General features: G+C 40.5%; 1 long non-coding RNA gene across 1 annotated transcript; it reads right to left on the bottom strand.

Annotated features, from left to right (window-relative positions):
- Positions 1-35,008: 35,008 nt before the first annotated feature.
- LOC134297625 (uncharacterized) lies at positions 35,009-59,865 on the bottom strand. Its single transcript, XR_010004433.1, has 3 exons — positions 57,687-59,865; positions 41,948-42,186; positions 35,009-35,255 (listed from the first exon to the last, which is right to left on the bottom strand). It is a non-coding gene; the product is annotated as an uncharacterized LOC134297625 (long non-coding RNA).
- Positions 59,866-72,089: the final 12,224 nt, after the last annotated feature.

Genomic DNA, 72,089 nt, shown 5'->3' with positions numbered 1-72,089 from the left:
ATTGGTGAGCAAATAATAAATCTTTAAGGAGTCAAATAACACTTCAAGGTTTCCTTAATAGACTGTTGGCCCTTTGAGTCTTGTCCCCAAGGGACAGGCGATTGGCTTTGGATAACTGTGAAAACCCTCTTATAACCTCTCCCAGGCTGTCTATCAATATGGGCTTACCTGATGTGGGACACACTACCGATTCCAAATGTGTCTGGGTATCAAATGGACCTACCAGCCAAAGCTTGCAGATGTTTCAGCTGGGGTTCCGTGGATCTGTGATGCTGTTCTCTCTTTGAGTTTTTAGAAACTTAGGGCTGTTTCCCTCAGGAGCTGTGAGGCTGAGAGGCTGTAAGCTCTCAGCCAGAGCTTTTGGGACTTTTCCCCTGGAATTTCTGTTTCTGATTCCTCGGGTGTTCTATATCCCCGGATGTTCTATATGCCCAGATGTTCTTGAAATATTAAGCTTTTCTACAGGACAAGCTGGTCTACATCCTATAGCTTAGCTTCCTTAAGAGAGACAGACTTAAAAATGGCTCCTTCCCTCCCAGAGCCCTGAACAAGGGGCGGAACCAGACTTAATGATGATTAAGCAGACAGGCCTATGATTGCAAACATTTGCAGCAAGAAAATAAAGTCAGAGCTTCTGGTACAGCTGTACCAGCACACACATGCATGTATGTTTATACCAGAAAGACTATTGTTAGGTAAAGTGGCCCTCTGTGATGTCACTAGGGAAAAAAGGCAACATGTGTACAAGAGGGAGGGAGGGAGGGAGAGAGGGAGGGAGGGAGAAAAGAGAGCCTGCCCACCATTGTGAGATCATTGCCATGGAGACATTGGGAGGTAGGTCTTCTCAGAGCTAGAGAAGGTAGAAAGCAGGGAGGCAGCAGTCCCAACAACACCCAGGCAGTGTCGGGTTATGTACACTAGTATGTTATAAATGATGTTATAAATCTGAGTAAATTTCTCTCCCCTACTTTCACTGCAGCAACCAAAATGCTGTATCTGTATTGCATAGCTTACCATAACAACGCAGGCCAAGCACTAGACTCATAAACAGCCAGGCTGGTAATCTATGAGAAGCAGGTATGGTGAAGCATTTCACCAAAAAATGTGTCATTTAGTGGCCATTTCTCATATGACGCACATTTGGGCATTGATTTATGAAGTTATATTACACACACAACCTGTGGTGAATTAATGCCACATTTGAAAGCTTTTAAAGCATACCCATATGAATGGAAGGCTTTGTTGAAATACTTACACATTTATGCTGCTGCGGTGCCGCAGGGATAAGGAATGCCAGGATATGAGCCTTCCTCGCTCTTCTTTCATTTACTTTCTGACACACAGAGCACATGACATTAACTGTTAGCACTTCTGTGTTGAGAGAAATGAAGTCTGCATTGAGACTGTGGTTATGTTACCGCCAACCATTTTATTGCTGTTTTTATGGAAAGAGACAAGCATTTATATTTCAGGCTCTTCTTTTACGGCATACTTTGCACTGTTAGGATTATGAAAGTGTAGTGCTTGTTTTATATATATATATATGGGCTGCTTGGACAGCCAAAAAATAAATAAAACCCTATAAGTTTCATTGAGGGCCCATCCAGGCAGGCCAAAAAGCCGGGATCTGTCTAGGTTTTTACCTGAGGAATCCAAACAATGCCTCCAGTAAAAACACATTATTTTGGAACAAACCAAGGTTTCCCTGGTTTGTTACGAATTAATTTGATACTCCATTTGATCCGGACATTTATGAAAGCTCTAATGGGGTATTGGGCTTGTAGGGACTCACTTCCGAGTAGTCCTGAGACTACCTGGAGGTGAGTTCTCATTGCCATCCCGAATCTTTTAGGCTCCTGGCATCCACCCCCCTCCCCCCAAGCCCCCATTTACTGTTAAATGTTAGGTAAAAGTTACCTGGTCACCATAAGTTCCTTCCTTGCATCCTCCTGGCACAAGGAGATGGGAAGACGCAAGGAGGTCAGGTACCTTTTTATTAACTTTTGGGGTAAATTGGGGGGCTTCAGGGTGGCTACATGCCATTCCAACTTTAATCAAGATGGCATGTAGCCACACACACACACACACACTAGGAAAGCCTGGGTTTTTAGGGGGCAGTGTGGACTCAAACCCACACTGAAGCAAGTTTTTAGTCCTGTCTGGAAAAGCCCTGAGTCCCATTCTGGATTTAAATCATTGTAAGCCAAGATCCTAGATTCGGGCCTTTTCTACACTGCCATATAAAGTCCACATCTGCTTTGAACTGTATTATATGGTAGTGTAGACCCATATAATCCAGTTCAAATCAGATAATCTAGATTATCTATGTTGATAACCTGGATTATATGGCAGTGTAGCAGGGATCTTGGTCTTCTTCAAATGTTTTAAATTCCAGCTCCCTTTGGTTCTGTCCAGCATGGCCAATCATTTAAAATGTTGGGAATTGTAACTGAGAAACTTTTGCCTTTGGATCTGACATAGGCAAGGAACTACCAAAATATCTTCAGACATTATTCTAGAATTTAAGAAGGCATTGGATCTATATATACATTAGGACACAAATCACCTATATCAAATGTAACACAATGTAGAGTCAAACACGCACTTCCAGCAAGTCCTCCCACTCTGTAGCAGAAGGCCAAACACATTACGCATTGCCTAAAAATTGTCATCCTAGTAAGCCCTAATTTGGAATGTAATAAATAAAAAGGATTGTGATTTAGCCTGCTTCTGCTAAGCTGAACAAGCAATACATAAATAAAACCTCAGTTGAACTTGGTCACAGAATCAAATTCTTTTATTTAAAGGCTATGTATAAAAAATCAGATTACACATTAAACAACTTGGAAATGGAAGGCATTCAGGTTGTGTCCTGGAAGCTGCTGGGCAGCTCACTTGAAACAAGATTTGTTGATGCTTGAAAGCGATTACGGTACCTTTAATTTACTGCCTGAATGTGAATGCAAGGTGGTGGTGGGGAGGTTTCACTAGCAGTTCCATTAATGTCTTGCACCTGGCTGTGACAGACTGCTGGTTTAAAGAAACAGCACAAAGGACAGAAATGCCCAACAAATGGAGGCATATGTCTCTGGATGTTTAACTTTGCAAAGCTTTCAATTGGTTGGGGGGAAATCATTCTGTTCACCATTTACATACAGCTTCTTTTTTTTCTTTTTTTTCTTTTTTCTTTTTGCTAATGAGCTGCAGTCTACTCAAGTGAGTTGCTTTATTGATGGAAAGCGTGTCATTAGAATTATTCATTATGTCACACACACTGAGGATGAGCATGTACATTACACTGAAAAAACTACAAGAATACCTCAAGTAAGAAAACTGGTGTTTTCTTGGGAATGACTTCATTTACAGAAATGTTCATACCAGAGGTAAAAATAACATAGAAAGAATAGGGATAGATTACTGGACCACAAAAAGAAGAGCAAGTGGTGGCAGCAGCTGCTTACCTTGCCTGTTGTTGGCAGGTAAACATGGCAATGTATTGTTTATTACAGACATACTGCTGCAAATACACACTCAGTCTATGCCTATCCAGCCCACCATCACCACCCTTCCATTGCCAATATTCATTTTTTTAAAAAAACCTTTCATGTTGGACAGAGAAAAAGGTGGAAAATGAAAGTTGGAAACCTTGAAACCCCTTTGTAAAAAAAAGCTTATTTGTCAGAAGCTTTGTTAACTAAAATTGATTAATGTAGTGTGTCTTCATGTGTGTATGTTGTATCTCACCTTTTCCCCATATGCAATTCAAGATAAATTGCAGTATCTGAGGAGTTTATAACGATTAAAAAAACATAATAACTACAGTAGGGTCTCGCTTATCCAACATAAACAGGCCGACAGAAAGTTGGATAAGTGAAAATGTTAGATAATAAGGAGAGATTAAGGAAAAGCCTATTAAATGTCAAATTACATTATGATTTTACAAATTAAGCACCAAAATATGTTTTCACAACAAATCAACTGAAAAAAGCAGTTAAATACACAATAACGTTATGTAGTAATTACTGTATTTACAAATTTAGCATCAAAACATCGCAATGTATTGAAAACATTGACTACAAAAACACTGAGTACTAAAAAGCAGACTGCATTGGATAATACAGAACATTGGATAAGCGAAGGTTAGATAAATGAGACTCTACTGTATAGAGTAAACACTATAGGTGCAGCAAATGAAAGCACTAACCAAGGCCCATCTTGCTATACATTATTTGTGCTGGACCAGGGAAGGTTTCAGCAGTTGGTGGGAAGCAAGGGCATTCTTTGATTAATACCATAGTTGCAGCCCTTTTTCTTGTCCCAACCAAGCAGGGTTCTGCCATTGATGAGGTATGAAGAAATAAATTACTTGACCTACTCAGAGAGATAGATGGGGAATGTGTCCCTATTGGTTCTCCTGGCAGCTTTCAATACCGTAGACCATGGAATCCTTCTGGGTCATCTCGCTAGGATGGGACTGGGAAGCACTCTCTTACAGTGGCTCTGTCCATTCCTGGAGGACCACATCCAGAAGGTGGTGCTGAGGGACTCCTGTACAAACCCCTGGCCATTGACCTGTGAGGTTCCTAAGGGTTCAATTTTGTCCCCCATGCTGAACAAATACATGAAACCGCTGGACGTGGTCATCCGGAGCTTTGGAGTACGGTGCCACCTATATGGAAATGACACCTAATTCTTCTACTCCTTCTCACCTAAAGCCAAGGAAGCTTTCCTGACCCTAAACCAGGGTCTGTCATCAGTAATAGATGAGGACAAACAAACTGAAACTTAATCCAGACAAGACAGAGGTGCTCCTGGTCAGTCGGAAGGTAGATCAGGGAATAGGGATTCAGTGCTGGATGGGGTTACACTCCCCCTGAAAACACAAGTGTGCAGTTTGTGGGTTCTCATGGATTCGGCATTGAACCTGGTGGCCAGGAGGAGCTTTGCACAATTAAAACTATTGTGCCATCTGCGCCATTCCTTGAAAAGCTAGATCTGGCCAAGATAGTACATGTTGGAGATCGCAACCTTCTCAAGCCTCCTCTATCTAATGTATTATCTGTTTATAATATATAGTTTATTTCCTGAAGTGTATGCCTTTTTTTGTTTTTTTTTAGCTCCATGTACTTGAGGCAGTGGGAGAGGCTGCAGATCATGTGACTGGTTCAATGACGGTTTCGAATGCAGTTTAAAAGGATGACAGTTGAGGCTTGAGTCTGTTTGAGCCAGAGTTAGAAGTCGGTTGAGGCTTGAGTTCTTTGGAAGTACAGTTATAAAAGAGAGCTGTACAGAACAATATAGTTTTACAGAGACTGTTAAAGACTATAAGTTAAAGATACAACTGAAACGTTTTTAAAGCTTAACCTGACAAGAAATGAGCTCTATATTTAAATACATGAAGTTGTAAGTAAAACAAACGTATTATTTTAAAGAAGTCTACTTGAATCTTTGTCTGCTGAGAGCATCGAATAGAAACAAGATATTTATGTACCCGGTGATCTTCCGTTACCCAATAAACTAAAGGAACACTCCTGAAACTCTGCTACCCAATACGTTATGATCTAACAGGTCATACTTCACAATAGGTTATGATCCTAACAGGTCATAATCAAATAGTCCATTAGTGCATGCCTTAGTTACATCCCATCTGGATTACTGTAACACACTTTATGTGGGGCTGCCTTTGAAGAGTGTTCGGAAACTTCAGCTGGTCCAAAGAGCTTCAGTCAGGTTGCTAACTGGGGCTGGCTACAAGGAGCGGACAATTCCCCTGTTGCTGCTTTCAGACAGATAGCCCCTAATGCTATAAAACAAAAGGCACTGTATTGATATTCCATCTTGGCCTTCTCTTATTTGATTTTTCTTTAAAGTAAGAAAAACAGAAAAGCAATTGTATTTTTGTTGTTGTGGAGAAAAAAGAGACAAGTATAAATAATAACATTTTGGTTAAATGTAAATCAGTCTGACTTCAATATCAGGAAAAATATTAGAACCAATTAATAGAGGGGTTCGTCTTCAAGTATCTTGGTCACAATTAGTAGATAATGGGAATGCCGTGGATTTTATTCATCTGGATTTCAGCAAAACATTGATAAGGTCTCCCAATATATATTGATTAGCAAACTAAGATGGCATAAATAGAAATACCATCAGATGGATCCAAAATTGAAAGGAAACATAGCTTTAAACATTGTCATCAGTGACTGTGCTTCAAATTAGAAGGACTTCAAATTGGGACAAATGAAGAACAGAATTTTTCTCTAGAACACATGAACATAAATCTTAACATTGTCTTTGATATTATGAATGGAGGAAAAGGTTATCCATTAGTTTCCCATGCTCGTACAGTTCTCCACATTTCAACATTTGCTTCTTTTCCTTCTTGTGTTAATTTTCTCAATGATTTTAGAGAGGAGAATGGAACGCTTGATTTTGCTTTGTTTTAAATTAAGAGTATCTACTGTCCCTGTGATCTTCAAAATGTAATTTCTGACCCAGACATATCTTTCATGGATATTTACTCTTCTATGTGGAGTTCCAGGGCCGGAAAAGCAGATGGAGGAGGCAAAAGAATGGTTTACCCCAAGGCAGCGTTCTTGCACCAACCTTATTTAATATCTTCACGAACGACCAGCCACAACCACCACTCACAAAGAGCTTTATATATGCTGATGACCTTGGCCTTACAACACAAGCAAAAGATTTTGAAACAGTTGAAAAGCAACTCACCAATGCCTTGAAAGATCTCTCCAGCTACTACAAAGAGAATCACTTGAAGCCTAACCCTGCCAAGACACAAGTGTGTGCTTTCCACCTACGTAACCGCGAAGCCAACAGGAAACTGAAAGTTACTTGGGAAGGCCAAGAGCTCGAACACTGTTTCCATCCTAAATACCTTGGTGTCACCTTAGACCGAACACTAACATATAGGAAACACTGCATGAACACCAAGCACAAAGTAGCTGCACGCAATAACATCCTGCAGAAACTGACTGGCAGCTCATGGGGTGCAGACCCACAAGTAATAAGAACATCAGCCCTGGCCTTGTCTTTCTCAACTGCAGAGTATGCCTGTCCTGTTTGGCACAAGTCTGCCCATGCAAAGCAGGTGGACATAGCACTGAATGAAACATGCAGAATCATCACGGGATGCCTTAAACCTACACCTGTTGATAAACTCTACAAGTTAGCTGGCATTGCCCCTCCTGACGTGCGACGGGAAGTTGCTGCTAACGGTGAGAGAAAAAAGGTCGAACATTGTGAAAGCCACCCACTGCATGACTATCAGCCTCCTCCCACCAGACTCAAATCAAGGAAGGGCTTCATGAGAACCACCACTCCTCTTGATGTTCCTCCAGCAGCAGCAAGGGTGTCTCTCTGGGCAGCTAAACCTGGCAATTCTAACTGGATGGCCACCCAAGAGGGTCTTCCTCCAGGGGCAAACAAAGAATGGGCAACTTGGAAGTCCCTGAACAGACTCAGAAGTGGAGTGGGCAGATCAAAAGACAACTTGGCAAGGTGGCACTACCTAGAGGAATCCTCCACCTTGTGTGACTGTGGAGCTGAACAAACAACTCAGCACATGTATGCTTGCCCACAATGCCTCATGTACGGAGGAGGAGTTGTTTAAAGCTACAGACAATGCGGTTGCTGTTGCCCGCTTTTGGTCCAAAACTATTTAGTTGCTTGTGATTTCTTTTTTTTCTTTTTTCCCCCATTATTTGAAATGTATTTGTTGTACAATGCTTTTGACATGAAATAAATAAATAAATGGATATTTACTTTCAAATTATCAGCAGCTCTGAAAAGCATTTATCTACATCTTTCTGATAGAAACCATGCACTAATTGCAAATATCAAATAATAAATGCTATGTCTCTGCGATTAAGCCTGACTAGAAAACTGTTGCTCTTGTCAGAGACTCCAAAAATATCGTTTACTGAAATAGTGAAGTATTGACTTATTTTAAATGACTTATGAAATTAATCACTCAGCTTGGGGACAGTATTTGAGCAGTTACATGAAAGCAGTTATTCAGTAAAAAGACCCCTTTTAATTTCCCTGATGCAAACATTGATTTTGATATGGTGATTACAGAAACATGCTTCCTAATAACGCTTTGAAGTTTCTGCAGGATATGACACTCAGATAGTTCCTATCTCTGACATAAACTCACAATAGCAATAGTGATTTTCTTCTTCTTCTTCTTGCACATGTGAACAGAAGGGGAAAAATTAACATCTCTAAAATGAACAGATGCACATTTGGAAATAATTGTTATAAAACTGTTGTAAAATAAATAATGATAATAACTTTATTCTTATACCCCGTCAAAATCTCCCCGAAGAGCAGCTTGCATATGGGACAGAAAGTCCAAACAGGCATAAAAGCAAACAATCCATTAAAACAAAACCACCACTAAAATAAAATAAAAACATCGTAAAATACAACAATCCATATAAAATACAATTAAATATAAGTGCAGTAGCACTGAGGTACATCTCACCAATGTGGGAATAATCATGAATCGGTACCCAGTTTTACCTGATGGATAACATCAAGGCCCCTACTCTTCTTTATTTATTTATTTATTTATTTATTTACAGCATTTATATTCCGCCCTTCTCACCCCGAAGGGGACTCAGGGCGGATCACATTACACATATAGGCAAACATTCAATGCCTTTTAACATAGAACAAAGACAAACAAACATAGGCTCCGAGCGGGCCTCGAGCTCATGATCTCCTGGTCAGAGTGATTCATTGCAGTTAATTGCAGCTGGCTTGCTCTCCCGCCTGCGCCACAGCCCGGGCCTATTACATCTATCTTTAAGGGACTTTTGGATTTTACAGCCCGTCAGAAGATGCTATTTTCAAATATAGATGCTCAACTGCATGGAGGACAGGAACCAGAGTTTGCTCAATTTCTTGTTGCACCAGTGCTGGGAAAGTGAAACCTCTGAATTTGAAAGCAGTTTTCTGACATTTGCAACAAGTGTGTTGAAAAAAATAGTTCTCAATATGTGTTGTCTAAGGCCTTCATGGCCGGAATCAGTGGGCTGCTGTGAGTTTTCCAGGCTGTATGGCCATGTTCCAGAAGCATTCTCTCTTGACATTTTGCCCACATCTATGGCAGGCATCCTCAGAGGTTGCGAAGTCATGACCTCACAACCTCTGAGGATGCTTGCCATAGATGTGGGCAAAACGCTCTTACAGAATGCTTCTTGAACATGGCTGTACAGCCCGGAAAACTCACAGCAATCCAGTTCTAAATATGTTTTTGTTTTTGAGAGACAAGGGATACCAGGATCCACAAAAGGGAGTCGGGGTCATATGTAGCCTGCACACTGCATTCCCCGCTTTATCCAGTATGGGACTGCCTTCTCACTCTCATCTTCTTGCTTTCAAATATAAGGCTGTCCTTTGGAGACAGGTAATTTAAAAGCAGATAATTAATTCGTCTGAAACGAAGTCACCACAATGTTGTTTTTGTTTAAATGTCTCCATAAGTGAGAACTGATGAGAAATGAAGAGCACTAGAATGAGTCCTGTTAATGTGATGTCAATTTTAGATCATACATTCAGTGTAATCACCAAGCAAATTTAGAGGGAGGTCAAGGACTGGGCAAACCAATAATCTACATCCATTATACACTGGGAAAGAGGGAGATATGCTACCACAACCAATTCTATATCCTGTGGTCAGCATAGATAAGCTCTGTTAACTATTTTTAAGGACTTGAATTTTTTACAATGATAATATTAATTTCAAATCAACAGGGAAGGTGGAGAATAAATTAATGTTTACCAGTATTTTAACACGTCTTTCTATTATGTCTTCCATGTATGATATAGGCCTTAGCTTTTATTTATTTGTTTAAGTACCATCAGTGTATATGGAAGATAAATTCCTGCCTTACAATCTAAAATTTGATTCAAGGAAAGAAGAGTCAAAGCTAAATTGGGTGAATGTGATTTTTTTCAGTTACACATTACCTATAAGTGCAGTGTTTCACACAAAAGTGGCAAATGGAATTGAGCCAGAACCATCAGCTTTGGTGATGGTTCCTGTCACACAATGCTGTGTGCATGCTGTGGCTAGCCTCCCTGCAATAAACCCATATCCTTCTATTAACAGGAAAATCTGCCAATAGCACCTGATCATGCCATGGTGCGATGATCTTGGCGCAATGATCCAAATGACATCGCTTTCCTGGAGCAATTATCTAAGAGATGCCAAGGAGTGGGATTAATAATAATAATAATAATAATAATAATAATAATAATAACTTTTTATTCTTATAACCTACACTCATCTCCCAGAAGGGACTCGGGGGGGGGGGGGGGGGGAGCTCACATAGGGACCAAGCCCAACATAAAACAAGGAGTACAAAGATGCATAATTAAAACATATAACAATAAACAATATGATTAAAACAGTTTAAAAGTAAAAAACATCATGAAATGACATCAATCAACATCAAAACCAGAACTAGAAAAGTGGGCATGTTCCGATATTAGAGGGAAGAGCAAAGCTTGTGCAAAACGCAGAGCAATAGGGCCGAGGCTGGAAGTAAAGTGCTGGAAAAACCCATTAAATTAGGGCTGGGCAGCCATGATCGTGAGCTAAACTGTTATTCAAATGCACATTGGAACAGCCAGGTTTTAAAGTCTTTATGGAAAGTGGCCAGGGTGGGGCTAATCTAATCTCCCTGGGGAGAGAGTTGCAGAGTCAAGGGGCCACCTCTGAGAAAGCCCTCTCTCTCATCCCGACCAACCGTGCTTACAACGGGTGTGGGAGTGATAGAAGGGCCTCCTTGGCCAATCTTAGTGCCCGTGCTGGTTCGTAGAGAGTGATATAGTCACGAAGATATGCAGGACCCAAACTGTTTAGGGCTTTATAGGTAATAGCCTGTACTTTGAATTAGGACAGGAAACTTATCAGCAGCAGGTGGAGCTGTTTCAGTAGAGGCCTTACTCGGTGCTCAGGTGCAGGGACTTGCAGGCCTGAGTGCTTTGGGCCTATGCGCCCAGGCCTGCCAGGGCATGCAGCTGAGTGCCGAGTAATGAGCACTGCTTACTCCGTGCTCGGTTGCAGGGTCTTGCAGGCCCAGGTGTGTACGCCCAAAGTGCCTGGGCCTGCAAGGCCCTGCATCCAAGCGCCGAGTAAGCAGCGCTTCTTACTCAGTGCTCGGCTGCAGGCCCTGGCAAGCCTGGGCTCTTTGGGCCTACATGTGTGGCAATCAATCCGAAAAGCAGGCTTGGAGCTCGTACCCACTCCTGTATGCCTTTTGTATTGAGTTTATTTCGTTCCAGGAGGGGGTCTTCCCATTCCATGCCATCCTAATGGACAGAACAAAACAGAAACATGAATTAAATGGATGATACAAATATCGGGCCCATGACTATTAATTTTGCCAGGTTGTTGTTGTTTTAACCAAAACTGCACTGCAATTTTGAAATTGCCTTTAAAAATTTTGTTGAAAGGTGACAGAGTTAGGTTTTTCACAGGAAATAAAACCATGGGACCACAGAGCAGCAAATGATTGGAGTGATGCTATTTGGAAAGATGCAATGGAAAGGTGATCATCTCAATAAGTTCCTGAGCATGCAAAGCCTGTGCGATAGCAGCTTCATCCAATAAAGTCCTAAAAGGGGTATGCTGCAAAAGTCCTAATAAGTATTTATATGTTTTTAAGCTTTGTATAATGTTTTTATTAAGTATCGTTAATTGATTTAACTGTGTTGTCTGATTTTATTGAATTTTGTTCTAGGCATTGAATTTTGCAAATTTTTGTAAGCCGCCTTGAGTCCCCTTGGGTGAGAAAGGCGGGGTAGAAATGTTGTAATAAATAAAAATAAATAGTAAGAAGAAGACTGCTACAAAGCCAAAATTACAGCAAACTAATTGGAATTTAATTCGTCCCATCACTGTCCAGTGAATAGGAACAACCTTCTTAATTTTTTTTCCAGGGAACATAATTTAATTAGAAAACAAACATCTTTCTAAGCATAGATAGATAGTATGTTAATTAGCAACTGAAAAATTGACTTTTAAGAAAAGAATTGGAGGAAGTTTATGAAAATGTTCTTCATTTAACAACTATAAGAGAGTATTTTCCAGGTAATTTGTGTAACACACACAGTGTTTTTTCCTTCCCTTCACCAGCACCACCATAAAAAGGAATTTAGCTTGATTAAACACTGTGCTAAAAGGCAAAGGAATGTTTCTAACCATGTGAAATGATCCCATGGAAGCAAATGCTGTTTCCACCAATGCACTTCTCATGTGCTCCAGAGAAACCATAGGGAAATCTGGGGTCTTGCCATAGAGAAAGCTGAGAGAAGCCAGTTGCCTTTCTATTTCAATTGTTAGAGGTTGGTATAATTTAGAAAATGCCTCTGTGTACAAACAATTGGTTTTCAAGACAAGATGTTTGGGTGGGTATTTCCCCCCTCCAGTCACCAATTTGTCTCAAAGACATCTTGAAAGTATTTGCAGCTATGTTTTGAACTGTGGTACCGAAAACCATACTTGTTTCATATTGATGTGGTTTTACTGGCCAGGAGGCATAAAGGAAGTAAGAGATTTCCTTCTTGGCTTATTACTGAATGCTCAAAATGTCTCCTGAAGTAAACAACATGAAAACCATCTGAATTTTTCCAAAACAAAGAAAGGGAAAATAAGAAGGCGACTGGCAAATGGGACAGTTATAGGTCTGTAGACACATCACGGATCTTGCTTTCATCTAAACAGAATGCATTTCTATTTCTGACACGCATTCTAAACAGTATTATGAAAATCCAAATGTTTGGTTTCTGGCCTGGTTGAGTCTGCCTAACAGAAAAGGGAGATAATGACCAAGCTGCAAAAATCAGCTCATTAAAGGCTACATTTTTGCCATGAGAAATTACTGTTTCCAAAAGTCTTATAACACAGGCTATGAGCTTTAATTCACAACAGTTTTTCCACCACAAAAGAAGAAAAAGCAAGGTGATGACAAGTTTCAGTAGATCTGCGAATTTGGGGTGCAGGACCCCCCCAGAAAAGGGGAGAAATGTGAATTTTAAAAGTCATTTTTTCTAAGAGAATATCTCTCTTGAAATCTCTAGGTGCTCCAATGCAACTGTGGTCAAATTCTAACAGTGTTCTCAGTGGGAACGTGTAGGTCCTCCATCCCAAATTTTGGTCAACTTCTGGTGGAACTTGATCATAAAGTCAAACTGGGAGATCCAGAGATTTCTAGAGACACCATACTAATCAAATCTAGACATTTCAAATCTGCAAAACCTCAACCCATACATATGGAGATGTTTCCCCAACTGCAGGGTCCAGACAGCCCCTTTAATGCGGGATTTCCCACAACAAAAAGGGGGCAGTCAGGACGTTTTTGGAAAACACACATACCAATGATACACCAGGAGAGGGGGGGGCAGGGAAGAGGAGGAAAACCATTCATCCCTTCCCTGCTGTCTCGGCACGTCATTGCTATGTGCTAGGAGAGCTGCAGGAACACTGTAATGGAGGCCCAGTAAGTGATTTTTTTACTTTTTAAAGGGGTTTGGTGGGCTTTTGGGGAGGGGGTTACAGTGTCCAGGTGTTCTCCCAGAAAGTTACATGAGAACATCTGGACACCCACCCCAGATAGCATGGAGTTTCTGGGATGTGTGTGGACAGGCACCCAGGAAAATTCGTGTTTTTTAAACGCGGATGTTCCTGGGATAAATGCCTGTCTGGAAGCGCCCTTAGAGTGCCACGTTCCACTGTTCCAAATGAAGACATGCAGAGATGAAGGCAGGAACAGATAATATCGATCAAGTGGGGTACCAGGGAACATAAAGAAATCCTAAATCTGACATGATATGGTGAGACACTTAATAAACTGTCATAAAGTGATAAAAGGTTTTGCACTTTGATTCAAGCAAGCCCTTCCCACAATTGTAGACCTATTCCAAAGATATCTTTTTTGTCAGCCCCACTGCAATAGCATTCTTTCCAAATGTCCTGCCTTGGGAAAAACAGCCCTGATTAAACCTCTGCTATCCAACATCTGCTCACGTTCCCCCTCCATCCTTGTCTTACTTCATTTGCTGAAAAACTCAGTTCAAAATAGAAAAATAGTTTGCACTAAGTTAACTTTGTGCAGGGAAATGAGAGCAAGGGCCAGCATCATGCCCTTTGACCAAAGGGTCAAAGCAAAAGCAAACTCCTTAGCCACTCCCAGCTCTTGTGTTTTTCCTCATGAATACGTTTTACAATGGGATCACACTCCAATGTTGCTTGCCCAGCTGTGTAATGGTTTTCACATGTGAAAAGTTGGCAGGTGTCTAAGGGAGATGTAGCTGCTTCTATGCTGCCATAATTACACTTGAAACAGTCTGATAATACAAGCAAGCAGGCCAATTCCTATACAGAGAACATATCATGTCTATAATATCTCAAATTTATGGATAGTTTTGGGTGACAAGCTTGAGCACACATTGACCATAATTGCCTAAGTTGACAAGGTTCCCTTTTCAAAGAAATAAACTCTATCTGGGACAACCATGGTTGTATCTACTTTGTGGAATTAATGCAGTTTGACAACCCTTTATGATAGATCAATGATATGGACTCATGGAAGTTGTTTTTAAAAACCTTTACGCTTCTCTGCTAGGGCCTCAACGAATTACAACCCCCATGATTCCCTAGCATTAGCCAGGGCAGCTAAAGTAGTGTCAAACTGCAGTCATTCTACAGTACAGATATCCTTATTGAAGCTATCAAAGTGTCCTGTTTTGCTCCAGAAACAGCCTTACAACATGAGCAAAGGTAACCAAAAGAGCTTTCCTAGAGCAAAATGATGATAATGATGATGATGATGCAAACAGTAAAGGAAACAAAAGGTAAAGTTCAAAAGCAATGCAATGTCTTACAGCAGATGTGAAACAAAAGTCTTTGGCACAAGTTTTCACAGCAGACAGGAGCAAGAGTCTTTGGCAAGAAGTCTTTTGCAAAGCCAATGCTGAAGTTGTAGCATGGAGACCGGGACACAGACACACCAAATAAGTCAGTTGCAACCAGCACTGACTACTGGCTTTGCTGCTAATTTATAGCCCTGAGCTCCCAGCACAGATGTTCCTAGGGCGAGGTGAGATTGCTCAGCATTTTTGCTGTGATTGCTTCTCCTTTCTTCTTTTGCCCTTAACCACTCTAAAAATGTAGGGACTTGTACTATGCCCTCCGTCTCTTCTCCTTCTTCAACACTTGGCACCAAATCCCTATGTGCTACCTCTTCAATCTCCTGTTCTACCTCCTCCTCAGAAACAGAATAGTCCACAACACAATGTATGCAAAGCTTGTGAACTCTCTACCTCCACACCTTCTAGCCTGAATTTCTGGGATTGTCAACAGCAGCCCTAGAAGAAAGTGAGCTTAGTGGAATAGGAGAATGCCTGTTTCTCCTAGTTTTTCAGTTAGTCTGAATCTTTTGCCCTCTCCTGTTGAGTATGCTGTTGATTTATTCTGCTTTCGTATTTCTTGATGTAAATTGGGGGGGTTTGTATTTAATTGTTCTAGTAGAGTCTATTATTAGAAATAACAAATAAATAATTTTACAAACAAAAATATGAGTAGACTTTGTTTTCTGGAGGAAATACAAACTCCATCTACATCAACTTTTTAATACAGTTCAATGCTAGATTCAAACTGCAGGAGCTAGACAACAAATGTTCCTGAAAGCACATGAAAGAAAATTTGGAGGCCACTAGGGGGTACTAGAGAGAGAAGGATAGTCCATTTTATGCGAGTGGAGTGTGGGTTGAAGGAGGAAAATCATTTCCCCTGTTTTCCTGTTTTTTCCCCCACCCATGTCCGTCGTGGAAACAACCCTTGTTTATGAAATGGGAAGTGGGGAGGTGGAATAATCAGCAAAAACTGGGGAAATGGTTTTCCTCTTTCAACTCCCCTCCATAAAATCCTTCTCTCTCTAGCACCCCCTAGTGGCCTCCGTCTGGATAATGGAACAGTACCAAACATTCTTTATGTGTATCAACAGTGGTCTGTGATTTATGTAATCATCATTCAGGGCTCAAATTGATTCCAGGATTTCCTATGTAGACATCTGCACAATGAAACAACTTTCTTCAATACCAGTTTGAAACTGATTTAAGTGGGTGGTGTAGGAGTGCATCCAGTTACGCTACTCTGGTGTGTTATGTGATTAATGCACATCCAGAGCTTGAAAAAGTTCATATTTTGTAAGTACAACTATGAGAATTCCAGAATTCTGGGACTTCTCCAAAAATATTTTCCAAAGCACCAGACTTGCCCAGGACCTGAGTATTTGGAAGACTGATAATAGCCATCTCCCATGCTATGGAATCCTTGGAGCTGTCATTCTGCAAGGTCTTTATCTTTCTCTGCCAAAAAGTGTTGCTTTCTCACCAAACTACAAATCCCAGGCTTCCACAGCATTAAGCCACAGCAGTCAAAATGGTGCCCAATTGCTTTAATTCTACTCTGTAGATCAGTGGTTCCCAATCTGTGGGCCGCAAAACCTAAAATAAGGTCCACGAGACATGTGGGGGGAAATCAGCTCTAGATTATTAAATATGGTTTTCTGTGGGCAAGCAGATGGAGACAACTGGATGGCATATGTTCTGGATCAGAAACTACAGCTGATGTGGTCTATCCAATGCAATTTTCTGAATCAGCACCCCAAATACCCAAACCAAATCTAAAGTTGACTAAAAACTGATTCGTAACCCTTTTGGTACTAATGTTGGAGAGTGGTCCCTGATAAAAGTGGTCCCTGGTCAAAAAAAAAAAAGGTTGGGAGCCATTACTGTAGATGAACCCTATGTTGGGTTCCGCATGATGAAATATATTATCTCCAATAGGCTAAAAGTTATGAAGTAAATTTCATCTTGAATAACTGCAAATAACAACTTAAATGTAATACATTACAAGGACAACGTATTCTAATGAAGTACTGTTAAAGCTGTGACATGCATCATATGTCATTCCCTTATGCTCTTGCAATCTGTCCCTTAATTTGAAGCTCTTCGGGTGGCAACATATGCCTTCGGCTAAAGGAATGTGGGCCCCATGTATTGTAAGCCATACTAATTAATTGCACTCAAGCCAAGCAGAGGAAGTCCATTAGTTTAGAGCAGACCTTTGTTCAGCCAGTTTAATTATGCATTCTTCAGTGTTAAGCACTGATGGGGAATCTTGTCATCAGTATATGGATGACACATATCTCTACTCTTTTAAATCTCAACCAGTTTGGGTACTGGTTTGCTAGATCCATGCCATGAAAACTATAGAAAAGGAAGCTTTGGCCCCTTATACACTGTCCTTATTTCCCTGGATCTGATCTCAGATTATCTGCTTATTTATTTATTTATTTATTTACTTACTTACTTACTTACTTACTACATTTATACCCCGCTCTATCTCACCCCAGAGGGGATCCAAAGCAGCTTCCAAATTGGCAGTAATTAAATACTGTACAAACATATAAATTCAATAGACACATACCTTAAAATCCATTAAAAAATTTACAAAATCAATATTAATACATTAAAATAAAGTATTAAAACCACACAGAACCAGAATAATATTCCAGGAGCCATTCCAATCGTGTTGCATTATTTTATATCCACCTCTTGCACTGATTAATCTCCGAAGGCTTGGTCTGACAACCAGGTTTTTAATTTCTTTCTAAAGGAAGGGAGCTGGTCTGATTTCACTGGGAGGGAGTTCCATAGCTGAGGGGCCACCACTGCGAAGGCCCTGTCCCTTGTTCCCATCAACCTCACCTGCAAAGGAGGTGGGACTGAGAGCAAGGCCTCTCCAGATTAACTTAACCTCCGAGGTGGTTCATAGAGGGAGATATGTTTGGACAAATAAGCTGAGCCAGAACCTTTTAGGGCTTTATAGGCTAAAGCCAGCACTTTGAATTGTCCTCGGTAGAAGACTGGCAGCCAGTGGAGCTGGCGTAACAGAAGGGTTATGTGCTGCCTGTACGTTGCACTGGTGAGAAATCGAGTTGCCACCCATTGGAATACTTGAAGCTTCCGAACAGTTTTCAAAGGCAGTCCCATGTAGACTGCACTGCAGTACTCTATTCAAGATGTAACAAGAGCGTGGAATACCATGACCAAGTCTGGCTTCTCAAGGTACAGACACAACTGGCGCACAAGTTTTCATTGTGCAAAAGCTCCCCTGGCCACCGCTAAGACCTCAGTGATGAATCCAGGAGAACTCCCAAGCTGCGAACCTATATCTCCAGGCGGAGCGTAACCCGGTCCAACACAGGCTGTAACCCTATACCCTGTTTGGCCTTTCGACTGACCATGAGTACCTCTGTTGTGTCTGGATTCAATTTCAATTTGTTCACCCTCATCCAGATCGTCACAGCAGCCAAGCACCGGTTCAGGACCTGAACAGCTTCCTTAGCAACAGATAGGAGTGATAGATTTGGACATCATCTGTGTACAGATGGCATCAAACTCCAAAACTCCAGATGATCTCTCCCAGAGGTCTCATGTAAATGTTAAACAACATGGCAATATTGAATCCTGCAGGACCCCACAGAACAAAGGCTGTGGGGCCAAGCAGGTGTCCCCCAACAACATCTGACTGGAGCCACTGTAAAACAGTACCTCCAGGTCGCATTCTCATGAAGCATCCCAGAAGGATATTGTGGTCTACAGTATCAAAGGCCACTGAGAGGTCCAAGAGAACCAACAGGGACACACTTCCCCTCTCAAGTTCCCTGCGTAGATCATCCACTAAGGAGACCAAGGCTGTTTCAGTTCCATGGCCCAATGCTTATCCCAGACTGTATGAGAGTGGAGACTCATATAACCCAGTTCAAAGCAGATAACCGGGGATCAGATCCTAGGATATAAGGAAAGTGTATCGCATCAAGTCAAAGGTACTATTAACAGGTGGTTCTTATGACCAGAAGGATGACATTTTGGAGGAAGGTCCATTCAAGTTCTTGGCTTCTTATACACTAGTATTTTTAACTGGATGGAATAACTATTTCACAGGGAAGTAAACTGCCATATATCAAATCAGGGTATTGATGCATTGAATTGACGTCTACACAACTGGCAACAATTCTCTGATTTTCAAACAACTGCCTTTTTGAGCCTTTTTGTGAAATGCCAAGATTAAATTTGGGACTCTGATGCATGTATTACACCCAGTCTTCCTCTAAGCTATTGCCTTCCCCATGGCTCCCAGGGTTCACAGTTACAATATTTGCTTTGTGTTTTGAAAAAAAAAAAGTAGATTGAATTCATTTATTATTTTTATCCCATCTTCAGTTTCACTATAGAATTCTGATGGCGAGTGACAATACTAATAAAAGAAACAATAAATCAATAAAGCAAGCAATCATCAGCGCAACAGAACCATTAACACAAAAGCAGAACATGCAGCAGGCAGACAGGCAGAAAATTACAAAACCAATCACGGGAAGATAGAAAAAAATGTATTTGTTTATATAATCATTTGTGTTCTTTTAGGAGCAGGTTTTTACAGGGTGATTTACATGGTAAAATGTGAAAGATCAAAATATATGTGAAAATAAAAGTCAAGCAAGAAATTATATAAAGTTGGTATTTTGCCCCTATGTTTTTATAAATGTAGGACAACCAACATTCCCATAGGAATGTGTCAAAGCCAAGCATAGAGTCAGGTTCATTTGGGCAAAATTAATCCTTTAGATATCTTGGTCCCAAACTATTTAAAGTCTTTTGAATTAAAAAAAGGTTCTCAACTGATATTAGCTCTCAAGTTCTAGCACTGCAACCAGAAACTAAGTGGGAGACGTGTTTTTCCTACCACATTTCTACCTGCACTATTTAAGTGCTTTCTTTGTGAGATTTTACTATGCACCACCTTAAAAAACTAAACAAATAATATTGAATTACACTTGAAATCCTTCTAATCTGGAGCCGTGGATGACTACAGCTGCAAGGACTACTAATAGAATGATGCACAGGTGACCAAATGAGAATGCTACCATTAGCTCTTTTCAGTGTTTCAGTCCATTAACACTAATGCCCTTATCATGCCCTTGACCCAAAATATTGTTTGGTAGTTTTTTTTGTTCAATATAAAGAGAGCATATGCCATCCCCTTGTTTCTATTACAAAAATTCCAATAAAATAATCACACACATACATATATCTATACACATAATAAAAGTGAAAATATGTACAGTAGAGTCTCGCTTATCCAACGTAAACGGGCCGACAGAATGAGGGAATCCTTTCCCTATTTCTATGCCTGCCTTCCTAGAAGGGGCTTTCTCTCTCTACCTCTCTCTTCCTGTTTGCTATTATCTCCTCCTCCATTTGAAGATGTAGAAATGTGATCTCTTTGAGGTAAGAGGTAGCTTCCTCTGTATTGCCATTTTGATTAGGCCTAGGCTTCAACCACATGGTCAATCCCCATTTTCTCTTCTCTTCTGCCTTTTGTTTCCTCCTGTGATGATGCATCTTGCCATTCTCCAGGCAAGATGTAGCTGCATGCACATTTTTCTTATATCTTTACTTTTTGCCTTCCTTAGAATATGAGATTTAGAAAGTTAATTAGCTCCAAGAACTTTCCTATCCAGAATGTATTTCTTTCAATTCAATAAATACTTTTGAACTTATATTTTGACTCTGCAATCCTGTGCCATCCTAACTCTGGCCCCCCCTAACTCTGCCCCCCCCCGCCCAGCGTGCCTTGGCCCCGCCTCCCACGCAACGTGGGAGGCGGGGCCAGGGCACGCTGGGCGGGGGGCGGGGCCAGAGCTGGCCCCGCCTCCCACGCTACTCCCGCTCACCCGTCTGGCCTTTTCTAGCAGGCCAGACTGCAGCGGAGGTCCCTCCAGGCCGCAATCCCTCCAGGGACCTCCGCTGCAGTCTGGCCTGCTAGAAAAGGCCAGACGGGCAAGCGGGAGTAGTGTGGGAGGCGGGGCCAACTCTGGCGCCGCCCCCCCCGCCCAGCGTGCCCTGGCCCCGCCTCCCATGCTGCGTGGGAGGCGGGGCCAGGGCACGCTGGGCGGGGGGCGGGGCCAACTCTGGCCCCGCCCCCTCACTATTCGCCCTGGCCCCGCCTCCCACGCAGCGTGGGAGGCGGGGCCAGGGCACGCTGGGCGGGGCCAGGGCACGGGAGGCGGGGCCGGTGGCGGAGGCGCTTTTCAGCACCCCCGCTTCACATTAAAAAATATCTCCGGCCGGCCCTGATCCTAAGCAACAGAAGCTTATTCCATCTCACCACATGTAAGTTTCTGCTGCCACTCTATTTTTTTGGTGGAATCATCCCAAGAGAGGGTTATTTTTTGAGTCATAGATTCCCAACAAAAAAAAATTCAGCTCTGTTTTTTTCTAGAAAACCTGACTGTATACAATGCCCACAAAACATATCACACTGCCATTTAAGCAGTTATTTATCAGCAATCCAGCCATAGTTAAATTTAACAGTCTTCTGCAGTTTTGAATTAATTCGTAATGAGAGAACTTTATGGGGATTGGGAAACATTTGAAATGATGGACAAATGGGAGGAACCCTTATCCTGAACATAGAAGGAAAGCAAGCAAGATCATTCAGCACTTTTGTTGCTGTTGCTGCAATTAGAATTTCTTGATGCCTCATTAGCCACACTGAACACTTGCTGTTTAGTGACTTTCCCATTTGTTTCATATTTTTCAGTCTCCTGGAAACTATCATGCTAAAGTGAAGAAATAATGGAGAAAATTAATATTTTACAAACTTGATTTATCTCTTGAGTTCAGACAGATCACTGTTTTGCACAGTGGTGTTATCATCAAGAAGTGGGCTCAACACAAAATAAATAAATACTGAAAGCTCCTTTAAGATGTGGACATTGAAGCAGAACTTCGGGTTAATGGGCAAGAGCAGGATCTTTGCTGTTACCATGGGATGTACAATGCTTATGATAAGGGCTGTTCAGGGTCAGATGAAAAGCATATATATTCCAAATTTTTTTGGATAACCAAATGCTTTCTGGAAGCCCACAAACAGAGCAATATCCTGTGTTGTCGAAGGCTTTCATTGGCAGGATCACAGGGTTGTTGTATGTTTTCCGGGCTGTATGGCCATGTTCCAGAAGTATTCTCTCCTGACGTTTCACCCACATCTATGGCAGGCATCCTCGGAGGTTGTGAGGTAAACGTTATACTGGCTGTTGTATTGAATCACACGTCGGACACTTCCCAAGTGTTTAGGACTATGGAGTGTATTGACGAATAATGTGTGCAGATCCAAGCAAGGTGGGCATTTGCAGCTGACAGATGGTAATTTTGTCAGCACTGATTGTTTGGGACCAAGCCTTTGGGGCAGTGAAATGAGGCAATAATAGGAAACCTACTCTGCTGACTGGAGCCAGCATGGTGTCTTGAGTTGGTTTAAACAGCTGATTTTAAAGTAGATATAACTGATTTTGATGTTTATGTATATTTATACAGTAGTTATTTTATGTCCCAGCATGGAATGCTTTCCATATATATGTTGAGCTCTGCCCTGAGTCCCCTTTGGGGTGAGAAGGGCAGAATAGAAATGTTTCAAATAAATAAATAAATAAATATTTTAAGTGCTGGCCAAGGTGTTTAGGTACTGCACCTTTACTGGCTTGTGCCAGAGTCTTTACAGTTCGATCTTTATATCCTTGCATTGTGTTGGCTTTTCCAATTGTTTCTCATCAATCCTGCTGTCGCTTGGGATTGCAACATCAACGATCCATACTTTTTTTTTTCTCCACAATTATGAGGTCAGGAGTATTGTGCTCCAAAACTCTGCCAGTCTGAATTCAGAAGTCCCAGAGTAGTTTGACATGTTCAGTTTCTTTAACTTTTTCAGGCTTGTGATTCCCATCAGTTCTTTGTCACAGGCAGATGGTGTTTGTGGCACAAGTTCCAATGGATCATCTGAGTAACGCCATTATGCCTCTGCTTGTAGTCCAGCTGCGCAATCTTCTTGCAGCAGCTGATGATGTGATCCATCTTTTTGTCTGCTTACTTGCAGAGCCTACACTTGGAATTTATTATTATTATTATTATTATTATTATTGACACAATGACATTGTCTGACACAGCAAACAAGATAGATATGCTGGATTTCGTATCACAAAATCACAAGTCGAACACTTCCCAAGTGTTTGGGACTGTGTGATGTATTTTCGGATGATGCACGCAGATCCCAGTAGGGTGGCCTTTTGCACTTGGCAGATCGTAATTTTGTCAATGTCTATTGTGTCCAAATGCCAGCTGAGATCTTTTGGCACGGCACCCAGTGTGCCGATCACCACCGGCGCACTTATTATTATTATTATTATTATTATTATTACATTATTATTATTATTATTATTATTATTATTATTATTATTATTATTATTATTATTATTATTATTGAATAGAGACTCTCAAATACATGATGAACCTTTTTAAAAAATAGCAATGTCTACCACCCACCAATCTATCCCATCCTAATACCAACCCAGATATGAACACATAGCAAAAAGGAAATCCTAGAAATTGTGGAGTAAAAAGTTATGGTTTTTAAAATTAAAATAACATTATAGTCTTAATGTAGCTGCTACCCTGTTTCCCCGAAAATAAGACAGTGTCTTATATTAATTTTTGCTCCCAAAGATGTGCTAGGTCTTATTTTCAGGGGATGTCTTATTTTTTCATGAAGAAGAATTCACATTTATTGTTGAACAAAAAAAAAATTAACATCACAAGCCAACATAACCAGACAAACTGTGAATCCTATCAAGAATGTCTTGTTACTGCTACTATTTCTATTAAAATCACATAAAGAGCAATTAAAGTGCATCAATAATATAAACATAATAAGATAAACAGATTAAGAAAAATAACTACAGTTCATGAGGTATCATATCAAGACATATATTGCACTCTACTCCGGTCCATAACATGATATTCCTGTCATTCCTGATTAATTTTCAAGATTAGAATACCCTTCCATAAAAGAGGGAAAAGGCAGCTCAGATTGTGATGTGCATTACAAGTGACAGGTGATCTTCCAGTGTACAAAAATATTGATGTACTTGCCAAATTTCAGAACCAGAAAATGTGATTCACATGAAGAAAAATGTAATTAATTGTTTTATTTTAGAAGAGGGATCTGTAACTGCCAGAGATCCAAGGAATGGATATCCCCATACTGGATCTTAGAAGCTTACATTCCCTTCCCATGTCATCTGTCTTTATCCCCAAAATGTTTTTTTTACTCAAAGGGCTCCTTGTGGCATCTAAGTGGAGTGAAGAACAATTTCAGGGTTTTTGTTAGTTTAGTTTTAAAGCCAAGAGCATCTGGGATCTGCACTGACAGCCTCAAAGGCCCAGTTGGATGGAACAGAAAGAGGATGGAGGGCCACAGGAAACAGCTTGTGGGATTTGCACATTGCCCATCTCACACATACACTTAGCATTCAGGTGGATGGTCAGAGCACTCTTTTAAGGTCAATGGAAAGTGGGTTTTGCACTACAAGTCCCATCAGGCCTTAGCTATGGAATGGTGGGAGTTGCAGGCCAGCAAAGTCTACAGCAGAATGCATGCAAAGAATGGCTTCCTCTGGGTCAAGATGAGCTACATATGGAGCGAAAGCTTTTTCTTTCTTCCTAAAGCCATGACGTCTCCTTCCTCATTTGTCTCCCTTCCAAAAAGTAGAAATACAGTAGAGTCTCACTTATCCAACATAAATGGGCTGGCAGAATGTTGGATAAGTGAATATGTTGGATAATAAGGAGGGATTAAGGAAAAGCCTATTAAACATCAAATTAGGTTATGATTTTACAAATTAAGCACCAAAACATCATGTTATACAATGAATTTGACAGAAAAAGTAGTTCAATATGGAGTAATGCTATGTAGTAATTACTGTATTTATGAATTTAGCCCTAAAATATCATGATGTATTGAAAACATTGACTACAAAAATGCGTTGGATAATCCAGAATGTTGGATAAGCGAGTGTTGGATAAGTGAGACTCTACTGTAATAATAATAGACCTTTCTTGAAAAATGTACCTGGTTCTCATACACTATCTGGCACACACCCAGCGAGGAAGAAGGTAGGAAAGGTAGCCACGTGGAAAGTGAGGAAGCTGGAAAGTGAGAAGGCAGGAAGAGTGCGTGCCTCTCCCTTCTTCCATAGCGGCAGCTGCAGAAGGGAAAGGGAAAGGCAGGAGAAAAGGATCTCATTCACACAGCTCTTCTATCGCTTTTTCTTTCCTCTTCTTCAGCAAATGCCGACCAAAGGGGGAAGGGACAAGAGCAAGCAGCCCCTTCTCCTTTCCATTCACACAGCACCGGCCAGGAAGGCTAAGGAGAAGCTGCTTCTCTCGCTTTTTCTTTCCCCCTCTTCAGCGAGTGCCGTCCAAAGGGGGAAGGGACAAGAACAAGCAGCCCCTTCTCCTTTGCATTCACACAGCACCGGCCAGGAAGGCTAAGGAGAAGCTTTTTCTCCCACCTTTTCCTTCCCCCTCTTCAGCAAGTGCCGACCAAAGGGGGAAGCGACGGAAGGGAGAGGGGAAAGCGTGAGCAGAACTTTCTTATTTGCACAGCACCAGCTGAGGAAGGAGAAGGGAGCTGCGGCAGCGGCACCAGCGGCTCCCTCCTAGGTCTTACTTTCGGGGGAGGTCTTATATTCGGCAAGTCTCCCAAACCTGTACTAGGTCTTATTTTATGGGGATGTCTTATTTTCGGGGAAACACGGTACATAACTGTTTTTATTTGTTTTAATTCTCTCTTTTTAATGTAGATATTTTACCAATTGTATGTTTTTAAGGCATTGAGTTGTTGCCGATATGTGAAGCCATTCTGAGTCCCCCTCGGGGTTGAGAAGGGTGGGGTACAAATATGGTAAATAAACAAATACATACAAACATACATATTACATTTCTTTTTTGTGTGTATTAATTTTTATTTAGATTTTAAATGTGTATACAGTGAAAGCGTGGAACATCACTTTCATCTTTTTTTCACATATTACATTTCTGAACAGAAAATTCTGGGGTTTGTGCAAAAGCGAAAAGTGAATTTTGCACAGAATACGACCCAAAATGTGAATAGTTTGAGGAAAGCATCCAGTTTCTCAATACAAGAAGAAAATTGTCAAAATTCCTCTTTGCTTTGTTCAAGAATGAAATTAGTGAAGCATTGCATTCCTAACACCTGCCTGCTGTTTTGATTCCATTACTGGTGATTGATTCTCAAATAAAACCTGAACTTCAAAAAAAAATACTACTATTTCAACACATAGGTACTATCCTGTGCTCCAGTGACATCAACATATGATTATGCCTACTTCTTTCCATCTCTACTGAGTTCCAGGTGGAGAAGGCAGTAAGAAAAAACATGGCAAGTTTCATTTGTATACTTGAGCATAACAAGAAGAGTCTGCCAGATGGGTAATGACGTTCCAGAAGGATCATTATTCTAAAAGGATGCAGAAATGTACTTGCAAATCCCAGCTGTTTTGAGACAATGACGTTCCCACTCTTGGAAAAGCATTGCCACTGGCTTTCTCTTTATAATTATGGCATGTTAATAATTCTTAATTAACCTGCAGAAATCTCTGAAAGATAGCTCTTCTGTCTATGAAGGTACAAGAAGCACCCTGCCAAGCTATCGGCTAAATCATCTCAAGAGCAAGTCACTCCTAGTTCATGAACTCGGAATTCTTCATCTCAGGACAGAAGACTAGGCTTTGCTTTATTTACTTGGCTTTGCTAATAAGCCTGATTTGTGACCTCAGATGCTTTGTGGTAGTTCCATTTGGAAACAGAGAAGGCAGGTCCCTCATCTTCCCAACAAAAAAATAAACTCCATTAACAACAAAAACACCAATATTCCATGGCTGCAGAATAATATTAACCAAAAGTATTGTGGAAATCATTTCAAAGAAGTGCATTATCAATAGCATCAATTAACAGCTTATGACCATACTATTTTTCACTCTCTCAAATAAATATAAGTATGGAGAGGTGACTGGTAAATCAGCCATAAAGGAAGAACAAGGAGAAAACCAGAATGTATTTAAAATCCACTTACCCTGCTGTTTTTATTTTTATTTTTTGCTGCTAGTCAATTAACAAGTAAAAGCTGCATGTCAAAAAGCTTCTTCCTTGGAGGCTTTTAAATAGAAGATGGGGTCTCCATATGTTTTTGGCCTTCAACACCCAGAAATCCTAACATCTGGTAAATTGGCTGGGATTTCTGGGAGTTGTAGGCCAAAACACCGGAAACATTTTAATCAAATTGTGAGTAATCAAACTGCAAAAATCAAAACCACAAATATGGAAAGATGACTATACTTCTGCCCTAAACCTGAGGAGTTACAAAAACTAAAAGGTAGTTTTGCAAATATCTGAGAGAACAAGGCTTTTGGGTAAAGAACCAAGTGGGGGATGCAAACTGTGTTGGCTCCTTAGCAGTTTGGCTCACTCAATTAATGACTAACTCGGTTAATAACTCAATTTAGGAGAAACATTCATACTGAGATTCCAAGTTAAATCAATTAAGTCCATTAAAAACAAATTTTATTAATTTCCCCTTGTTTTGTGGCAAATTTCCAGCTAATTAACAGCTTGACTGATTTTAATTCATTTGTTCCTGTCTCTGATTATGAGTCATTACTACCATGGCATTTGTTTAAACACCAGAGCTACACAGCTATGTATCCTTTCATGAAAAGAAGCCCCACTGAACTCATTGGGGCTTATTCGAAGTCTCAGTAGTCTGGAATATGCTGTTCAACCACCCGGTAAATTCCTAATAAAAAATGATTTGGGTATATTTTGTTGGGGGTAGATCCTGGGTCAGATCAGCTTAATTCGTTTTCAGAGGAGATCTGCTTGATCCAAAATTATTTGAACCAATTTAGATGATCAAAGAGAAATACAAGTTTGAGCTTGTCTTTTTTTAAAAGAACACTTCTTCCAATATATCAGGAAGTTGTTGAAGTTGCAGTATTTGTTGTTGTAATTTCCACAAACACAATGTAAAATATATCCAAACAACATTGCTGTAATACTGGAATTTGTTGTAGCCCAGCCTGCACCGGAGCCTTGTGAGCCTTGGGTTGGGCCTGTTCAGCCTGTGATTGTACCTGCACCTGACTTGTCAGAAGACTCTGGGTTGGAGCTTAGAATTCCCATGCAGCCAGATGAGCCTCCTATTTCTGGTCAGCCAGAGTTAGAGAAGGTTGCTGCCCCAGAGGATTCTGAGAACAGGCACACAATGGTTTCAAGCAAGCAGCTTGAACCACATTCTTTGGGAGAGTCAAGGTAGAACTTTCCCTTGCCAGATGGGCATTTCAGTTGTGATAAGACTAAGGAGGTTGACAGAAAGAAAGCTATATATCAACAGAGACAAGAAAGGGAAGTTTTGAGGCACAGCAAAAGGCTATTATTGAGAAAAGGTTTTGAACAAACTTCCCATGGAAAGAGGCCTTGATTTCAGCTTTAAGAGAAACTACTTCTGAGAGAGATTTTCAGAGGTAGTAACTTTGCTCATCATGGACTCAAACAATACTGTTTTCATGTTCTTGTGGATTTTCATGCCAAGTTCATGTAGCCTTGTATCTTGAGTTTTGTTCCAGTCTTTGTTCTTGCTCTTGGGGAATTTTGGATTATCCAGTCATTGTTCCTGGAAGTTTTGCAGTTTGGATACCTTGTTCCAGTCAAAGATCCTGTTATCTCTTCCAGTTTTGTTCCTGTTCCTTGGACTAATTTTGATACCTTGTTGAAGTTTATTCTTGTGTTTGATTTTCTTGAACCCTTGTTTCAAGACTCTCAAGTATCTTGTACCTGGTGGACTAAAAGCTTGTTTCATTGACTTTGAACTTTGATTTGCTATTGCTTACATATATTCTTTAATAAAGAACTTCCTTTGCTTATAGTCTGGGGCTCCAGCATGGTGTATCTGCAGCCTAGGGGTACAACAGAACTTTTGTTCATAATTTTTGCAATGGTTCACCAAATTCAGGTATTGTAATCAGTTCAAATGATAGATACTCCCATCCTGCACAATGTAGTTCAAAAAAGGAATTTTCAGTGTATCACAGACATGAAATATAATTTACAGGAGGATCTAGATTCAGAATATCAAGATAGTCAAAAGTAAATACATTCAGAATAGTTCTGGGCATGAGAAATGAACAGGACAGAGCATACAGTCAGCCCCTCCATATCTATGGGTTCTACATCCATGGGATCAATTCAAAAATATTCAGAAAAAAGAATCCAAATAGTGAGCCTCAATTTTGCAACATGCCAAATGCTACAGCTGATGTTTAGACATTCCCTGCTGTTACTTCCTGTCATTTCACAAATCCTCAGGCTCTCTCCAGCACTTGTTTGAGTGTTTGCCATTTTATATAAAGGATGCTGTTTTTTAATGCTATTTTAGGTGCTTGTGCATCCAGAAATTTGGGGATTCATGTAGGGTCCTGGAACCAAACTCCCGGGGATACAAAGGGCCCACTGTATATGTTGGTAAATGAGGCATTCAATATGTTTTTCAAGTCAGTTAAGGGCTACAGGCAAGGAAGAGAACCAAGAAGGTGAGACAAAGGAAGAAAACACTACACCAGGAAGAGAAGATTGATCCAGAGAGCACTTGATGGCCAGTACTCTCAACCTGTTTTCTTTTCCATACTGTGTCAATTAACTCTAGAATTCTCAAGGGAGCTAAACAGAAAACTAGCAAGGTAGAACCGAAGAGCAATGTCTGTGTAAACATTGTAGTCATCCACTTTAGGCCTCTGCTTTTAAGGAGCAAATAATATTGCTCTAGTCTGGGCCTGTTCCCTTTGCACCAAGTTAGTCAATGTTCAGTTGAAACAAACTGTGCTGAATGAGCAATACCCAAGGAACTTGTAACAATACCTCTGGTGCTGTTATCATGGTACACAGAGTAATGGTACTGAGTTGTTTGCTCCCACAGTGGTTCAGTCAGCAGAGGCAAGCGAAGCAATCCAACACATCCATTCAGAGAGTGTAATAACATTACACTCAGTTGGTATTTCTGATTTGGGACTCATTTGACATTGTAGCCAGAAATTTTTCATCCTGAATATTTTCACTTTTATCTTAGCCTTTTTTTTTTTTTGGTACCAGTGTATTCCGTGTGAAACTATCAATTGTAATTTTACTACCACAAGGTGTGGAGGGAAGTCTTTGATAAGGATTCCGTAATCATCATTCTCCATATTTTAAGATCCAAAGCTTGGGAAAGGATCTGAGGAGCAACAGCTCTCAAAGGAACCAAGGAAAGTACTAGGAGTTTATAGCTTTTGCAAACTTTGCAATGATTTCTAGTTCAATAAAAGTCATTACACCACTGGAAAATTCAGCATTATGAATGTGGTCCAGCACCATGATTTTCTAGCCTCTGCGCCAAATCATGGCAGCAGCAGAGCGGCAGCAAGGCAATCCCGGCCCCTTGGCTGACAGCTGACGCTTCCCCATCCCACATGGGGAAGTGTTGCCACTGCACCAAAGCCCCATTGTTCCTTATGAAACATGGGGTGGCCCTTGTGTTGGTGGCAGCAGTGTCCCATCATGCTCCCATGTCAGTTTGCACACAAAGCCCCACCAGAAGTCACCGTACATCATTTGATGGGTGCCATAGGGCAGAAGCATCCTAGGATTTTTCAATTGCACCATGTGATGAGATCCCTCGTTTGGCAAGGACTATTATGAGAAATCCTCCATTGTCACACTTTTTTCAGCTGTTTTTGAAATTTATTTTATTTATTTTATTTCAAAAGCATTGCATAAATTAGTATAAAACTGATAAAAATAAAAGTGGCTAAATACCTTTTGATCAAAAACGGGCAACAGTGACCTCATTGTCTGTAGCCTCAAACAATTCTTACCTCTGTACATGAGGCAGAACATTGCGAATAAGCATACAGATACAGAGTTGTATGTTCTGCTCCACAGTCACACAGATGGAGGATTTTTTTAATAGTACCATTTTGCCAGGTTGTCTTTTGATCTGCCCACTCCACTTCTGAGTCTGTTCAGGGACTTCCAAGTTGCCCATTCTTGGTTTGCTCCTGGAGTAAGACCCTCATGGGGGGGCCATCCAGTCCTGGTTTAGCTGCCCAAAGGGATAATCTTCCTGTTGTTAGAGAACATTAAGAGTAGTGGTGGTTCTCATGTAGCTTTTCCTTGATTTGAGTCTACTGGGAAATGTTTTTGAAATGTCTCACTTTCTCTCTCGCTTCTTACCACTCCCCCCTTTTCCCCAGCTTACTTTGACTGATGCAAACTGAGTTTAAATTACAAGAGCAATTTGCCCTCAGATAACTTTTGGCCAGAGATGCGAGAGCAGGATCTTGCTTTTTCCTGTAGATTCAGGCAAAAGCAAATGGCTTCATCCTCTTTCTACCTTTGTGTGTTCTTCCTCATTAACACCTTTTGCTATCTTGATCACATTCTGATTTTGCTATCTAGGGTTTTATCTGTGAAATGGATTGTAAAAATCTGTGAACAGCACATCACAGAATCCCTCTTATGAATCTAGTGGTATACCTTCCTTTCTGCTGCCATCTCTCTTTCACACACATACACCTTTCCTATATGGTGTTCCTTCAGCTAATGCTTTTAAAAACATGTTTGTAACATTAGTGCAGAACATTATCCCAAAAGCATTCCTGTGTGATTTAGGCAACTGATCTTAACATAACTGAAAATAGTGTGATGTTGCCATAATTGTCAGGGGTTTATACACAGTCATTCTTTCACCCTGCTATCATCCATGATCAAACACAGTTTGCAGGTCTCTGAAGCACAACAAAAGACTTTCAATCCATGAAGCTAGATGATCATAGGATAAGTGTACACACCAGTGCCACTGATGGCTCTGTGATATAGCTTTCAATTCTCCATGGGTAAAAACCCCTGTTATCTCTCTCCAGAAGTTTTAAAAGGTACAATTTTGTTTATATAACAGATTTTTTAAAAACTGAAGGTTTATGGGGTATCAACTTCCAAGGACAGGGAAGCTGAATTGGTCCAGAGACTGCCCCGATTTTCTTTAAAAATTTACAGCCATAGTGTAAATATTTGATTTTGATCTTTTTAACATTTTAGATGGTGCAGTTCTGTGATCTGATGCATCGAAGAGCAATGGAATTGACCAGAAAGACATAAAGTCATAGACTTCCCTCTCTGGTTGTCATAGGTTATTTTTGTAACACTGTTTGACATTCTTCATTTTTTTAGTATCTATGATCCTATATACGAGTCTCTGCTTTTTTGGAAGAAAATGTGGGACACGGCTTCGGATGGGAAGTTATGGCTTCTTAGAATTCCTAGAATAAGCAAATTATCTCATTGTTCAGATCTTGTTTTAAGGTTTAATGTTTTTATAGCAGCGGTGACCTTGAGTATCCACTACCAAACAGGTCTTATTGCTGTTGGGTTTTAAAAAGCAACTCAGAGTGATGGAATGAGCTCACAGAGCTATGATAGAAAATATGTCTCTCTATCCCTGCCACGTACACACTAGTCTTGTGCTTTCAGGGGAAACCTTGCCCTGTTTCATGTCCCAGCTTTCGTTTGAGGCCCCGATCCATTTTTTGGGAGGCTCTTGAAATTGGGAGGGTAGATATTTGTTTCGGTTTGGGATCCCAAAAATCAGATCATTATGGGGGGTGGCTTCCCACTCACTGGCTCCCCTTTCCCACATGATTTAAGGAGGCTTCCATTCTTCGTACCTGGCACCAGCTGTTTCTACTCTCGGGTAAGAAGCACTCGGCTGCAGGCACTGGCAGGTTCGCGTGCTTTCCGGCCCTGCTGCCACGCCATGGCACACCATACATACAATCTCCTTGGAAAGAGAGTGTGTGGCGTGGCAGCAGGCCCAGAAAGTGTGCGCACCTGCCAGTTTCTGCAAACAAGTGCCTCTTACTCGAGAGTAAGAGGTGCTCAGCTGCAGGCGCACTCCGGGTCTGCCTGCACGTCCCGCCACACACACACTCTCCGAGCGTGCATGTGTGACAGGGCACAGACAGGCCTGGAGCTTGGCTGCAGGCTAGCTCTGGGCACACCTGCACCCTCCCAAACACGTATTCTGTTTCCAAGGAGGCAAGTTCGGCTGCAAACAAAAGCTTGCTTTCGTGTCGAGCAGGTTTGCATGCTGGAGGGGGCTTCTCGTTTCGTGTTCCCAAAGAAACGAAAGGCACAAAATAAATGGTGGAAACAGTAGAAATGTATTCTGCGCACATGTCTAATACTGTACACACACCCCTTGTGATTGTTTCAACACCCCCAACATTACACACAAGCCAAAGCATGAACCAGAAACTGAACTGTGATATATTTCTCTGATCCTCTTTAGTAAATCCACATATACCTGTGCTATATAAGTAACCAAAATTATTACCCTGCAGAGAAGTGAAGCTATTTCTCATAAAGTTATGCCTTGGTTCTAAAAGAAATGAGTTACTTATAAGCAAATACTTACCTGCAAACAGTAACTTCCATACTTTGACTAATCTCTTTAATAACAGCATGACAGAAAAATCAGAAGGAGCCAGAAATGACATCCATTTCATTCAAGGTAAAGTTGCAAAACAAAGCAACCACTGTATTATTTCCACAATTCAATATTCATATGGAGTATGACCTCTATGCAATGACTCAAAGGAGAATGCTACCCTTGAGACCCAGATGATAGCTCGGCATAATAACTCATTAGTACTTTAGGAAACATATCTCCTGTGATATGTTTCTTATTTTAACTACAGATACAGTGCACACACCTACCATGAATACCTGAAATTGTGGATAATAGTGAACCACATTAATAGTGAAACACACCATAGAATAGCACTGTAGGACCTAGAGAAGTTTTTTTTTGGGGGGGGGGTTGAAGAATGGTAAGTGAAACCATGGATATCAACTTCATGGATAAGGAGGGTTGAACTAATATTTTCTAAAATATTTCTAGTGAGTGGAAGATAAGAAGAGTAGTATACATTCAAAAAAATTATCATGCCATCTTATGCTTCCAAAGTCAAACTTATTTGATGAATGACTGTGAACTAATATATATATTGAAGCTCTATATCAGTGATTCCCAATCTGTGGTCCTTAAGAACTAAAATATGGTTTGTAGCCTCACTGTTACTGCACCATTGGAATCAGAGTGACTGGTCTCATGAAACCTTCCTATAGTGCCAAAGCAACAGGGATGTTGGGTGGGACGAGGCTGACTACCCACAAAAGGCACAACAATAAGCCTCCTGACTGCTGCTTCTCCTCCTCCTCCCTCCCCTTGAGCGGAGCTGTTCCATGTGGTGCCTGGAAATGGGGTGGCGCCTTGGTTTCTTCATTTTTAGGCCTATTCCTGGGGTTATTTGGGGTGCTGATTCAGAAAATTGCATTGGATAGACCACATCAGCTCTAGATTATTAAATATGGTTTTCTGTGAGCGAGCAGATGACAATTACTTGATGGCATGTGTTCTGTATCAGAAACTAGAGTTGATGTCGTCTATCCAATGCAATTTTCTGAATTAGCACTCCAAATAACCAAACCAAATCTAAAGTTGACCAAAAACCGATTGGTAACCCTTTTGGTACTAACGTTGAAGAGTGGTCCCTGGTCCACTGGTCTATATAGTGTAATATTTATGATTAAATTGCTGAGCAAAAGTTCTTTTCCTTCTTCCTACATAACCCCTTTCCTTGCATTTGTAATTCACCCCCCACAAATTGTAGTGAAGTATCACAGACAATCTTAAACCACACAGCGGGTTAAACCACTAAGCTACAGAACTTGCTGACTGGAAGGTCAGCAGTTTGAATCCACAGGAAAGGGGTGAGCTCCTGTTGTTAGCCCCAGCTTCTGCCAACCTAGCAGTTTGAAAACATGCAAATATGAGTAGATCAATAGGTACTGCTTTGGAGGTGTCTACTGACAACGGCAGCTCTTTGGCTTAGAAATTGACATGAGCACCACCACCCAAAGTCGGACTTGACTAGAATTAAGGTCAAGGAGAAACCTTTATCTTTACTTATCACAGAAATACACACTCCAGATTATTTCTTATAAAAAGGCTTAGGGAAATGCACATTTATTATATACTTCATTCTGAAGCAAGATGGGCAATTCAGACTTCCCAGAAGTTGTTGGACTGCAGCTCCCATCAGTCCAAGCTGACCCAATCAATGGTGAGGAATCATTGAAGTTGCACATTTCTGATCAAAGCAAAATGTAGGAACAAGTAAATGAAAGAGTACATTTAATCAAAGATTAAAGATATATTTATTTCTCTCTGAAACAATGTATCAAATCTTTTGTATCCTAAGAAGCAAAATTGGCACAAAATACTCTCTTTTCTCCTTTTGCGTATTTTCCCTGTAGGGATATATTAAGTTGTTGTTTTCACATCGCACATTATGCTGTGCTTGTGCCTGTTTATTAATACAAAAGAAATGGGTGCAATGACTTATTCCTCCTGCGAGGCTGAAAGCTTACACAACAGCAATGACTCAGAACAGCAATATCCATTTGACAAAAAGTTCATTGTTAAGATGCAATATATTTTTGAGGCAATTCAGTTATTTTTCCTTCTGCCTCTTTTAATTAGAAGACTGGTAACCATATTACTCCTAACATGTTCAACTGAACCTGCATGAAAGCTCCTCTTTTTGCTGCCCTTAAATATAAAGAGCTTTCCTATAAATTTAACTTAGGGGTTGCAAGGGGGATTCAGAGGGGTCACCAAAGACCAGTATTTTTTGTTGGTCATGGGGGTTCTGTGTGGTAAGTTTGGCCCAATTTGATTGCTGGTGGTGTTCAAAGGACTCTCTGATTGCAAGTGAACTATAAATCCCAGCAACTACAACTCCCAAATGTCAAGATCTATTTTCCCCAAACTTCACCAGGGCATATTTGGGCATATTGAGTGTTGGTGCCAAGTTTGGTCTAGATCCATTATTGTTTGAGTCCCACCAAACCTTTCCAGTATTTCCTGTTTGTCGTGGGAGTTCTGTGTGCCAAATTTGGTTCAATTCCATTGCAGATGGAGTTCAGAATGCTCTTTGATTGTAGGTTAACTATAAATCCCATCAACTAAAACTTCCAAATGACAAAATCATCCCCCCCCCAACCCCACCAGTATTCAAAATTGGGCATATTGGCTATTTGTGCCAAATTTGGTCCAGTGAATGAAAATACATCCTGCATATCATATTTACATTATAATTCATAACAGTAGCAAAATTACAGTTATAAAGTAGCAATGAAAATAATTTTATGTTTGGGGGTCACCACAACATGAGGAATTGTATTAAGGGGTCGCGGCATTAGGAAGGTTAGGAACCACTGCCATAGACCATCAGATCACTGTTGGTTTACTGTTATGTGGTTTCCCCTAATTGACATCAGTGTTCAATAACCAAAATGTTTGTAGTGCTCACAAACCTAATGCTGTAATAAAAACCCAGTTAATCTTAAAGTTGCATTTCTCACTTTCCCTTCCCCCTCCCTTCCTCCATTTCAAAATACTTGTGCTGCTTGACTTGGATAAGTTCATAACCTGCAGAACTCTTGGAAATAAGGGTCCCTTGAAAGCATTTGTTATATAAGCTCCCTATTAAATTCTGGATAGTTGCACATTCTTTTTACCACCCCAGTGTGATTATCTGAGTCTGAATCAACTCATTATGACAACTGAACTATTCCACCCCCCACACCTTAAGTCAACATTCCACTTTCCAGTGAATAATCACAATGCTTGAAAAATTGGCTTGGCACTTTTAATGGGAACATGTGACTACTTAATGCAATAGGTCTACAAGCTGACTGAAGCATGAATGTGAAGTGTTAACCTGGGATTTATGTGTTTGGAATTCAAACTCTTCTGCAGGAGCAAAGAAGGAATGGAGTTTATCTGCCTTTTTTTCTGAACTAAAATTCCTAATTGGCAGAAACTATTTTGGAGTTGATATTTAATTTCCAACACAGGAGGTGTTGTGTTTCATACTCTCTTATTCCAGAAATGTGTAAAAATTTGAAGATCAGTCAGGTAGTCCAAAACAACAAAGCAGATACTTTTCAATTTCTGGACACTTTTAACTGAGGTGCTGTGGCGTGGCATTGCTGGATACCAGCAATATCAGAAAACAAGTAAAATATTCAGGAGCAGTAATACTGAGAAGAACTCACACAGGGCTGGAGGCAGAATGCAGAACCATGTCATGTTTAGATATCTGGAAGGCTGGTGAAGATGGAGCATGCTTGCTTTCTGCTGCTCCAGAGACAGCGCAATACATTCAAACTACAGAACAAGCGATTCCACCTAAATATTATGAAAAACTTCCTGACAGCAAGAGCTGTTCAACGTGGAATATGCTGCCTCCAAGTGCTGCCAAGACCCATGTGAAAGTGAAAAATTGCAAATAGAGAAAGTCCTAATATTTTAAAACTGAGAAAAAACCTCTCTAGGAATTCCCATTCTGCCACCCTAGCAGTTCGAAAACATGCCAATGTGAGTAGATCAATAGGTACCGCTCCAGCGGGAAGGTAACGGCGCTTCATGCAGTCATGACCACATGACCTTGGAGGTGTCTACGGACAACCTCCAGCTTAGAAATTGAGATGAGCACCAACCCCCAGAGTCAGACATGACTGGACTTAACTTTACCTAGGAATTCCCAGATCACTTTCAGCATGACTTTATGGTCAGCTACCACTGCAAGATGACCATAGAATTGCATTGGAGATTTCTGGAAAGGTCTTCTCTCTTCACCAAAACATCATGTTATACAGCAAATTTGACAGAAAAAGTAATTTAATACACAGTAATGTTATGTTGTAATTACTGTATTTACGAATTTAGCACCAAAATATCACGATGTATTAAAAACCTTGACTATAAAAATGCGTTGGATAATCCAGAACGTTGGATAAGCGAGTGTTGGATAAGTGAGACTCTACTGTACTTGTTACACAAGCCTGAGTGACATTTTATTATGCTGCAGGGTTTATCTTGATTCAGAAATTGTGGTAAAGCTTCTATTTATTTATTTCTACAACCCTCAACAGAATAAGGGATTAAAATTTACATTATAACTTGAAAGAGAATTTTTATAAAATGATGTATCAATGATATATGACTCCTGAAAAGATGTCTAAGATGTATATAGAGGTTTCCAACAACCTCTGGAAATGCAAAACGCAAGTTGGATCTTTCTACCATATGTGGCAGATACATAAACATGCCAAGAAATACTGGATTCAAATGCATAAAATGATCCAGAAAGTTTGGGGGGAAATAAACAGCGCTCCATGCAGTCATATCAGACACATGACCTACGAGGTGACTACGGACAATGCTGGCTCTTCGGCTTAGAAATAGAGATGAGCACCACTCCCAGAGCCTGAAATAAGCACCATCCCTCAGAGCCAGAAAGGGAACCCTTTACCTTTATCTGTGTTTTGTTGTTTCTAGGCATCAAATATTTGCCTTTGTGTTTGTATATGCTGGGATCCATCCTGAGTCCCCTCAAGGAGATAGGGCAGAATACAAATATAATAACAATAACAACAACAACAACAACAACAACAACACACAGCTGGATCATCAAGTGCCTGGACGCCATTGGGATTTGTAAAAACGTTGGCACTTTTATTGAAAACATGATGGAGCACTGGAAAACTGAACTGTTTGTTGGAAATGAAAGCTATGGATTTGTCAACATCAGAAGAGGAATTTTCCAGGGAGACTCATTGTCCCCTCTGCTTTTCATTATTACCATGATCCCTCTGTCAACAATCTGGCTCCACGAGGGTGACACTTTCCTCATGCGGTGGGGAAAGCATCGCCAAAAGTGAGCTATATGCAGGTTGACAGATTCGCCCCGCTGTTCCCTCTTTTCTCGTGGAAGCCACGCAAAGTGGGACACTTCACCTGGGCTTTCTGATAAGGTCACATGGCTGTTTCCAGACTCTGGAACTTCTCCTTACCGCTAATCCAGTGGTTCTCAACTTGTGAGTCCCCAGATATTTTGGCCTTCAATTCCCAGAAATCCTAACAGCTAGTAAACTGGCTGGGATTTCTGGGAGTTGTAGGCCAAAACACCTGGGGACCCACAGGTTGAGAACCACTGCCCTAAGCGATGCATACCTACAACTTGACAATGCTATGGACAGTTATATAGTTTAAAGTAGACATACAGGAATTCTTATTAAAGTCACTGATAATTTTCCTCTTTAAAATACTATGTTCTAAAAGTTAAATAAGATCTTGAAACAAATATTTTGAGGCTCTCTTTTATTCTGCTTCACATGTTATTTTAAAGCTGGTTTGTTGATTTTATTTTAGTGGGTTCTTGAGAAAATATTGTTTTTGAGAGCCACTGGGAAAATCTGTCTGACAGTGGGGCACACATTGTAATTAAACAATAAATAGGTTTATTTGACACACTTGTCCACCAGCCAAAGCAGCTTTAGAGTATTCCCAAACTAGGAGACAGTGGAAAAGTAGCAATCATATCCTTGAAACACAAAAGTCTCCAGTGAAGGAGTTTTAAAAGGGGATGAATTAAGAGAATGGAAGGTGCAGGTACCTAATGCCTTCTCCTTACTTGTTCTATTGCACTCTTTACTACTCCATTTGCCCCTGCCCTGCTTTTCTTTGTGAATGTTTGAAAACATTGTTTGTTTGGGGACTGAGCTTTCAGGAATACAACTCCTAGAATCGCCCAGCCAGCTAGAGCCTCTGAGGACTGTAGGCTGAGGCACTCTGAGAAATGTAGTCCAAAAATAACTTTTCCAAGTTTGATTTAGAATAAACTCCTTTTTAAAAAAAGTGTTTGTCACCAGCATATAAAACTGCCCTATAAACATATTTTCCATGTATAACCCCAATATTATCAGATATTTATACTGATGATCTTTGTTGTTAATTTCTAGGCCAGAGTTGATAAAATTAAGTAATGGCTGCAGGCTCCTTTCTGGCTGTTCTGTTAATTGATCTAAATCTGAGGTTATATCTGTTGGGGTTAATATTCCTTCTGTGTCATTTGCCAATTAGCAGATTTACTGGTGTGCTGAAGTTATTATGTATTTGGGTATATTGATTCCTTAATACTGGTATTTAAATATTTTAACTGATTTTTTTCTGTGTGAATGTTGTAATTAATCACCTGGATTAATTACAACACTCTGAAAACAGGAATTCCAGAACTGAAACACTCAGGGGCAGCTAACACCTCTGAACAAAGGATTTCCCCAGACAAGAAGAAGCCAGGCCATGAAGCTGGCAAGGCCATTAATGCTAATCAAAGGGATTAATTACAACATTCACACTGGCCTCCTACAGACAAGAGTTCTTTCTCCCACCCTGAACCTTTCACAAATATATAAATCTCCCTTGCTTAGTTTCCAACACACCTCCCAGCCTCTGAGGATGCCTGCCATAGATGTGAGCGAAACATCAGGAGATAATGCTTCTGGAACATGGACATACAGACCGGAAAATTCACGACAACCCAATGACTCCGGCCATGAAAGGCTTTGACAACACACTGAATTTGTCTGCATTGCTTGCTGAAATATCTCTGGATTTTTGGGGAACACAATCTACTTACATCAGTGATTCTCAACCTTCCAAATTGGCAACCCCTTAATACAGTTCCTCATGTTGTGGTGACCCCAATCATAAAATTATTTTCACTTCTACTTCATAACTGTAATTTTGCTACTGTTATGAATCGCAATGTAATTATTTGATATGCAGGATGTATTTTCATTTACTGGACCAAATTTGCCACAAATACCTGACACACTCAAATTTGTATACTGGTGGGGTTGGAGGGGGATTGATTTTGTCATTTGGGAATTGTAGCTGCTGGGATTTATAGTTCACCTACAATCAATGAGCATACTGAACTCCACCAATGATAGAGTTGAACCAAACTTGACACACAGAACTCCCATGATTAACAAAAAATAATGGAAGGGTTTGGTGGGCATTGACCAGAGTTTTGGAGTTATAGTTCACCTACATCCAGAAAGCACTGTGGATTCCAAACAATGATAGATATGGACCAAACTTGTCACAAATACTAAATATGCCCAAATTTGAACACTGGTGGAGTTTGGGGAAAATAGATCTTGACATTTTGGAGTTGTAGTTGCTGGGATTTATAGGTCACCTACAGTCAAAGAGTTCCTTGAACCCCCACCAATGATAGAATTGGGATAAACTTCTCACACAGAACCCCCATGACCAACAGAAAATACTGGCGGGATTTGGGTTCCTAAGGCCATCTGAAATGCGTGTTTTCTGATAGGTTTTGGTGAACCCTCTAAAAACCCCATCGAACCCCCCCCCCCCAGGGGTTCCAATCTCCAGGTTGAGAAATGCTTACTTACATTAATATAGATGCCTAACCCTTGTTCAAATCCTGTATGTTTTCTAACCTTTTACCATTTCCTGTGCTTTTCTAATCCCTTCCTTCACAATCATTCTTTTAAAAGTCCCCAAACTAACCTGCATATTCTCCATCATTAATAACTTTTGCCATCCTAACTACACAGGGATGGTGCTCTGATATTGAAGAGGTTCCCCTCCCTGCCTTGCTCCAAATTACACACTTGACACAAGTGTACGCCTTTGCTTCTTCACAGGTTCTTCATCTCTCTTCCACATTGTCTTTTTGGTGCATTGGCATATCAAAAGTGTGATGCGGTACAACACATATAGCTGAAACAACTCAAATATGTTATTCAATTGCTCTCTGGATTCACTTGTAGTTCAAATATCTCTCTCCCCTCCTCTCTTTCTCTGTGTGTGTGTGTGCGTGTGTGTGTGTGTGTGTGTGTGTGTTTGTAGGACAGAGAAAATGAGGCAGAAGAACCACATCAGCATTTAATTACCCACCTGAAACTTCTCTGATTATTAATTTTCAGCCCATCTGTTCTCCTGCAGATACTTCTTAGTCTTCCCACTTGGTTAACTTTCATTCCCAGGCCTCAGTGGGTTTTATAGCTATCTTCCTGTCTTCAAGCCATACACAGAGTTCCAAAGTCAAATGTGTCATTCCTTTGGATTTGCCACCATCTTCTCCAAAAATTATTGTTACTTGTTGTTTTCTGAGAAAACCTCTTTGCCCTTAACACCTGTGTGAGAGGAAGAATTTTAGCAGGTGCAATCTTTTCATCACTCTTCAGGGTGAAAAAAAGGCTGGTCATATTGATTTTCTTTCTCAAATGCAGTTTTTAAAGACACAGGACTCTATCACATGAGACTGGCAAACCGGCATTTAAGATGGACCATCACCAAAGGTTATTGCACCGTTCCATGTGTATCCCACTGCCAGTCTGTCTCCTCCCCAAGATATTGACCCATCTATAGCTCGCAATCCTGCAATATTCCCAACACCTACTTAGGATCCCTGGTAGCGAAGTGCATTAAAGCACTGAGCTGGAGACCGAAAGGTCCCAGGTTCAAACCCCGAGAGCGGCGTGAGCGGCCGCTGTTAGCTACAGCTCCTGCCAACCTAGCAGTTCGAAAACATGCCAATGTGAGTAGATCAATAGGTACCGCTCCAGCGGGAAGGTAACAGCGCTCCATGCAGTCATGCCGGCCACATGACCTTGGAGGGGTCTATGGACAACGCCAGCTCTTCGGCTTAGAAATGGAGATGAGCACCAACCTCCAGAGTCAGACATGATTGTACTTAACGTCAGGGGAAACCTTTACCTTTACCTACTTGATGCCATGGGTCCATTCTGCTTCTGGACTGGCATCTAGCAGTAATGTGATGTCAGAGAGTGGGATTCATGTCCTCTTCAACTATTTCCCTCTTTGCTTTTCAGAAGCTGTTTTCTGTTTATTTTATATGTTCTCATTTTAACATTATATTTTCCTTCTTTGTTTTCATTGTTAAAATTGAAAAAATAATCACGGTACCGCAGAAGTACAGGAAGATGAACTTACGAGGGAGTGCAGAAGTACAATTGTGGCATCTTGGATTGTCAAACCAGTACAATTTTGCAAATGAACCGAGATGCAATATCAAAGGTGGTAATCCCAGTATATATCCGCTATCTATGGCCCCTTCCACATAGCTGAATAAAATCCCACATTTTCTTCTTTTAAATTGAATATATGGCAGTGTGGATTCAGATAACCCAGTTCAAAGCAGATATTGTAGGATTTTCTGCCTTGATATTCTGGGTTATATGGCTGTATGGAAGGGCCCTCTGATAGCACAACTGCCATGGAATAACAACTTTGTGTGATAATGTCTATAGTTTCAGGGAAGGGACTTCTCAACTTTCCAGTTTTACTAAAGGAAGACCTTGATCAAGAATGATCCAACAATTGGACAGAATGAGGTAACTGGCTTCCAGTTCTCCATCATCTGCCCAGCTTCCTTTAATAAAGCTGGACAATGATGGAGAAAGAGAAATACAGTAGAGTCTCACTTATCCAACACTCGCTTATCCAACGTTCTGGATTATCCAACACATTTTTGTAGTCAATGTTTTCAATACATTGTGATATTTTGGTGCTAAATTCGTAAATACAGTAATTACTACATAGCATTACTGCATATTGAACTACTTTTTCTGTCAAATCTGTAGTATAACATGATGTTTTGGTGCTTAATTTGTAAAATCATAATGTAATTTGATGTTTAATAGGCTTTTCCTTAGTCCCTCCTTATTATCCAACATATTCGCTTATCCAACGTTCTGCCGGCCCGTTTATGTTGGATAAGTGAGACTCTACTGTAACGGTAAAGTGTGTGTGGGGACAGGGTAAATTTTTGTGCACCAAACTGCCCCAGGGAGTCCACCAACTCACATGGTATATAGAAGTAATTTTTTTCAGGTCTGCACTATTCTAGTGTCTATAGTGTATGGCAGAGTGGGGGGAGAGAGAGAGATTAACAACCTCATCAGACAGGGTACCTTTTGGCAGCATGCGCCAGTTCATTTATACTTTTGCTACAGAGCCCAATGGCTCCCATCTTTCAATGTAGAGCTACTTCCAGTGTGGCTCCAACACAAAAGTATAGACAAACCAGCTTACTGTGTTGTATTGGATCAATGAGGGAAAGCTGAACAGCCAACCCTTCCCCCTGTACGATGCAGGGAACAAAATCAACCTCTGTACATAGCATTCATTGACCTTGTAAAGGCATTCAACACAGTGAATCGCAGTGCTCTCTGGACCATCCTCCAAAAAATCGGGTGCCCTGACAAATTTGTGAACATCCTTTGGCTCCTCCATGATGACATAATGGCAACAGTCTTGGGCAGCAACGGCTCCCAAAGTGACCCATTTAAGGTGGAATCAGGTGTTTAAGCAGAGATGTGTTATTGCCCCTACCCTATTTTCCATCTTCATCGCTATGATACTTCACCTTGTTGATGGGAAGCTTCCCACTGGAGTGGAAAGCATCTATCAGACAGATGGCAAGCTATTTAATCTCAGCAGACTGAAAGCCAAAACCAAAGTCACCACAACATCTATTATAGAACTCCAATATGCCGATGACAACATAGTCTGTGCGTATTCAGAAGAAGACCTACAAGCCACTCTAAACACCTTCAGAGAAGCATATGAGAAGCTCAGCCTCTCATTGAACATCGAGAAAACCAAACTCTTCCAAAAGGCACCAGCTAATCCCTCTGCAATGCCAGGAATACAGCTTAATGATGTAACATTAGAAAAGGTTGACCATTTCCGCTACCTTGGCAACCACCTCTCCACAAAAGTCAACATTGACACTGAAATACAACACCGCTTGAGCTCTGTGAGTGCAGCATTTTTCCGAATGAAGCAGAGAGTGTTTGATGATCGGGACATCTGTAGAGATACCAAGGTGCTTGTTTATAAAGCCATTGTCCTCCCAACCCTGCTCTACGCCTGCGAAACGTGGACGGTCTACAGACGTCACACTCAACTCCTGGAGCGTTTCCATCAGCGTTGCCTCAGAAAAATCCTGCAAATCGCTTTGGAAGACAGGCGGACAAATACCAGCATGCTGGAAGAAGCAAAGACCACCAGCATTGAAGCGATGCTCCTACACCATCAACTGAACTGGCCACGTTGTCCAAATGCCTGATCACCGTCTCCCAAAGCAGTTACTCTACTCCCAACTCAAGAATGGAAAACGTAATGTTGGTAGGCAGGAAAAGAGATTTAAAGATGGGCTTAAAGCCAACCTTAAAAACTGTGGCATAGACACTGAGAACTGGGAAGCCCTGGCCCTTGAGCGCTCTAATTGGAGGTCAGCTGTGACCATCAGTGCTGCGGAGTTCGAAGAGGCATAAATGGAGGGCTTAAGGGTGAAACGTGCCAAGAGGAAGGAGTGTCAAGCAACCCTGACCAGGACCGCCTTCCACCTGGAAACCGATGTCCTTCTTGCAGGAGAACATGAGGATCAAAAATAGGTCTCTTCAGCCATCTACGGACCCACCCCAAAGACCCACAAATGGAGAACCATCATCCTTGGCCTACAAGGGATCACCTAAGTGGAAGTGGAAGTGGAACCACAAGTAAATTGGGTGATGCAGGGCGTGAAACAATGGGTTCCCCACGCCCTGCATCGCCCAGATTCACCATGATGTGTAGCGATTCCGGCAGCCTATCTGATGAAGTTATAAGAAGTCTTGTTCTTCATCCCAAGAACAAAAATGTCTTAGCTGACCCTGACCCTGATGATAGGAAAGACTTCAGGTATTTATAACTAAATCTTTTATCCTGTCACTTTGAATAATAGCCATGTCCATGCTTTCTGTAATTTTTGTTTTGTTGTGTTTCTATGGAACCTGAGTTTTTCACTAGGAATGTTAATCACCAGTCATCCTTTTCCTGACTCCATCCTGCAGGATATTTTATAATCTAAATCTTGTGATATCTCACTTGCAACTAGTCTGGGCCCCAGCATATAAAGGAAAGTTCAGCTTCACCATAGCATCAAAATAGCCCCTTTATTCAATAGCAACACAAAAGCATCTTCTGTCCTAAATAATTTGCCAGCATAACAGTTCCTTTAAAGATACTATGTCTTAGTCACCATAACCATTATAATCTCTGCTATTTTTGTGAATGTTAGAATATGCTGGAGGAGAAAAAGTTGGGAAGGATATAGTTCAGTAGTCAATAGGACTAATTTAAGGATATAGCTCAGTAGTCAATAGGACTAATTTAAGGCATTTTTCTGCCGGCAGCAATGAATAAATTGATGTTCTTCCACCAAATTGCATATAGAAGCATTCCATATACTGGCCAGTGTTTGTGACTTATTTTTAAAATGGCAGTGGGATACTGAACTCTTTTAGGAGATTCCGGATGGTCTATAATGCACACATAGCTCAGTTCTCTGACACTTCCTTACTCAGTTGTCAAGTTACCATTATGTGGTCATACTCTCTGACCCAAGAGTATAACTAGGCACAACCAGATTGACAATTGAATAGGGAAGTACCTTTTCCACCATTTCAGAGCGAGATGCCCCAACACACTTGGTTGACAAATTACCAATGTGGCCAGGGCACTAAAATGGATATTGTGGGTCAGTTTGCAGTGTCTGTCATCTGAAACACTACCTGGTGCTAAGGGTGGCCCAGTAGTAGGTTTTGCTAGAGAGTCTTTCATTACAATCCCTAGTACCTTAATCCAGTCTGGGGGTCTTTATCAATTAACATTTTAGTGCTATGATTCCACTTTAGCTGCTATGGCATATCCTATAGAATGTGAGAGTTTACTATTTAAAAGGGGATATTGGGAATTCTTTGCCAGTGAGTTCTAGGGCCTCACCAAACTGTAAATAGCAGTATTCCATAGGATGAAGTCATTGTACTTATTGTGGAATCAATGTTATAATTGTGCAGCGGGAAACAGGCCCACGTAGCAGGTGATAGGAAATTTGTCTCCCTGGGAATCTAATGAAATCTTCACCAACCTGGTGGTCTCCAGAATCCAGATAAGGTGAACTGTCTATCATTCTCAGCCTGTATGGCCATTGCCTAACAAGCTGTTTGGAAATGATAGGAGTTGACTGACATAATAAGTCACTACCAATTCAAAGCTGGCAATGGTGACTTTTTACCACCAGTCTAAGCAGGTGGTAAATGAACAAATAGTCTAAGTATATGGTAGCTTTCTGGATCCCATGTTTTAAAAATGTTGTACAGGCTCTACCTGACTGGCAGGCAGATTGGATGGAGAAGATGGTTAACCTATAAAAGAAAGCTAATTATTAAAGTTGTTTGGCCTGATTTTAGACTCTCTAGGTTGTAATCAGAGCTTTCTGCAATAATTTCAAGAACATCATTCAATCTCTACCAAAGGAGAAGTGCTTCTGTCTACTCCCACCATTTTTTCCAACAGTCATTTGATTCATATTCTCTATCCACTCATGTTCTATATCCCATATCAAGTGATGAAGGGGACAAGCGGAAAGACTGAGTGTGAACGGGATAGTGGGAGAGCAGGAAAAACGGCAGCCGCTGCTTTGCAGTCCTGATTCGGTTATAGAAGAGATACAATATGGGATCATTTTCTACATTTTTAAAATGGAAGCAAACAGTATCTGAGCCCTTTGTTTTCACCCAATACCCAGTGCATGAAATGAAAAAGTCTTCTCCAAAAGAACACTAAAGCATGGCCAAGATTAGCCCAATCACATGTGCCAAAACGGCTCCAATAGGTCAAAACAACCTGGCGACCTTCCTTTTGAAGGGGTTTACATTTTTTAATCTATTCGGCAATCCCTTTGAAGTGGAGAGATAATATTTTGGTGCCCTCTTGCTAGTTGTCTCATTCAGCAGTTTTTCCCCTCCACTCACTCTGCTTTTCTATAGACCAAAGAGCCGACATGGGTTTTCTTTGTTTTAGGGTTTTTTTCTGTTTTCATAAGCAGCTTGGAAGCTGTCACAATCCTAGGATTAGTCCTATGAGTTGACCAGGAAATTTCTTTGCAGGCTGTTTCTGAAGCAAAAACTGAACAGTAAAGAGGCATTCACTGGGCACCAAATGCTTACAGTTATTCATTCAAAAGACCACATTTTTTAAAACATAAATTGAATATTAAAGTACAGTTAACAAAGCCCCTGACAAATAAATTCCTTTTTACAAATTATTTTTATGCCTCTTCATTCTCCCCTTTTTCTTCTATGCCCTGCATCTAACTCAAAGTTCCTCAGTTAGCATGAATATTTGGACGATGATAAAGTAAGGAGAGAAAAACATGGACTTTTGAGTGCTGAGCTACAACAATCTGTCTACAGTGCAATACATGTTGAGTATGCCTTATACTTGGGACCAAAAGTGTTCTGCATTATGGATTTTTCAAAATTTGGAATACTTGGATGTACACCGTGAGATATCTTGGGGATGGAACCCAGGTCTACACACAAAATTCATTTATATTACATAGACATTTTATACAAATAGCCTGGAGGAAATTTTATCAGAATATTTTCATAACTTTGTGTGTGAATTAAAGTTTGCATATACTGAACCAACCATCAGAAAACAAGAGTTTTGCTATCTTGGCCACCAATGTGGACTATTTTAGGTTTTGGAGTATTTCACATTTTGGAATTCCAGAGAAGGGATGTTGTTCAGCCTATACAGTTTGAGCCAGAAAAGAATGGAATCCTCCTCTAGTCAGTCCTAAAGTAGCTCTATGTGCCTGCCTACAAGAGGCAAGGTAAATAGCAGCTACCTCAAGAATCCCAAACTAAGCATGTGTGAACAGCAAAATGGAGAGAAAGGGGGAAAAACATTAGCCTGACACACCAGCTCCCTTCAAATTTGAAAAAGAAAGCACAGACCTATTAATTTAATCCCAAAATGGAAATCAATAATGAAAACTCATGAAAAAACAAGTCATGCCTAGCTACGTTTTAGAAGCTTTCAGTGGTGTTTAGAAGGTTCAAAACGTTTTTGTTCATTCTTCAATTTCATATTTGTTGGTTTAGGATACAATGTTTGCTGAAACATGTTGAACTGCCATTCTTCGTCATCTTCATTCTCATCTTCATCTTTTCCTTTTTTTATAGTAGAGGAATGTTCCCCTATTCTTTCCATGTTATTTCTACCTGTGGTATCACATTTTCAGTTAAAGAAGTAATGCCCAGCAACATATCTATTTGCTTGACTGAGGATGCATCTTAACCAGTGGTTCCCAACCTGTGATCCGTGGACCACCAGTGGTCTCCAAGAACTAAAATATGGTTCTCAGCCTCACTGTTACTATACCAGTGCAACAAGAGTGACTGGTCTCGCGAAATCCTCTTATAGTGCCAAGGCAAGGGGACATCAGGAGGGGAGAGATTGACAGCCCACAAAAAGTGTGTCCACAAGCCTCCTGACTGCTGCTTCTCCTCCTCCTCCCTCCCCCTGAGCAGAGCCATTCCATATGGTGCCTGGAAGTGGGAGCACCTTGGTGTCTGCATTTTAAGGCCTGTTCTGGGGTTATGTGGGGTGCTGATTCAGAAAATTGCCTTGATAGACCACATCAGCTCTAGATTATTAAATATGGTTTTCTGTGGGCAAGCAGATTGTGACCAATGTATGGCATATGTTCTGTATCAGAAACTAGAACTCATGTGGTCTATCCAATGCAATTTTCTGAATCAGCACCCCAAATAACCAAACAGAATCTAAAGTTGACCAAAAATTGATTCGTAACCCCTTTCATACTAATGTTGGAGAGTGGTCCCTGGTGAAAGTGGTCCTTGGTCAAAAAAATGTTGGGAACCGCTGATATACACTATAGAATTAATGCAGTTTGAAACCATTGTAATTGCCATGGTTCAATATTATTAAATCCTTGGACTTATAGTTTGGTGAAGCACCAACACACTTTGGCAGGGAAAGCTACAAGTTCATAATTCCATAGCACTGAGCCATGGCAGTTAAAATGATGTAAAATGCATTAATTTTACAGCGTAGATGCACTTTGAGCATGCATGAAACAGCTTTATCAGTCAAACGACAGATAAACCTAATGCAGCAGAAGCCTTCCTGTGGAGACATTTATGTATATCCCGCAGGTAATAATAGAAGTGCTCCTATGTAGATACTCAGTGGGGAAGAAAGTGAATAATTTAATTGCAAGAGATTATTAATGTCAGCTTCTTCCTTTTTAAAAATGACAGAATTTAACTTGAAAAAATTAACAGACTGCAGCTGCAATCCTATGGGTCTCTGTAAGGTTGTCCTCATGGCCACAGGACCAAAGAAAGTCCCCCTGATCTCAGAGAGGGAGATTGTTAAGGTGTGTCTCAAGAGGACAAAATGTAAATAAATGACTGAACTGAATCGGCCATTAACAGTTCGTAACTATAAATGGAGATCTTGCACACCCTAATAAAGCAATATGTAGTTCAAGTCAATGCACAAGCTAATGAAGTAATACTATCACTGGTTTCCATGAAGTCGAACATGACCCCACCCCAATAAAAGATAGTAACTTATAGTTTTGCTAAGGAAAAGGACATCAGGCTGGATAATAAGGGTTAAGTCTTGGTCAATTTGCAAAGGCAACCACAAAAACAACAACAACAACAACGACCTTTCCCATACTAGATAGTGTGTACATTTAATCAAGGATTTATGTCCTGTATTTCATATATTTATAGCAGAAGGTAACAAATTTATTACTGAAAACCATGCCACAAAAGTTATTTGACTTTTTCCATCTGGGCTAGAGAATTAACGACTCTCCTAATAGTTTCCCATCTCAGTCAGGACTCCCTTTTGAGCTGAGAAACATTTACATATCTAGGCTAAAAGTTAACCAAGAAAAACATTATGCTTTATAATCTTGATTCTCTTATTTGAGATCCCTCCAGTTTATGCTCTCTTTGAAATAAATGCAATTATTACAAGTTGTCCAGCTGTAACTGGACAGAGTTTATGAAAATGATAGTTTACATACAGCCAGGATCTGGACCAGTGGTTTTCAACCTGTGGGTCCCCAGATGTTTTGTCTTTCAACTCCCAGAAATCCTAACAGCTGGTAAACTGGCTGGATTTCTGGGAGTTGTAGGTCAAAACACCTGGGGACCCACATGTTGAGAACCACTGATCTAGCCTCTATAGGTCAGAACTCTTCCTTCATAAATTGTGTCCACTGACACTCAGCTACTAAGTTGTATCTGTTTCAGGAATGATTTCTAACCAGTGATTAAGCAAACTTCTAGAATGGTGTTTACTGTTTTTTCAGTCTTTAGTACTTCAATTCTCAGAATTCCTGAGTAATACCAGCTGGGACTTTGGGAAGTAGACATTCAAAACATCTGGAAGACCAAAGGTTGATAACCACTGTTCCAAAATGCTGCATGAAGAGAAAAATCCCTAAGAGAGTCCTTCTATTTCACTGTCCAAATGAAAGACTCAAACCAAAGCACACAATATTAGTGGCTGACCTACTAAATTACACATTGCCATATTACCAGCCTTATCTCCTTCAACTTAACCTCAAGGCAATTTTTCTTTCCCTCTAAATATGGGTCAGTTTAATTTATTCTTTTATTTTTAACCTTAACCCATTTGACAAATATTTCCATAGTAGCTACACTAAAGGCAAATTTCACAGAGCTAAAATGCTAAAAAAAATCTTATGTGACATCAGTTGATAGGATCTATATGTATACTTTCAAACAGAGACAAATGCAGCAGGCTTTTCTTGGCACCAATGAATAATGAAGAAGATGATAAATCATAGAATCATAGAATAGTAGAGTTGGAAGAGACCTCATGGGCCATCCAGTCCAACCCCCTGCCAAGAAGCAGGAAATCGCATTCAAAGCACCCCCGACAGATCCCTAGATGAAGAAGGAATATAGAGGATCAGTGAATTGGACACATTTTGTGCAATAGGTAAAGGTAAAGGTATTCCCTGACACTAAGTCTAGTTGTATCCGACTCTGGGAGTTGGTGGTCATCACCATTTCTAAGCCAAAAAGCCAGCGTTGTCTGTAGACACCTCCAAAGTCAAGTGGCCGGCATGACTGCATAGAACGCCATTACCTTCCCACCAAATCAGTACCTATTGATCTACTCACATTTTCAAACTGATAGGTTGACAGAAACTGGGGCTAACAGCGGGAGCTCACCCTGCTCCCTGGATTCGAACTGCTGACCTTTCAATCAGAAAGTTCAGCAACTCAGTAGTTTAACCTGTTGGGCCACCAAGGGCTTCACAGAACACCTGGAGGGCCAAAGTTTGCCCATGCCTGATCTACACTATAGATTTATTACAGTATTATTATTATTGTATGGCATAAAATGCATAGAATAGTACCCTCAGAGCAAACAAAAGACACCAAACAAAGGCTGTCATCATGCTCACCCAAAGAGCAAAAACAATGTGAATTATCAATTATTACAGGTATATTTGGAGGGGTCTAATGAGATATCTTGGAGATGAATCATAGAGTTAGAAGAGACCTCATGCCCCATCCAGTCCAACCCCCTGCCAAAAAGCAGGAAAATCGCATTCAAAGCACCCCCAACAGAAGGCCATCCAGCCTCTGCATAAAAGCCTCCAAAGAAGGAGCCTCCACCACAGTCCGGGGCAGAGAGTTCCACTGCTGAACAGTTCTCGCAGTTAGGAAGTTCTTCCTAATGTTCAGGTGGAATCTCCTTTCCTGTAGTTTGAAGCCATTGTTCTGTGCCCTAGTCTCCAAGACAGCAGAAAACAAGCCTGCTCCCTCCTCCCTATAACTTCCCCTCACATCTTGATAAATGGCTCTCATCATGTCTCCCCTCAGCCCTCTCTTCTGCAGGCTAAACATGCCCAGCTCTTTAAGCCGCTTCTCATGGGGCTTTTTCTCCAGACCCTTGATCATTTTAGTCGCCCTCCTCTGGACACATTCCAGCTTGTCAACATCTCTCATAGATTGCAGTGCCCAGAATTGGACACAGTATTCTAGGTGTGGTCTGACCAAGGCAGAATAGAGGGGTGGAATGACTTCCCTGGATCTAGACCAGGGGTCCCCAAACTAAGGCCCGGGGGCCGGATGCGGCCCTCCAAGGTCATTTACCTGGCCCCCACCCTCAGTTTTAGACTTCGCCTCGCCCAATCCTACTTAACTTGACTAACTCATTGGCCAGAAGTAGGACCACACTTCCCATTGAAATCCTGATAGGTTTATGTTGGTTAAAATTGTTTTTATTTTAAAATATTGTATTGTTCTTTCATTTACTAATATTGTGCTATGGTAATAATTGAATATATTGTGTATACATATAATATCAATACTAATATTATAATGTAATACAATATAATACTAATAATTATACATTATATATTAAATGTAATATTACTAATAATATTACAGTAATGATATAGGACAATATAGCAATATATAATGCTAATATTGTGCTATGCCAATAATATAAGATATTATATGCACATACAATTTGTAAGTCGCTCCGAGTTCCCTTCGGGGTGAGAGAGGGTGGGGTATAAATGTAGTAAATAAATAAATAAATAGTTGTTGTTGTTGGTTTTTTTTTTTTTTTTTTGCACTACAAATAAACATGTGCAGTGTGCACAGGAATTTGTTCGTATTTTTTTTTCAAATGATAATTCGGCCCCTCAACAGCCTGAGGGACCATGAACCGGCCCTCCACTTAAAAAGTTTGAGGACCCCTGATCTAGACACTAGACTCCTGTTTATGCAGGCCAAAATCCCATTGTCTTTTTTAGCAGCCGCCTCACATTGAGACCCAAAATTAAACATGAAACTTAGTTATATTTCATATATACCTTATATACATGGCCTGAAAGTAGTTTCAAACATTTTTTAAACAATTGTGTCAATTAAACAAAGTTTGTGTACCCTGAACTATCAGGAAGCATTTTCGATTTTGGAATATACTGGATTTGGGAATAAGTACTGGTACTACTGCAATGAGATTGGGTGAATCCACTTGGGGATAACCTTTGTCTGCTCCATTTCCTTGTTCCCAAATTGTGACCATTCAACTTCTGGCAAGCAGATGAAGAGGACCTCCAGTTGCACTGTTATTACTTCACCCTTCCACCCCATTCAACTCCTTTAAAAATCTAGTATATGCTATTTTGCATTTCTCGGATTACTATTTGCAGTTCTGGGAATAATTTGAATGTGGATGCATATTTTTAGTTATGATGTAAATTCCAGTTAGTGCTACTGTACTTTGAACCCTTGGACTCCTGTTGGCCCCAGCACCTCAAAATTATTATTTATTGCATTTCTATACTGCTCTTCTCACCTCTGGAGGACTCAAAACGGTGTACAACATATCAAAATGGCAAAAATTCAATGCCGAACATACGAGGGTTGAATGAAAAGTAATGCCTCCACCTTCGTTACTTCGGTTTGGATGGGAATATTTTAATAAATCAAACACAAAAATAATCCTTAGAATGTGCTCTTTAACTACCACTATTCACTTTTCCACATAATCACCAGACAATTAGATACATTTCTGCCAACAATGAACAAGTTTTCTGATGAAGTCAACACTCTATTTCCACAACCAGCGTCTCACAGTACCCACCGTGCACAGATCTTCCGATAGCCAAGCAAAGCAATAATGTGACCTACACATTCTTGTGAAATGCCGATTATGCTTGAAATTTCTCTCTGAGTGATCATCCTGAATCATTCTGTCAACCTTTTGCTTGTGAAACTCGGTGGTTGCTGTCACAGGACATCCAACTCCTTGTTTGTCACGTAAGTCAGATGTTCCCACCTCATCATCTTTAAACTTACTTCCCCAACGATGCACAGTACTCACATCAACACAATCACCATAAACAGCTTGCATTCTCTGATGACTCTCCTTTGGGGTGATAGCTTCTGCTGTCAAGAATTCATTGTCTGCACATTGCTTGTCACATTGACTGACTGTCTGCGCAAGGTTCTATACTTCGCACTTTAACAACACAACTGTTTAATGCTAAAGCTTCCCGCCAAATGGAACTATAGAGGAGAGTCTACTGAACAAGCCAGTAGCTGCCGCATACCAGTATTGCCATCTGTTGAGGAGTTATGAAGGTGGAGGCATTACTTTTCATTCAACCCTCATATATATAAAAGCAACAGATAACTTAACTAAATCCATAACATATAATAGAAATTAAAACCATTACGAACTATACAAAAGACATTATATGATAACATGAAACATTTAAACAATGTGCCAGTCCTATGATTGTCATTTAGCTGCTTCAGTGATCACTCTCCGAACGCCTGCTCGTATAGCCAGGTTTTGAGGTTTTTTTCCTGAACACTAGGAAAGAGGGGGCTGAGCTAATCTTTCTGGGAAGGGAATTCCACAGCCAAGGGGTCACCACCGAGAAGGCCCTGTCTCTTGTTCGTGCCAATCGCAACTGCAAAGGTGGTGAGACTGAGAGTAAGACCTTCCTGGCCAATCGTAGCACTCAAGGTTTGGCACTGATAACTACACTACCTCCTGGTAACATAAATTAATGTGTATAAGATGGGGAATTATAATATTCATATTTATTGTGTCATCCATATTTCTTATGAGGTACAGAAAGATAAAAAACGTACACAATGCAACCTGGAATTGCATTACTGAGCAACCAGAAATGGTCCAGTAACAAAAACATGAACTGATTGCCTTTTGTGTTAATGGCCCAAATCTCAAAATTGCACAGTTTTTCTAATAAAAAGATTTTTTTAAGGGAGAATTGTCTAAGAAGGGAAAACTGGGATAAGAGGTCTATCAACCTCCTCATATGTGTCACTGGAATCACCCCACATTATCCAGCTTCCCACCCCCACCTCATCCCACATAGGGAAGGAATCATCACTTGGCTTCCCCCACATAGGTCCCAATATAACATGGGACACCTCCCATGTTGCCATTGCAGTAGTATATGCCAGTTCCTCTTTCATTTTGTGACGGAACCTCGCTGGAAGTAGCTGTATCTTGTGGGATAGGAGCCTGCGGCCTCCGTCGCAAAACTAAAGAGGAACGGGTGTTGCCGCCGAAATTTACCCTGTCTGATGAGGTCGTATGAGTGGTGCGGTAAGCAATTGTATTATCTGTGTTCATAAAGCGCTATTACATAGGGATACAGTGTGATAGGAAAAAAGACTGTGCCAGCATGTTCCAGCTTTTATGAGAATGGGTTTGCAATGGTTAAACACACTATTAAACCATCATGCAATAATTTCCATAGACATACACATACACAACCTCTTTAGTTGAAATGTAGAAAGTCACATTTGCCTCTGCTGAATGTAATGTTATGTTTCGTATCTATAGTTGGGTATTTTCAGCTGCTGGTGTTATGTTTACCAAGGTTTTTTTCGTGTCGGGAACGACTTGAGAAAGTTGCTTCTGGTGTGAGAGAATTGACCGTCTGCAAGAACTTTGCCCGGGGATGCCCGGATGTTTTGATGTTTTTACCATCCTTGTGGGAGGCTTTTCTCATGTCCTCGTGTGGAGCTGGAGCTTATAGAGGGAGCTCATCCGCACTCTCCCCGGGTTGGATTCAAACCAGCAACCTTCAGGTCAGCAACCCAACCTTCAAGTCATCAGTCCTGCCGGCACAAGGGTTTAGCCCACTGTACCACTGGGGGTTCCTGTTTACCATGTGATCCTTTACTCTTAAGAACTCTATTAATTATACTATAAAGCAACTAATTCTACATCTATGTGCTTCCGACACCTTTTACATTGACTGCTTCCACTTAGACTAGTACAGGAGTTTCCACAGAACTTAAACACTAAATCTGCGCAACAGCCTCAGCAAGCACAAGGAATGTGAATTAACATTCACAGAGGTATGAATCTAACAGTAGCAATAACTCCCAATTTAAGCATTAAACCATACAGAAATACTCCAAGGGCCTCATTTTCATAGAGGACAGATCAATAAAATGAAATTGGGAGTTTATTGCTCAATTTCATTTTCAACCGTTCTTTGCAAGGAACACACTGAAAGACTTTTAAACATGACAAATTCCCCTCATGCAAACAGTTTAAGTAGGAAGCACAAAAGGGCAAAGAAAAACTATTAAGCGTACTGAACTGCCAGGCAGAATTGTTGTAAGGATTTCTGAGATAATGAATGCTGATTGTTTCAAACACATCAAAATTGAAACTCTGCAAGAAGTATTATTGTTATAGTTACTCATCTGAAACAATTGTAGGCAATCTTTTTTGGCAGAAGGGCCATATAGCTTGAGCATTCCTTACCAAAATGCTTGGGACCAGGAGGATTTCAGATTTATTTTGATTTTAGAATACCTGCGTCTGCATAAATATAATCAAATTCTAACAATTGGGACCCAAGACCAAACATGAAATTCATTTGTCTTTCATATACACATTACATCTATATCCTGAAGACAATTTTATTGAATTTCAAAAATATGATTTTGTGCATGACACAAAGTTTGTACACATTGAACCATCAGAAAGCAGAGGTATGTCTATTTCATCGACCCGTGTGGACAATTTTGTGCAGATTTCAGAATTCCAGCTAAGGGATGCTAAGTTGGGGTGTGCAATTTTTTTCATTAGTTGTTCTAAAATTTGTTACATTTGTACTTAGTACAACGTAATATACGGCACACGGGCATGACCCTCCCCAAAAAACTTAAAAATCAAAACTTACCCAATACTCTTTCATTGGAATTTTGTAAATCTTGGAAGCCTTCCAAAGCCAGTTTTATTTTCAGTGCAAGGAAGCAAAGCAAAGCCAAAAAGGCTGCTTTTCCCCTTTAAATTAGTGGCTTCTTGCCATTAAGCGAGGGAAGTAGCGGGGAGAAAGCAGAGTTTGCTGGTAAAGAGACTGATTTAGCACAGAATTCTGGGAAATGTAGTTTGGGAAGCTGAGAAGCCCTATAAAGAGAATTCAAAAGGCCCTGCACTAAATTACATTTCCCAGAATTCTGTTAACATCAGTGTAAAGAAGTATGAATTTTAGTTTACAGATGTCATGTTTAATTGTGTTTTAAAAGTCATGTTTAACTGTGTTTTAAAAAGGGTTAATATTTCAGTTACTTGGCATTCAGAGGCTGGTTGCCATGGAGAAGGGGGCGGAGCCAACTGGGTTAGCTGAAAAGAGAGTAGAATTTGGAGGGAAACTCAGTCAGTCAGGCAGTGTCTGTGGTCAGCGAACCACAGGGAAGTCCGATTCTCAGTTGGAGGATCAGGGTGGCTCAAATGTGGGACTTTGAGTCAATTCTAAAATAAGTTTGGTGACTTATTTTAGGTAGTCTGGGCTCTGTTGAGGCTCAGGGAAAGCTGATCCTAAGTTAGGGGATCAGGGATAAAATAAGTTTGGTGACTTATTTTAAGGTGGTCTGTTAGTGGAGAAATAACTGACGTTTTAAGAAGTTTGGAACACCTCAACATAGCTTTGCAACCATTATCTAAGTGCCTTTAAAGAAGTTACTGTAACCATTAAGCTGTGCCTGAATAAACTTGTTATTGTACTCTCAAACATCTCAGTCTGTCATATATACACACATCAAGAAGAAAGAAGAAAGAAGAAAAATAAAAGTCTCCTCTCTAAGTAGCCAGTGGCTAAATCTTCCAATAGTGGTGGCAAGAGTTGATAATCCCCTTTGTAATTTGGTGGCAGCATTATAAAACATCTATAACTTGGTGGCAGCGTTTTAAATAAAAACATGTTTAATATCTGGTGGCAGCGGATATAAAATATATAATAATTAATTAATATAAACATCATCCTTCTCCACAATCAGTGTCAGAGGTGGGATTTAAAAAGATTCCCCTCTGCCTGAGTTCTTTACAATCAGAACGCCCAAATCAGCATAGGGGAGAGATTTGTCCCTCTGTAGCGGCAATCATCCAGAGTTCCAATAAACTGTTGAATTTGCAAAGATGAGGATTGACTAATACTTCTAGTAAGTAAATCTCTGTGCTGGGCTGGGAAGAAATCCCTGTATGGAAGTTCTATTTGGTTAATATGAGAGACATTCAATGAGATAGCTGTTGTAGCTTTTTTTAAAAACTTTTTTGTCAAAATTTTAAAAAATCCCTAAAATCAGTAGATGTATGAATATTTCTGAAAGTTGGAGGGAATGATCTCCTTTATATTGAGTCTTTGTATGGAAAATTGAAGGAGATATCTCTTGTAGTTTTGTTTCTAAAAAATGTTGTTTATAAAAACTTTGAAAATTCCCCCAAAATCTGTGGATAAGGGCCAACAGTGGTAAATGTGTTCTACCATTGTGGCAAGTTTCACCCCAATAGCTGTAAAAATTGGGGAGAAAGGAGCAATGTTTACAATGCTCAGTTGGTGCTAAACTTTTTATATGCTTGATATGTTTTAATCATTTGAAAGACTATATTAATTGAGATGTATATGTTTTTTGCAGTTCTGTAATAGTGTGGTTCACAGGTGAACAGTAATGAATACATAAAACTGCTGAGCTGCTCAACTTGCTGACCAAAATATTGACAGTTCAAATCCGGGGAGCAGGATAAGCTCCCACTGTTAGCCCCAGCTTCTGCCAACCTAGCAGTTTGAAAACGTGCAATTGTTATGGAGAGAAATCCACGATGTAATCCAAAGAATCCTTGAAACACAAATTCAACCAAAACCAGAACAATTTTTATTTGGCCTGACCAACACAAACATGGAAAAATATAAGGATATCCTCTTACAACACTTTTAACTACCGCGGCCAGGATCACTTACGCCTGACACTGACGATCAGAGGATATGCCACCAACTAGTGAATGGTTAACTAAAATGATCAAAATCATGAGTGTGGATTGACTATCAAACCTCCTAATACACTGTCAAAACAAAGCTAGACAAGAAACAGATTGGACACATGTTTTAAGATATACGAAACAAGAAAAAATGAAGATATTAATTTGACCCTATAAAAAGGTAAACATAATTAATAATAATAATAATAATAATAATAATAATAATAATAATACTTTATTTATATACCGCCCTATCTTCCGGATGGGACTCAGGGCGGTTTACAATCATAAAAGCAATACAAACATTACATAACAACGTAATAACACATTATTAAACAAAGTAAAATAATACAATTATAACAATAAATAACACTTAAATGACCAGATCAAGGGGACAGGAACCATAAATCCAATATATTAAAATGTATCATTTTAGGCTAGGGAAATCTTGTGCAATATATTCAGGCCCAGAAATCGGCAGTAGTCCAATGTAATTACTCAAAAACCTGCCGACACCACCAAGTCTTCAGTTCCTTATGGAAACTGGATAATGTAGGGGATTGCCTGATCTCTTTTGGCAGTGCATTCCAGAGCCGGGGGGCCACTGCCGAGAAGACTCGTTCCCTCGTCCCCACCAGCCACACTTGAGAGCGCGGTGGGAGCGCGAGAAGAGCCTCCCCGGATGATCTCAAAGTCCGCACTGGCTCATAGGAGGAGATGCGATCACAGAGATAGGTAGGGCCCGAGCCATATAGGGCTTTATAGGTCAAAACCTGCACCTTGAATAGCCCCGGCAGGTTATCGGCAGCCAGTGGAGCAGCTTTAATAGGGGCATTGTGTGCTCCCTATAGCCGGCTCCAGTTAGAAATCATAGAACTTTCGTGCTCCAAAAACTGAGGAACAATCAGATCAAGAATAGCGAAGTAACAAAGGACTTTTTATTGCCTAAGATACAGAAGACCGGAAGCCTTCAAGGCCCCCTCACCAATCCCTTACCCCTTCCCCTAGCCACTCCCTATGACCCCTGACGCTGGCCTCCCCCACCTTCCAGCCTCCTCCCTTGCCTCTCCCCTATCCCTACCCCTCCCATCCTTTTTCTCTATTTACCACTTTTTATTTACCCCCCTCCCCTGGAAATAATTCAAAAAATTTTTTTTCAAAGAAAACATGCAAATGTGAGTAGATCAATAGATACTGCTCCGGCGGAAAGGTAACAGCGCTTCATGTAGTCATGCCAACCATATGTCCTTGGAGGTGTGTATAGACAACGCCAGCTCTTCGGCTTAGAAATGGAAATGAGCACCAATTTCCAGAGTCTGACACGACTGGACTTAATGTCAGGGGAAAACCTTTACCTTTTACCTTAATGAATACATGCAGTCATTTACGCGTACCTATCTGCTAGATTTTCTAGGGGTCCCTACCTCCATTTGTCAATCAATTCAGGCATAAACACTGTTCTCCCCACACCATTAATTGCAATGAGCTGGACTAGTTGCATGTATGTGGCTGATGGCTGGTCATTAGAAGGAAGTAGGCAGGGCTCCCTAAGGCCTTGAAGTAAATACTGAAAGCTGCCAAGACTGAATGCAGACTACTTCCCCCCCCCCCCCCCCGCTTCGCAAAAAGAGAACACCCCAAAACTATGTTGGTCCTAGTGATATAGTAATGTTAAGGGAATAATGAGCATGTACAGAATGACCTCAATCGTTTGCAGGTCAGAATGTGCAGCTTCCAGACAAAACTCCATTACTTGATATCAGTCTCTGAGAAAGGCTGAAATTCCCACCTTCATTTTTAGAGTGAAAATGTGTGCAATGGGGAAAAAAATCAGCCTTTTGGCCACTAAGGAACAGTTTTTCATGTCTGTTTTTCTTTCTTTTTTCTTTGCCCTCCTTATGCGCTTTGAAATTGTTTTTAATCTGGATGTTGTTTGAATATGCTAATCTTGTTGTGTTTTTAGGGATGTTTTCTAAGACATGGTAAAACATTTTAATATTTCATAGGTTTAAAAGCAGGGAATAGTTGCATTAAAAGGAGATAATGAATTTTTAGAAGGCCAGAGGAACATCTGGCCGTGCATATGCATACATATGTAAACATAACACATATGTACATACACATTGTTTCCTGTATGGTTCCCATCTATGACAATTTTTTAATTTATTTCCAGAAAGAGGGAGAAATTGGGTTCTGTTGAGTCCAATTCCCATCCTATTGATAGTATAGAAACTTTCAGAACCAAAAACCCAATTCAGATGCTACTTCTCCCTGCACTCCCCCTCTTGTAATGGCTCAGTGGCTCATCTCTTATTGCATTGTTGGCAGGGAAATCTTTGTTACAGGGATTTTAGTTTTGAAAAGGGAATTTGTTTTGAAGTGTGTGGGTTATACAGCAAGATTTCTAGTATATGGCAGAACATGAAGAAGTAGATGGATAAGTCCCTATGTGAAGTAGTAGACGAAAGGGCAAAACAACAGTTGAGAGAGCAATATACTCATACAATGAAATTGGATAGAATGTCTTCACATATCTCACCGAGGAACAGTTTTACAAGGACATGATAACAAACAAAAGCATATCGGAAAAATATGTAGGATACAAAACCAATAAAGATGGCCACATGCACAACAATCATCTTGAGTACTTTCTCATTATATCGATCTGCAAGACAGTTTCCAGCCATTATGCTTAAGTCTGAGCATAGGAGATAATGAAGCCAACTACTTCAATAAATGTTTTGATATTTGACAAGTCAAAATGCCTTTATAACATAGGGAAGGGGCAGTACAAAGCAAGGATGCCGAGATTCTTCCATGGATGACCAGAATTCACATACAACCACACATAATAGGCAAATACCATCTGTTCTAACTATAAAGGTAAAGGTTTTCCCCTGATGTTAAGTCTAGTTGTGTCCGACTCTGCGGGTTGTTGCTCATCTCCATTTCTAAGCCTGTAGACACCTCCAAGGTCATGTGGCCGACACGACTGCATGGAGCACTGTTACCTTCCCTGTGGAGCGGTACCTATTAATCTACTCAAATGTGCATGTTTTCGAACTGCTAGGTTGGCAGAAGCTGGGGCGAATAGTGGAAGCTCACCCCGCTTCCTCAGATTCGAACTGCCAACCTTTTGATCAGCAAGTTCAGCAGCTCAGCCGTTTAACTCTCTGCACCACCGGGGGCTCCATCCTAACTGTACAAGACCTTAAATCTTTGGAAATTTGCAAGGAAGCAATCAACACTAATGAGAGTAAAAAAAAAACTGAACACTTCCATAGATTTTGGTTAGGAAGGCTACAGTGTTCCTTCGCTACTTCGTGGTTCGTTTTTCGCAAGTTCGCGGTTTCATGATTTTTTAATAAACACTAAAATTATAGTATAAATCATAAAATAATATTATAAATCCCTCTTTCTATTTCCTTCCTAAGGAGAAGCATAAGGAAGGAAGGAAGGAAGGAAGGAAGGAAGGAAGGAAGGAAGGAAGGAAGGAAGGAAGGAAGGAAGGAAGGAAGGAAGGAAGGGGAAGCCGAAGGGAGAGAAAAGGAGGCTGAAGCAGCTTTTTTTTCGCTTCACAACGCAGCGGCAGACAGAGATACTACTTGCCAGTAAGATTATAAACAACACAAATTTAGCGTCCCTACTTGGCGGATTTTCACTTTTTGCAGATGGTCCTGGAACATAACCCCTGCAATAAGTAAGGGAACACTGTATTTCAAACCTGCACAAAGGCCAGTTCAAGTTGAAAATGCCCGTGATTTTGAATGGAAAATTGAATACAAAGTGTAAATCGGTGGTTGACAGGTTGGTTTTGTGAAAGGTGGTCTCACTCTGCATATTGGTGTGAAAGCGGAAGACAAATAGAGAAACAGTTGGTGATCAAATCAATAGCTGATGATCCAGGATGAACACCATGATGTTTCTCAAATTGTGCTCTACCAGATGTCTTGGACTTCAGCTCCCACAGTTCCTAACAGCTGGTAAACTGGCTAGGATTTCTGGGAGCTGAAGTCCAAAATACCTGGAGAAGGACAGTAGGCTGCTCCATAGAGCGAATCATCCACCAAGCAAATATTGTTGCTATGGTTGATACAGCTAGAATGCCTGTTGCCACACAGACACAACAGATTGTTTTCTTATTCCACTATCTTCTTTCTAGATCAGTGGTTCTCAACCTGTGGGTCCCCAGGTGTTTTGGCCTAGAACTCCCAGAAATCCCAGCCAGTTTACCAGCTGTTAGGATTTCTGGGAGTTGAAGGCCAAAACATCTGGGGACCAACAGGTTGAGAACCACTGTTCTAAAGGATACTGAGAAATTCCTGTCTCTGTAGAATGGACTACAGCTATTGTGCTTCTAGTTGTCATTTTTTTAAGCCCACTAACCCCCTTGCATTTCATCATTAGAACAAAAGTAGGATATTAAATAAATAGGATACAGTAGGACATACCATATGACTGTGGCATTACTTCCCCATTGCTGTGTCTACGACACACACAGAGATGTTATTGCTACACTGATCATATTTAAGTGAAACAAAGAACTAAATTCTTTAGTTATAATATAAATAGTTTATATTTACATAATCCTAAGATTTGGAAGTAACTCCATGAACAGAATACTGCAAGCAGCATCTTTATAACTCCAAGAATTCATTTTTTCCCTTTTTTCATTCCTTGACTGAACTCTCCATTGAGAAAAAGCATTTTTGAGATTTTTCTTCCCCAGGCACTGTCTTCTCATTTGAATAGGAGGTGCACAAATGTTATCATATATACGAATTCGTAGTCAATGTTTATGAATAATGGTTTGGATCCAGTTTGTAAATATTGTTAAGAGTAAAAAAGGTAAAGGTTTCCCCCGATGTTAAGTCCAGTCATGTCTGACTCTGGGGGCTGGTGCTCATCTCCATTTCTAAGCCGAAGAGCCGGCGTTGTCCATAGAGACCTCCAAGGTCATGTGGCCGGCATGACTGCATGGAACGCCCTTACCTTCCTGCCGGAGCAGTACCTATTGATCTACTCACATTTGCATGTTTTCGAACTGCTAGGTTAGCAGAAGCTGGAGCTAACAGCGGGCGCTCACTCCGCTCCCGGGATTTGAACCTGCGATCTTTCGATCTGCAAGTTCAGCAGCTCAGTGCTTTAACACACTTCGCCACCGGGGTTCCCATTGTTAAGAGTAGACTCACTGAAATCAATGAGAACTAATTTAGTCATAAATAAAATGGTTAATTTATATTCCTTTTATTTTGCCAGGTCTCTCCTAACTATGACTACACCTGGATTCACACGTGTGTTTGTTTTTTTGGGGAGAGAGGGGAGAGGGAAGAAGAGAGAGAGAGAGATTGATTTAAAGATTCACCAGAGGAAAATATTTCTTTTACTTCCATTGAAAGGAATGTTAAGTAGACTTCTACTTGAGAAAATATGCATATAGTGTGGTCTCGAAGGCTTTCATGGCTGGAATCACTGGGTTGCTATGAGTTTTCTGGGCTGTATGGCCATGTTCCAGAAGCATTCTCTCCTGACATTTCACCTACATCTATGGCAGGCATCCTCGGAGGTGTGAGGGGAATTCCATGGATCAGGCCAGCTAATACCTCCCAATGAAGGACATATAAACCCCACTTTCCTAGTTTCCAACAGACCTCACAACTTCTGAGGATGCCTGCCACAGATGTGGCACATCAGGAAAGAATGCTTTTGGAACATGGCCATACAGCCTGGAAAATTCACAGCAACCCAATATGCATATTACCTCAGATCTGTTGTGTCCAAAAAGGCTAGAGGGATTTTTAAGTCATTGCATAATTGGGAATACTGAAATCAAGTCTAACAGCGAGCTTTGAAATTAGTGTATCAGTCCACAGATAAAGAGACCTGGGTTCATATCCCTGCTCAGTCATGAAGTTAGCTGACTCGCTTTGTACCAGGCACCTTTTCTCCAGCTATCCTATCTTACAAGTTGATCTGAGGATGAAATGAGAGGGAACCTGAATGGGAGAATTATATATATGCTTACCTGTTCTTTTCAGAGAAAAGTTGGATATAAATATAATGAAGAAAATAGGTTGCAGCTGCTTCAATCCAGAGTTCATTGCAGACCAGGTGGTGGACCAGATGGAAGCTCACATCTCTTTATGTAAGATGCTCTGATCAGCTTTCTTGTAACAGGGAAACCTTTTTTCACATTGTGGACTGACATCCTTATAGAAGTTGTCACATTGCCGCCGTCTTGCTATGTTTGCAAAATAAATCCATACAAAAGGTTCTTAAGTAAAGGATGCCTTTGGAATTTCAATCTTTGAAAGGCTGTATGGTTTCATCTAAAGAGAATACATGAATATCTATGCCACTTCCACTTTACCCCCAAGCTATCTCGGTTATAATATCCTCTAGGATTATTTTTAAAGAGTATTTTCGTAGCAAACATTAGCTTCTGTGTTGCAGGATTTCACTGCAAAGTAGCTCACTCCGATAAGATGAAATTCTATTACCCTTTTAAAACCCATGTTTATGTCTTTGATTTTTAAAAAAGCAAGCTGGATAAACTATAGGATGGCTGTGTTGACAAAAATGCTTTTGTTAAATGTCTGTATTTACCCAGGCTGAAAATTCTTTTTATTTGCTAAAAACCTTTTTAAAGTTATCTACATTTCATATTAGGAATTGCTTGATACGAAGCTAGCTTGTCTGTTTCTTCCAAGTACTGAAGTAATGTTCAAGGTGCACGCAACTCCCATTTCAACAGCTCCATTATATTGGATATAATATAACATAACATAACATAACATATTGCATAAGCTATTGGAACATAACTGCACCCAGTTATGTTCCAATAGCACATATCCTTTTGGCAGAAGTGAATCTCCATGAATATTTATTTATTTATTTACAGTATTTATATTCCGTCCTTCTCACCCCGAAGGGGACTCAGGGCGGACCACATTACATGTCAAGAGTCAGATGCCAATTAACGAACAAAACAGAGTTTATTCAGGAGATAAGCCAAAAAGTAAACATAAACACAGAAGATAGCTTGAAACACTTAACTATCAATGTTTCAAAAGCAGTCCAAACAAAAATATATCTCAAAAGTATGTTTTAACAAGCCAACCTATTTATCCACGCAGGCATTCAAATAAAACTAAAAAGACGCTTCAGTTCAACTTAGGAAACAAATTGAGTTGGCTTCTAAAAAATAGGCAAAACAAACAAGAACTTGAAACCTTCCAAGAGCTGCAATGAGTAGCTTAAATCCGGAACTCCAAGCAGGAAAACAAAGCAAAACAAACTTAGAGCTAGTGCAAAAGGCACTTTTGGGTCCAAGCTCTTACTGTAGCAGCCAGCCGGCTCTGTGGATTTAAAGGGACAGTTCCCAGAAGAGTCACCAAACTGGTCTGAAGACAAACAAAACTAGAAATGCAGTAAACTGCTTCCACGGTGCAGATAAAGCCAAGAGCTCCAAGAGAAGGATGAAGAGGCATCGTCAGGAGGATCCAAGGTCAGGTCAGGAGACAGCAGCAGAGTCCGGAGGGCAAGCCAGTAGTCAAAAGCCGAGAGTAGTCATCAATCAAAGGGCGAAGACAGAAGCAAGGTCAAATTCCAATCCAGGGTCTGAAAAGGGTGCAGTCATCAAAACCAGGTCCACGAAATGGCACAAAGAGCCAAGCAACGATGGTAACAGCAGATCAGAAGCAAAGTCCCAGTCCAGTCTTCTTGAATGCACAGAAATCCCAATGGCGCTTCAGCAACACCTTGCCACATGCAAAGTGAAGTGACCAAACATTCCCATTTTATTCCCCTTCCTCTTGGGTGTCCAAACACTCACACCCAAACACCAGGTGTCCCAGATCTTACTCCGAATCAGAACTCCACACAGCTAGGGCTCGTGGATCAGGGGTGCCTAATTGCTCGTCAGAGTTCCAATCATCCTGCCCATACTCAACCCCATGCACACTTAAAGAACCATCCTCCCTTCTCCAAGTATCCCAAGTGGGATCTGCTCCTGAAGATACCCCAGGTTCAGTAGTATCCATAGGCCCCAATTCCCCAGACATCTCCGGTGGCTGTGCCCATTCAGTGCCCACTTCCCCAGCCACCACTTGCATTTCTTCCCCAAACTCCCCATCTGAATCTTCCTCAGAAGATTCCCCATTGAGCTCTCTAATCCGTTTCCTGCGCAACTCCTCCAATGAGCCCTCATCGCGAGGGTTTTTCCTTCCTCTTCTAATCCCATCACCATCAACCATAATCCCCGAAGGCGCAGTCACAACATTACTAATATAAGGCAAACATTCAATGCCTTAACATAGAACAAAGACAGAGACAAACGCAGGCTCTGAGCTGGCCTCAAACTCATGACCTCTTGGTCAGAGTGATTTGTTACAGCTGGCTGCAGCTGGCTGGTTCCTGTTTCAAGCAGATTAAAGAGACAGATCCACCAGGTCTTATCTTACATATATAGCCTTGTTTGGAGACTCAGCATGGCATAGTAGTTTACACGTTGGACTATAATTCAGGAGACCAAGATTCAAATTCCCATTCAGCCATGGAAACACATTAGGTAACCTTGGACAAGTCAGCCTCAGAGGGAAACAATTGCAAAATCCTCTCTGAATATACATGAAAACACATGATAGAGGCTCCTTAGGTTCACAATATGTCATAAACAACTTGAAGGCACACAACAACAATGCCTCCCCAACATACATCTTGGCTGGGGATTCTAGGTGCAGCCATCTTTTAAAGGTAACTTACCCAGCTCCGTCATACTTTGACAGAACTAGAAAAGTTATTTTTAAAATATAAACAAGAAGGAATATGTGGAATCACTTTATAATATTCCCATATACAGGTTAAGTATTCCTTATCCAAAATGCTTGGGACCAGAGATGTTTTGTATTTTGAGGAGGAGATGGATTTTGGAATATTTGTATTTGAAACTTGGAGACAGAACCCAAGTCTAAACATGAAATTTAGATATGTTTCATATATATCTTATGCACATAACCTGAAGGAAACTTTATACACAAGCTATATAAATAAAAATGTAAATGCCCATTTATTCAGAACCTCAAATCTCCCGAAATTCTTCACCGATTACTTTTAAATTTTGACACAGTGTAGCAATCAAACAGGCACATGTTTTTATGTTTTCACATACCTACTATTATGTAGATGTCCCACCTGTGACAGGTAAAAATTTTCTACAAAAATACCGCTACATTGAATTCTCATAGATTTTGATTTAGTTTCACTTTGATTTAATTGCATTGGAATTCTCCACTTTCTGGAATGTCAGTCTGTCAAGAGAGCACACTGTAAAACTGGTGCAGTTCAACACCACTTTCACAATCCAGGCTCAAGGCAGTCGGATTGTGGGAGTTGCAGTTTTTTCTTTGGCAGAGATGGCTAAAGACCTTGACAAACTACAACAGCTCGCATGACTTCACACCTTCCCGTTGCAGTGGTGTCAAAGCTGCACCCATTCTCCAGGCAGAGAGGCAAAGGAGGTGACAGCAGTGACTCACCCGCTCCTGGCGCAGGGCTCTCCAGGGAGCTGCGACGACAACAGGGAAAGACCAGAGGTGGCAGCACCCAGGACCAGGAGGAACCTAGCCAGGGGCCTCATGGCGGAGGAGTGGTGATGGAATGGGCCACGGGGAAGCACAAGAGGCAGACAAGGCGGAACTCAAAGCAGCTGGCAGTGAGACCCAGTGACATGGAAAAGAGGGACACTCCTAGTGCTCCAAGTCGCACCCTCCCCTCCCGTTAGTCTTACAGGGCCAGGGACCCAGCACTCAAGGTTTGTGTACATGGAACTATCTGAACGCAAAGCTGCTTGAGCTCAAACTGTCCATGCCCATTGCCATTCCTGAACCTGTCGATATTAACAAGCTATATATGTATTTCCAAAACATCTCTTTCATCATATTAGTGTCATTATGCAGCTCTATATTCTTTGCACAGCTTCTTGCATATTGACAAAAGAACCAGTGACAAATCTTTCCTTCCTAACTTATTTACTCTTATGCCTAATTTCGTTCACTTCCCAGACCGACTGTAAATCAATACTTACATAAACAGAAAAAGACTGAGAAACAAATGCAGCCATGATATATTCAGGTTGACAAAGGAAAAGAGATCATTCAGAGTGAGTTCTGCTAACGTTGGTCTGAGTGCAGTCTAACAGGCAAAAATACAAGATGATCATCCCTGGAAGTTTGAAAGTAGCCATAAAAGAGGCTTGCAAATATTACAGGGGAAATGCACACACAAATATATATAGACATGTCTAGATAGATAGGAATATAGATATATAAGGCCTGCAAATATTACAGGAGAAATGCTCTCTCCCTCACACACACACAGAAAGAGATGTCTAGATAGATATAAACATAGATATATAGGGTTGCAAATATTGCAGGAGGGAAATGCACATAGAGAGAGAGGATTTGCAAGCATTTCAAGGGGAAATGCATTTGTGAAATTAGAATATATAATTATAGATCTATAGCTAGCTCTGCGTTGTTTATATAGGGACCCCTGGTGGCACAGTGGGTTAAACAGCCTTTACCTTCACCTTTACATTTAGGAAAAGATGGTATTTGCCTACAATGTGGGGTTGTATGTGAATTATGGTCATCCATGGAAGAATCTCAACATCCTTGCTTTGTACTGCCCCTTTCCTATGTTATAAAGGCTTTTTGACTTGTCAGATATGACAGAGTTGGACATGACTAGACTTATCATCAGGGGAAACCTTTACCTTTATTGTTTATATAAGCATTGAATGTTTGCCTGTTACTATGTTGGAAGCCGCCCTGAGTCCCCATGGAGAAATAGGGCAGGATATAAATGAAATTATTATTATTATTATTATTATTATTATTGTTATTATTATTATTGACACAAAGACATAGTATGACACAGCAAATGAGATATATATGCTGGATTTCATATCACAAAATTACAAGTCGAACACTTCCCAAGTGTTTAAGACTGTGTGATGTATTTTTGGATGATGTGTGCAGATCCCAGTAAAGTGGCCTTTTGCAGTTGACAGATCATAATTTTGTCAATGTTTATTGTTTCCAAATACCGGCTGAGATCTTTTGGCATGGCACCCTGATTACCACCGGGACCACCTGTACTGGTTTATGCCAGAGCCTTTGCAGTTCGATCTTGTAGTTCTGATAGCGGCTGAGTTTTTCCTGTTGTTTTTCGTCAATTCAACTGTCACCTGGGATGGCAACATCAATAATCCAAACATTTTCTTTTCCACAACTGTGAGCTCTGGTGTGTTGTGTTCCAAAACTTTGTTGGTCTGGATTCAAAAATCCCACAGTATTTTTGCGTGCTCATTTTCCACTAGCTTTGCAGGTTTGTGATCCCACCAGTTCTTTACTGCTGGCAGGTGGTACTTGTGACAAAAATTCCAATGAATCATTTGAGCCACATAGTTGTGCCTCTGTTTGTAGTCCATCTGTGCAATTCTTACAGCAGCTGAGGAGATGATTAATAGTTTAGTGAGTTTTCTTACACAGTCTGCATTTTGGGTCATTTGCTTATTATTATTATTATTATTATTATTATTATTATTATTATTATTATTATTTTATGGCACAGCAAACTAGATATGCTGGATTTCATATGCTGGATTATTATTATTATTATTATATTGTTGATTCCATTTTTTTGTTGACCCTACTTTTCCTACTAGTTTACTGTTTTCTTTGAGATACAGTAAGTAAACATTTGACTTACTGATGCCTCAATTAATTTAATTTTATTGTTATCTATTTTTGTTTTGAAATTTACCAGTAGCTGCTGCATTTCCCACCCTCGGCTTATACTCATGTCAATAAGTTTTCATATTTTTTGTGGTAAAATTAGGTGCCTCGGCTTATATTCAGGTTGACTTATACTCAAGTATATACGGGTAATTTAGCCCCAAAATGGTGAGTATTAGATATGAGGAAATATGGTGATTTTTAATGTTTGAGCTGGGATGCACATGGAAGGACACAAAAAGATGGTATATCTATTTAATTTACACACATGTTGTGAACTGGCAGTACTTCTAGTGGTTTCACACCAGGGAGTAGTCAGTGAGGGATTCCAAAAATTGTTGGATCACAATTTCCATCATCTCTCCACATTGAATAACCTGGCTAAGTCTGATGAGAGTTGCAGTCTAAGAAATCTGGAAAGTTGCAAATTGACCAGCCTTATTTCCTGCAGAACTCTCAGCAGAATCCGGACGGCTTTATGCTTACTGTTTCTCTCCTATCGATTTGATTTTTTTTAAAGGTTGTTTGATATT

Source organism: Anolis carolinensis, chromosome 3 (genome assembly GCF_035594765.1).
Source record: "Anolis carolinensis isolate JA03-04 chromosome 3, rAnoCar3.1.pri, whole genome shotgun sequence".
Taxonomy (NCBI): Eukaryota; Metazoa; Chordata; class Lepidosauria; order Squamata; family Dactyloidae; genus Anolis; species Anolis carolinensis.
Note: the sequence above shows the minus strand (reverse complement) of the source record. Positions and strands in the feature narration are given on the sequence as shown.